We start from the raw sequence: 72,089 nt of genomic DNA, 5'->3' as shown, positions 1-72,089 counted from the left end.
CAAGGTCATTTAAAAGAGTCTATGAGAACTCATCAAATTCCACTCAGGCAAATTGTTCTTTTTCTTGCAAGGCGTACATAACCATGTTCATATCTTTAATTCAAATGTTGAGTGGCGCATAGTACTAAGCCTAAAGGCTAACATCCTTCGAAATAAAGTTTCAAAAGTATCCCCATTCAACTTTATTTTTGTTAAACTTTGATTTGTGGAATCAAAGTATTTAACACTTGAATATAAAAACCAACCTTACAGTAATATGCAATAAACGGTCTTATTGAACAATGACAGCACGTGTTGATCAGTTTTTTTCTAAAGACACAGTTACGGATATAAATATATATTGAGGTAAGAAAGGAAGAAGTCTTGTAAAACAGGGACGAAAGATACCAAAGGGACAGTCAAACTCATAAATCTAAAACAAACTGACAACGCCATGGCTAAAAATGAAAAAGACAAACAGAAAAACAATAGTACACATGACACAACATAGAAAACTAAAGAATAAACAACACGAACCCCACCAAAAACTAGGGGTGATCTCAGGTGCTCCGGAAGGGTAAGCAGATCCTGCTCCACATGTGGCACCCGTCGTGTTGCTTATGTGATTACAAATCCGGTAAATAGTGTAACTCGGTAGGTCACATTCATGAAAGGGAAGGGTATTGTAGTTACGACGTAAGGAACATATCCGATATCATTTGTGAAACGGTTATTCCATAACGGTCAACCAACTCGTGGTGGCGTCCGTAAAATTTACGAAGGGATGATTTCAACTTCACCATTTCGAACTCTTGGTTTAATAGCTTCCTTGTGAGCAGTAACCCTCTATCAAAAAAATCATGATAGGAAATGCAAGCACGGGAATATCGTATCAATTGGGAGATATATACCCCGTATGCAGGTGCTACTGGAATGTTGCTACTTAGAAATGGAAAGTTCACAATTGGAAAGCTGAAATCATCTCTTTTGTCGTAAAGTTTTGTTTTCAACCGACCCTCATTGTCAATTTCTAGATGTAAGTCAAGATATGAAGCCGACTTAACTGTATCTTAACTGTGTTGTAACAGCGAACACCGATAGTGTTGAAGTAAAGTACATGTTCATTGTCAGCTATTTATGAGGTGTATAACTATCACGATGATGTTGCTAGGATCAGGACCAGCTTACCACCTCAGAACACATAAGGCCACCCAAAGATGTGAGTGTAGTTCGTGTTGAGTATAAATGGAATTAATAGGCATATCATCTGAGCTTCAAGTAACTTTTTTTTTATGGAATGACTGTTATATTTTTTCTGTCTATGCATAGCGGGTTATTTTAAAGTGTGCACCACATTTTTTGTGTTATTTTGAATAGACAGAAAAAATATTACAGTCATTCCTTATAATTTAGTTCTAAATTCCATCATAAACCGGTGTAAACCATAAAAAAAAACGTTGATGACGTCACGGTCACATGACTAAATTGTGTCTATGAGCTGATAAATAAAACAACGTAAACCAATCAGATGACGCGCTACATCCAAAATTTAATTATTTTTATATGAATCCAGCTATCAATTTTTACATGCCTTATATTATAGAGAAAAAAAAATTATACCTACCGTAAGATATACTCGCATGCAACTGTTGTCAAAGTTAATTAACATCACTTGCAAACTTACAAGTAATCAGACAGTCTTGATATAACAAATTCAATTTGATTTTTACGTTATATTTTTGTAAACGAGAAGTAGATGACATGAGTTTCCTCAAAGAAGCAATTAAATACCAAACCACTCTGAAAACTCTTGAGCTTTCATAAATCACAGATAAACCCCGAATGGCAGGAAGCAATTAAAACGAGTTGGAATGATTTCTCCCTGCAATTACACTTCTACACTTAGGTAATATATAATGACAGGATGAGACATTATATATTTTATACTTCAGGGAAATGGATGAATTTTCATTTCTTTGTTGCTTTGATAATGCAATTTCAAATCTAAAGAGAAAAAACGAAGATATCATTTCTAATATTTTACAACTACATGATGTAATGTAGATTCAACCGGTGACCTATAGTTGTTGAAGTATTTCAAATTTCGGTCATTTGTTTCATAAAACAAAGTATACAAAAAGTAAAATCACAAAAGTTCTGAACTTAGAGGAAAATCTAATCGGAAAGTTCATAATCACATGGCAAAATCAAATAACAAAACACATCAAAAACGAATGGACAAGAACTGTCATATTCCTGACTTTATACATGCATTTTCAAATGTAGAAAATAGTGGATTAAACCTGGTTTTATAGCGCCAAACCTCTCACTTTGACAGTCTCATCAAATTCCGTTATATTTACAATGATGCGTGAACTAAACAGACATAATGAATAAAATAGTCAAAATATGGGTACAGCAGTCATCATCGTGTAACAATTTTAAAGGAACAATCTAAAAACATTTATCTACAAACACATTATCACAATAACTCCAACGCAAATTCAAAAACGGAAAAGTTCATCAAAATCAAATGGTGAAAATTAACGAAATATTTTTGTCTATTTCACTTTCATACTAAAATCTAGTGTTTTCTTTATATATTATACTATAGAATATCAGTATAGGGTTACAACTGTCAATTTGGTGCACATACTATTAGTTACATAGTGTGCTAGTGACCTAATACGGTATATATGGGGTCAGTAAATTCCATATGGGGTGAGTGCGAAGCTCGAATCCCCATATGGAATTAACTGACCCCATATATACCGTATTACGTCACTAGCACACTATGTAACGAATTTATCTAACCGACTATCTTAACGTGTGAAATTAAGACTAGTGATTCTCAAAATGAGCAAGTCTTCAGTACTGTTAGCATTAAGAAAATACTTCCCCTACAAAAACAGATGCCAACAATAACGACTTCTAAGGTTTAAATGTGTTTTATGAATTGATTTCAATCTTAATCATCAATTTCTTTGTCTGTTGGAACTTTTAAGTTTTTTTTCTCGGTACCGTTTTGTTTTTATAAAGGGACATAACACCATTACTAACCGTGTATGAAATAAGCCCCGCCCCTTCTTACCTAATATGGACTATAAAGGGAGGTAACTCCACTAGTAACCGTGTATGAGATAAGCCCCGCCTCTCTACTAACCTACTATCAAATATACACGGTTTGCACGCGGACGCTTTTAACCAATCATATTCCTGGAAATGTATAGGAGGTAAGATAAAATAAATTGCGCGTATTAAAAATTTGTTTACACACATTACTTAAATTGACATGAAACAATCGACTTTTTTATGCTACACCGCTTTTCGGGTTTGATTTTGCTTTGCTCACACACCAACAGTGGGAGTGAGCACCGGGTGGGCAAAATTTCTAGCTTCCACTCTGCCAACCAAATGAGTGGGCATGTTTTTTCTTTTGTTGAATCAAAGGACTTGCAAGTACAATCAAATGCAGAAAGCAGATAAGCATTTGTTATCAATATCTTTACAAACAAAGAGATTATAGATAGAGTGGGCACGTGTGGGCAGCTGGAAAAAGCAAATTCAACATGGGCTGTTGTGTACATTATAAATCTGTTTAATGTACACATCATGTATGGAGCAATTTGAACTTGTGATTAAAATAAAAGTACATCATCCAAAGAAAAATAAAAAGTTATGAAACCCAGAAATAAAAAAAAAAACTACTTTCTGTTTGCTGTTTTTACAAAGCCGAATCAATTCCTGCAAAGACTTGTTATAGACATGTTAGTTCATAAATGGTAATTACTTAGCTAATATGGCACGTATACTTTGATCTCTGAAAGAAATAAGAAAAGGATAATTGTGACGCAAATTATATGTCATGTCGATATAAATTCATCATAGATACCAGGATAATTGTTACAGTAGTGAATGAAATCACTCACAATAGATTATGGTTTATTTCTTTAATATCATTGTATATATTTCTATTCAACTGACATCGTAACTATTTCTCTGAAGCAATGATAATAATTTCGCGTTTTTATGCATTCAGATAACCACATTTTTTATTATTGTGTTCAGCCTTCAATTAAACTTCATCAGTATCATTTGCCGTTTTACTGCTTTGTTAGCTTTTATCTTTTTGTTTATACCGAAATGTATCTTCTTTTCTTTTTAATGCACATACTAAATCAAACAAAAAACATAAGAACGCAATGTTACAAATGTACGCGTGTTAATAGGCTTTTGCTACAATGTAAATTAATATGCTTCCAATCAATTAAAGCTCTTTATGTCTTCTCCAATTACTTTGTATCGCTAGTGCAGAATCAAATAGACTAAAACCTCGGTTATAAAGGCTATATGACACATATGCTGACATTTTTTCTTATCAACTGAAGCGTTACATTAAGGCTTACTGTATTATGCCATTTAACTTGATCAACACCTGCCTTTTCGAAACACAATTATTGTCCATATATCAAATACAGAAACCTAAATATTTCAATGAAGCGCAATTATACTTTGCTCAAATTAAACTTCATCAAATGCGCTTGAATTAAGCATAGCAGAATAATTCGAATGACAACAAAGAGATTAAGAATAAATTAAACAGGTCGGTGAGAGGAAACACAATTTACATAAAAAGCTTGCAGTCTTAGAAAAGAAGCAAACTGTGTACAATCTTCGGAACAAACAAAAAGTAGATACCTTGTACTGAAAAAGAAATGTTTTATATTGCAAAACGTTGAAATCCATTTATTTTATTTTTAATGCATACAGTTCATTGTCGATTTTTTTTTTAAACTTGAATCAAATGTGCACCGGTAAATTGTCCAGACTAATAGGAACTAAATATGTTAAAGTTACAAACTATCCACTTTTAACCAATCATATTCCTGGAAATGTATAGGAGGTAAGATAAAATAAATTGCGCGTATTAAAAATTTGTTTACACACATTACTAAGATTGACATGAAACAATCGACTTTTTTATGCTACACCGCTTTTCGGGGTTGATTTTGCTTTGCCCACACACCAACAGTGGGAGTGAGCACCGGGTGGGCAAAATTTCTAGCTTCCACTCTGCCAACCAAATGAGTGGGCATGTTATTTCTTTTGTTGAATCAAAGGACTTGCAAGTACAATCAAATGCAGAAAGCAGATAAGCATTTGTTATCAATATCTTTACAAACAAAAACCTGATGCTTTTTGTTATCCATTAATCATGTGTTTCTTTGTCTAATACGTTCTCCTATTTATTTGTATTGTAGTCCTGTAATATTATGTTGTCATTTCCTTGTCATCTTTAACATTGCCATTAAAGTGCGAGGTCTGGCATGCCACAAAACCAGGATAAACCCACCAATTTTTCCTTTTAAAATGTCCTGTACCAAGTCAGGAATATGGCCATTGTTATATTATTGTTCGTTTCTGTGTGTGTTACATTTTAACGTTGCGTCGGTTGTTTTCTCTTATTTTTGAGTGTAATTTCACATTGCGATAAGACGTGTCACTGTACTTGTCTATCCCAAATTCATGAATTTGGTTTTGATGTCATATTTGTTATTCTCGTGGGATTTTGTCTGATGCTTGGTCCGTTTCTGTGTGTGTTACATTTTAGTGTTGTGTCGTTGTTCTCCTCTTATATTTAATGCGTTTCCCTCGGTTTTAGTTTGTTACCCCGATTTTGTATTTTGTCCATGGATTTATGAGTTTTGAACATCGGTATACTACTGTTGCCTTTATTTACATAACAATCAACATGAACAAAAAAGAATGAATAGTAAGTTTTTATTCATTGCACAAAATTAGATTGAGTTGAATTATGGCTCAAATACTTTCAGTTATCTTAATTATTATGGAACAAAATAACGAAAAGTTTTAATTCGTGGTATATTTAAAAAAAAAAAAGGCAGAATAAGACACTTGCCAAAAAAAAGTCAGGATGAAAATTTAGGTAAAAGTCAGGACAAACTAAAAATAAAAGGCAGGACAGAGATTACAACTTAACAAAACATGCAAGACAACATTTTTTATCCTAGTCATACACCCGAAAAATCAAATAGTGACACCCTTAGTTTAAATGTTTTGTATTCAAGGTCACGAAAAAGTTATTTTATTTATGTTCTACAGTACAATCTCAAAGTGATCAGTTTTTAAATCTAAGAAATGAAACTGTTCGAGTAATCTTCATATTTTTCTTATTTCAAAATATGTAGAAAAAAACCTAGATACATGTAATGCAATTCAAAGATTGAAATGTGTTCTACAATCAATAACGATTCTTCTGATAAACTTTGGTGTTTCATTACTCCAGGTTTTGTCACCGATGCTTCCATAAATTATTTTTTATATAACTTTAAAAGCAATTTACTACTTTCTTGAAAATTTCACTCGACGTTGCATATACAGAAATAAATATGCCTACATAGCAAACTTCAGTACAAAAAGTTGAAAACGCAATGAAACTTGATAAAAACGCTGCATCATGTTGGCGTTTCAGATAAAAGGTACTTAGTATTATCGTAAAAGGCTTAACATGAATAGCCATTAAACTGAAATTAGTTTTGTTGTGCATGTGTTATTGCGAGGGCGATAATAAAAATCGGTTATAGTGCAGTGATTTCTTTTATTTGAAAAAAAACAACGAGACGTTACGTTTTGGTTTCACGGAATTTAACTTTGATAAACTGGAGGCTGTTTAAAATGAAAAGGTCAATCGACGATATTTCATGAGAGAGGTGCAAAATACCGAAGGAGTATTCAATTACATTAGTCGAACACTTACTGACATTGCCATTTTCATTTAAAAAAAAACAACAATGACAAAATACAAAACAAAATATGATAAACTAAATAAAATTGAGAATGGAAATGATCAAAGAGATAACAACCAAACGAAGGGCAAACAACAGCCTAGGCCACCAATGGGTCTTCAACGCAGCGAGAAAATCCCGCACCCGGAGGTGATCCTTAGCTATGCCCTTGAGAAAATTGTGTATAAGTTCAGTGAAAATGAACGTCACATTCAACTCAAACATATACATGGACTACAAACAAGACTGCGCAACACGATCTCCGTCAAAATCAAGTGATGATCCGTCTCGCCCGTTTAGTTGCTCATATAGGAACATATCCAGTGATAGTTCTTATTTGGTAGTTTGCATCCGAGAAGCTGAACGGAAGTAAGATTTTGGCAATGCAAACATGTATGTCGTCATCTGTGAAACAGATATTATATAAGTGTCAATCAAATTGTGAACAAGCTAATTAGGAAGTGATATATCTTCAGAGTTTTACATACAACAATTAAACATTCAACAAATATATCAGGCTTATAATGTGATAGACAACACGCCCGTTGATTAAACAAAAAAAAAAAGCATATTTTTTTTTATATATCTAGTAGCTAGTGCCCCTTTAAGGGAATGCAACAAACAACAAATATAGATTATAACATGGCATTTTTCATTGCAGACCCCTTTTCAGCCCTAGGTCAAGATATCAGCCCGAAAGCCGATAGGCTCGAGCGATAATTTTTACAATGGGCTGATAAGGTGTCTGAGATGAAAAATGACATGTTATGTTCTTTTTATCATATACTTCAACAGGAGACATACAGACAAAACTATTTTTATAACTTTGAAAAAATGCTTTTTTTGTAATATTTTTTTTTTATTTTTTAATAATATATTTTTCTTATTCCTTATATTTTCTTTTTATCCAACTGCGTTTTATTTAATAAATAAAAAAAACGTACCATTGATGTATATTTCCCGGAATTGGCCGAATGACGTCGAAATGTTACGCGATAACGTTACAGCAGAACATGCAATAACCGGAAGCAGTTGATATGAAACAGAAGTAGTTGATATAAACCGGAACAGTTGATGACAAAAGTCATATCATACGGCTAAGGTAATTCTTCAAATTGAATGAATAAATATATGTGCAAATACGTTTTATCCTGGGGGTACAATTATACCATTATTTTCTATAAGTTTATGATAAAAGCAGATATCTGATCTGTATGATATCATACTGTTTTGCAATTTTATTTCGGTTTGAAGCGTGCATGAAGCCAATGTCTTCATTTGACGTTTACAAAAACTTTTTTGGTAACTATATCTTTAGTTTAAGCCATTTATATGTTTTCCATGGTATATAATGTTGCAAAACCGCCTTGAATTTCTATATAAAAAAAAAGTTAAATCACAAACATACTGAACTTAGAGGAAAATCCATTAGGAAAGTCCATAATCACATGGCATAATCAAATAACAAAACGTTTCAAAAACGAATGGACAAGAACTGTCATATTCCTGACTTGGTACAGGCATTTTCAAATGTAGAAAATGGTGGATTAAACCTGGTTCTATAGCGCTAACCCTCTCACTTTAATGACAGTCTCATCAAATGCCGTTATATTTACATGGATGCGTTAAATAAACAGACACAATAAATAAAATAGTCAAAATATGGGTACATCACTCATCATCGTATAACAATTTTAAAAGGAACAATTTAACAGAACACAAAAGCAACTACTATCTACGAACACATTCATTGATTTGAGTGTCTGACGTCAGAAAATTGTATACGTCACATAAATTTGTCGTTCAATGTGCATACAAACGATTTTAAAATTTTACATAGGCAATTTTAGCATACAGGGTTAAAAATTAAAAGTATGTAAGAATAAATTTCAGAAATAAACCGAGATTTAAACTAGTCCAAAAGTTATATATAGAATTTAAAAAATCCACAAATAGTGAATTCCACTACGCGATTGAATGATTTTGACGTTTGTGGTTCAACGTATATAGTAATTCATAATAGAAATATATCATAATGACATATAATAGATCATTATCATACTGACGGGATCTTTGAAAGTACAGAGTCACGTTACAAGAACAAGACAAATACAAAAAGTTGCATATACAAAACAAACCACCAAAAAACGAAAGCCAATACAAACACATTGACGAGATGTATAAGTACCGTGCCACGTCAAACGAATATCACATAAAACCATTCAACAGTAAAAGTAATATTATTAATAGAACGTTGTCTAAATGATTTTCTGTGCATTTTCATTCTGAATAAAACGGTTTACCCAAATTTCATATTCCATAGAAATAATCAATATAATTTTTCTTATCTTTAAGGTTTTTTTCTGATGAAATAAAGGATTACAATTGTATACCCCAAAAGTGCGTTTTGTTTACAAAAGACTCATTGGGGAGCCTTTTTCAAACACGTTAAACAGCCCAAATAAAGTAAAAAGCTGAAGAGCAATGAAGACCTAAATTTTCAAAAGGTTCATTTAGTTTCGTTGAGTGGTTTTTATAACGATATCGTTAGGTTATCGTACAGTAATGTGGACATTTATACATTAAATAGTATTTGGCAATAATTATCTCAATAAAATGCTTTCATAATGTTTCGAAAACACACATCTCCGAGTTATGATGAAGAGAAACAGCGGAAAAAATATTGTAAACGTTGACGGCTAAAATCAAATATGATTGATACTAACATTTAAAAACGATTATATCATCAATGTTATTATTCATTCTTAGTCTCATAACGTGACCGTTATCTCTATGGTAGCACTATTGTTTTTTTCAAGGAAAAGAGATGCATTGTATAATATTATGTGACATATTGTATTATGTGATTGACTAGACATAATATTAACACAGACTTTCATATTATAAAGGGATTATTCGATAGATATTAGCCGATATTTCTATTGTGTAATTAAAGTTTCAAGAATTATATAATTGAATGAAAATAATGTTACGTTTCGTTTATAGAACCACTTACTATATACTTCCTTGTATAATTAAATATATAAAACAGACAATTGAATCACTGTAGTTTAGCATGCAAAGATTTAAGAAGTGCAGAGATGTCAATATGAGATAGGATGATAGATCAGAAATTAATGCAAACGGAGAACCTTAAATATTTAAAACAAAGACAATATACATTTTGAGTAGGTGAAGATAAATGATAACTTTCGTCTGGTATTTTCACCTTACATTAAGGAAATAATGGAATAATTATTACATAATTGTCAATGAGATGATGGCGTGAAGGTTAGAAACAATAGGTCACTGTACAGTTTCGAACATTTATAAAAAAAAAAATTAAAATTTAGTAAGCTTTAATATAGCTCTGTGATTTTAAAGCGATTAAGATTACAATACAATGATGACAGCTATACCCTTATCTTTTTTATATTTTTAACTATCATGTTTGTGTGTTTTGTTGTCAGTTTTAGTGTTATTCTATGTCACTGTCGTGCGAATAGCTGTAAAACCAGGTTAAATCCATCATTTTCAACATAAGAAATTCATTACTACAAGTCAGGAATATTGTAGTTCTTTTCCATTCGTTTGATGTATTTTACCATTTGATAACGGACTTAATTATATATATATTTAGCAATGATGTCATGTATCAGTTTCACGGTCTAGTAAATCGGCGTCAATTAATCAATGAAAAGCACGCAACTTCAGTCATACAACCGAACATAAATCCATTCGTTTTGTACGTGTAAAAGTAGTTTAAATAGGTTTTATTTTTACTTCATATTCTAAACAACACAAAATACAGTTATGACAAATTGCCGACTTAATTATGGCATTTTTTTTTATACTGTCAACATCAGATCGAGTATCAGTTCGTCCTAGCGGACATGTCTGATAATCTTGCTGATAAAGTAAGAATTTGAGACAAAAAAGACATTGTCTTGTATGTACCAATCTTATCCAAGAGGTTACGAAGAACAGTATCTGCTGAACCTTTTAACATGTTTAAAAGACATAATATCAGTCTCAATAGTTAGTATTGCTAAGTATTTTTTATGTTTTCGCAGTTTAATTTCGACTTATAAATTTTAATTGTCCCTTTGGTACGTTAAGCTTTTTTTTAAACCAATACGTAAAAGTATTAACATGAGCAAAATTATCCTATATAAAATCATGATTGAAGATAAGCCTTTATACATCTGTGCTTACTTTCATTTTTAAATTACTGCTAAATAGAATATCTGTTATGATAATAGAGATTTTATGTAAGATTGGCAAGTCCTTCTTGAAAACAAATATATGACACTTACTCATTGAAAGACAAACTGCAATTAAAATTGAGAATGGAAATAGGGAATAGTATTTATATTTATTCCTTTCCAATACGCTTGACAAATAACTGGTATTAAAACAGTTTATTATTTTTATATCCAAAATTAAAGCTCATATAATACTCTAGCTTATACTAAATAAAATTTTAAGCTTAATCTACTGGTGGGCGAGATTAAGGAAAATAGAATAAGCTTTAATCGAAGAAATAAGTTATTTTCCTTTTCTTTAGGACCAAAAGTACTGTTTACCAATCGATTAACCATATTCCCCCCAACAAAGCTGGCAAAAAATCTTTTTGATATTTTCAAATATACAATTGGATGCAAATTAACTTGACAGATTTAATAGCAATATATTCCAAATTGCAGAGGAGGACATTGTTGTATTATGTAACAGGATATTGCAAGATTTAAGCTTAATATCAATCAAGTTAAATTAAAATTCTTGTCGTCTGTATATCCCTTTGGACGAGATTCAGAAAGGACGTTTTTGTCCTATTTCTAAAGGTTTTGATTTTTACTTCAGATTAACTTACGTCACACATGTCATGAAAGTAAAACACACAAGTTAAAAAGTCCTAGGCAGTCTAGCAATCAACATGATGTCTATTATCTTTTATATAATTAACAATGCAAAAAAACAAAGACGCCACATAATTTGATCAAAACGATCACCAACATCTATAAACACCTAGTGGTAAATTACTTCAAGGGTCACCCATCAGTGTAGTACAATTATGCACTCTTATAACTTAATAAAACATAGTTGCCTCTGCTATGATAGCTACACGATAACTTTCAATTTTATTTTTGTAATGGTTATTCTTAGTATGAAAAAAAACTATTGTCGTTTATTATGTCCACGCTGCGACTTTTGTTTGCAGTGATCAATTATTCCTAATTTTAATATGTTTATTTTGCAATGTGTTGTTATTTCTTTTATGAACTAATACACTACAATAAATTCTTTTTGACAGTTTTATGAGAAGGCGAGACAATTATTAGACATCAAATTGATTTCGTTATATTAAATGTCACAAAACAGTTATCTCGACTAAAGATGACCACATTGTATGGAATAATTGACGTTTGAATTATTTAGCTGGTTTTTAGAACAGGATGCCAGTCGCAATTAATCTAGGAGTACATTTGATTATAAATCTGCCATTTATGAGTTCGTATCTGATGAATGGTGCAAGTCTACACATTTCTGACGTATGTGAACACATTGATACGTTTCTATAGAGCATGTCATGTTAACTCGATATTTGTTGTACAAAGTTGGGAATGTTTTCTGTTAAGAATATAAGCAGTTTAAAACTTGTATCGTACATCAGATTGTTGGAAATGCTATTAGCTTAACTAATGTAATGGGGTACATAAACTATTATATATATATATATAAAAAAAAAGGTAAACCAAAAATGTTAAATGCTTTGAATTATTATTTACATTCTTTTTGTTTGGTTTCAAGTTGGTTGTTGTTGCATTAATATTGGCAATCATACCACATCATTTTAATTTGAATGTCATTGCTGTTACGGTTTTTGCGTATACACTAATTCCTGTTACGGTCTTCAATCTGATGAAAGAATTCGAATCGATAGATCTGAAGACCAATACAAAAATATGTTCGTCTTTTCTAAATCATACGAAGGATTCGCTCGTCTCAGTAATGCTTGATAAACAACAAACAGAAAAAAAACTATTTCTCTTTTTCTACGTTTTGTAAATATATATATAGTTATATAATATATATAGTTAGGCCTGCTAATTGATATTTTATCGTGTGTTTTTCTATGTTGTGATGTTATGCTATTGTTTCAGAAAAAGGGAGAAGGTTTTGATCCATTAAAACATTTAATCCCGCTGCAAATGTTTGCATCTGTCCTAAGTTAGGAATCTGATGTACAGTAGTTGTCGTTTGTTTATGTAATTTATACGTGTTTCTCGTTTCTCGTCTTTTTATATAGATTAGACAGTTGGTTTTCCCGTTTGAATGGTTTTACACTAGTAATGTTAGGGCCCTTTATAGCTTGTTGTTCGGTGTGAGCCAATGCTCCGTGTTGAAGGCCGTACATTGACCTATAATGATTTTACTTTTTTTAATTATATATAAATTGTTATTTGGATGGAGAGTTGTCTCATTGGCACTCACACCACATCTTCCTATATATATAGGTAATAGTTATCACTATGATGTTTTCAGATACATGTATACCATATGACAAAACACTGTAATCCAATCAGAAGTCACATTACATCCAAAATTGAATTATTTAAAAGTATAAAACAATGGCAACTTGTTTTAGTTATATTACAGTATTGTGCGATTTTCGATATAGAAGAGACAATTCCAACATTATACAATCTTATATGAGAACGTATAAAAAGCAAAGATATGCACTCCGCAAAGTTGGAGTATTTTCTAGATATTTCATTTTACAACTAATAAAATATAAGACACTTTGTTATGTATAACATTTATTGTAATTTTTTTCTATGGGCCTTTACCAAAATTATTATATTAATAATAAGGTTTACCTTAGTCTTTAGTGGCTGGACCTTGACCTAGCCCAAAAATTATCATTAAATCACAATTAGATTAAAATAAGTATATAAGTTTTTGTAATATTTAAAAGTGAATTTCTATTTATCTACTTTTTAAATTATACCCTAGGTACAGTTGTCTAAATATTTTTTATAAGTGTTTTCGTTAAAATTCTGATATCTAAATTTGATTGCATATTTTAATGTGTAGACAATTGAAATGACAATGTATAATTAATGACAATTTACATAAAGGACTAAATTGTGCTATGCAAAAAACTGAGAAAAGACACTTGACAGATGTCTAAAACTTCCTGTGTCAAGTTGTTTCTCAACAGCAATAATCGAAATTAAAAAAAAACAAAAACATATGAGACTTAAATAGATGAAGAAAATACTTTCAATTTGAATGAATGTCAGTAATCACATTAGACCTAAAGGTGAACATATTTAATAATTGTATACTGATTGGATTTCTTACATACGAGTTAAATATCAAGAGCTAACATGACTTAAAACAGATTAACAGATTACCTTCCTGCGAAGCACAATACCCTTAGGTGACTTGGTATTAACGATATAACTACCTCGAATGCTCTCGTTAAGACTCATGATGATAGTTGCACCGATTGCTCTATGGGACATATAAAAACTCGGGCATGCACGGACAAAGGGTTGACGTAAATTAAGGAACCATATTTTATTCCAACTGTTTGACAACCCCTAATGAGTCATTAGTATCTAACGTACTTATTTATAAGCCCGAAATCTGGATTTGGCTATATCTATCTTACAGGAATTGCCTGTTTTGCTTCTTAAACATAAAAATAATTATTTTCCATTAGTCAATTATTGTTCCTCACTATAAAGGAATGAATGGTTAAATGGTTAATGAATCCATCTAAGTCGGAAATGGACATGATATGTTTCATATTGTGCCGTCTTATTGATATTATCACTTATTATTATATTATGAAATCATTTATATCGTTAATTTGGAATAAACAAACATCCGAGTATGTATGCTGTTTAAATAGGCAACAGAAGAAACTTATCAAAATGACATTAATCAGCATAAATAAACGACTGACTACTTGCAGTTGTGGATTCTAGCAAAATGATAGAAAGACTATATCTTAATCGTATGTAAATGTGTCAAATAGTTATAACTTACTAGCTTGACAATAAAATATGTTACACTGAGTATGTGTTTGCAAATAGTAATGTCATCTTGTAAAGAGCTAATTTTGTATATGTTATTGATATTTCTTGCCAAACAGTGGCTTTTTAAACATTCTAAAGATTTTACAATTTTTAATTAAATTCAATATATTGAATCATAATAGAGATCTTCAATAAAATAAGAAAGATTGATAAAAATCGTATTGATGTGTCGAAATTGTTTCCTTTCGAGTGATCGAAAAGATTAGAAATAATCATTTGGCAGACATCTTAATTCGAGTAGATTTTTATTAGGAAATGTGGAATTGTTTTCATTGATTTGAGAATGATTTGTTATTAAGACAAACCTTACGTAAACAATTATAAAAGTACAAAGTCAACAGAATTTATTTACTGTGAAGCAATTATTCTCCTTGATTGCAATTGAGAAAATTGCATAAAATGAAAGTGAAATTGAAATTTTGGAAAAGTACTTTGAAAAGGATATTGGCATTTAAGAGCTAATATAAAAGTTACAGTATGTCGTAGGAGGAAACGTTTTTGCTAAAAGTGAAAATAGCAAAACATCATTTTTGGAGATTTATTATATAATTAAATCCGTCAGACATGCTACATGTTCCATTGCATTCGATTATAAAATAGATAGTTTTGTACCAATTTAATGAAATCCTGTTGCGTAACCTTAACAAACCAGAAGGTTCTTTTGGGTATGGGAATTAAATAAAACAGGAATAGATATTACTACGACAGCATGACATGCTCGCCCTACCACGTGTTAATGTACAGTGAACCAATAAAATGTTAGTAATAACCCTTATTTGAATTATTTTATAAACGTTCACCATATTACAGATGTTTACAATTTGATGTGAACCAACTTTTGGGTAAACTAGTATACACTTTAACTGAAAACTTATTATAACTCTGGAAGGATTATTTTATAGACATACGGACACACATAATAGAAATTTGTATGCACAAAATATAGATGGACGGAGCTTAAAGATGATTTGTTTTCTCAATTTTTCACTCATTAATTTTCTTTTAATTCAATAATGTAGTATATTTGAAGAAGAACAATATTATTAATGTTGTGTTTCTGTTGTTTCGTAGTTCTCCTTATTTGATGTTTCCTTCAGTTTTAGTTTGTAACCCGGATTTGTTTTTTTCTCAATCGATTTATGAATTTCGAACAGCAGTTTACTACTGTTGCCTTTATTTATGCAGCAGGATATGCTTGCCCTCCCGCAGTACATGATTCCGTAATGATTCCGTAAAGCGGGTTATTTTTGCGGGTGTAAAATTTAGCAGTTTTCCTCGAATAAGGTATACGAAATATTTTGGCGGTTATTATGTTGGCGGATTCATAACTATTATCAATACCTTTGCATGTAGCCTTTTAAATTGGCAGAATTGAATTTGGCTATTGTTTTGTATCCGTCAAAATAAGCGAAAATTTACACCCCGCGAAAATAACCCGCTATACGGTATCAACCCAGTTCTTACGACCAGTGGGGTTTGTATGCTCAGGTTTTAGTTATCTTTATAATAATAGTAAACTGTCGTTGGTCCTTTGAACATTTTTTTTTGTTTTTTTCTCCATGTGGTTGTTTGTCGTGGACTACTTCGTTTGATTACCAGCATTTTTTTAATATCTTTGTCCTTTCTTTGATATCTGCTGCCGCTCTTTACATGTCGGTAATTGGACAAAGAATACAAGAAAGATCCTACAATAATTAGAGTTCATTACTGGAAAAGCAGTTAGCTCTAAATTTAGAATATTCTATTCACGTTTTGTTCATTAAGACGCTTGTCCAGAAATTTATTATCATTTACCGTGATAAGCATATTACGTGAACTACATTTTATCCTTTAATTGTCATGTTCTTTAAAAAGTAGTGCAAATTAAAAACTGTCAATTAATGGCAACTAACAAAACGCACGAAAACATTTACATGACGTGTTATGCTTGGTCATGTTGAGTGAGATAACTGTTTAACATATGTCATCATTATAAAATGCTGTTTTTGACGTTGAGAAATCAATTGCTGTCATCAAAAAAATCTGCAAAAGATTATAACAAGATGTTCAAAGAAAGATAAAAGAAGCCAATTGAAGTTCAAAGTCTTGATTATATAATTGATTTATAATAAAATAATCAAGATACAAAGTCTAATGTATAATTGATTACATAAATACTGGTTTACCAACGATAATGATCAACCAAATACAATAAAAGATATTAATTTGATGTAAAACATTCTTACAAACCATTACCCTTCACTTATGACTTTATAATGACTTATTTAAAACAATACATTTGAAAATTCGATATTGGTTATTTAAAGACCTCTAACTTGGAGTGTCCGCATTTTCTAAATGTTTAAATGATTAAAAGAAGTTTGCGACATATTTCTTGACGCCAGAGGAGTATTTTCCAGACATTTGTAAATTAAACTCGCGCCTACGTTTAGGACATATAAGAATGAGTTACTGATACCTAAAAGCTAATTTTATGGAACCGATATTTTTACACATATTTTAATGTCTATTAACGAGTCTATATAATTGTGTAAAAGTATAGTCTAGTTATAAAATAACTGAAAATAACTTGAAGCCATTATTTCTATTTTTCAAAGTAAAGCGTACATTTCCTGAATTTAATGAAATTAACGTAACTACGTCGGAAGAACCATTGACTTGCTTTTGAAAGTGATGACCTTTTGAAGTAGAATCAATGTAAAATAACAATGTTCTGTTTAAGCGCTTAGAAAATTGTCGTCGAAAAAATCGGGATGATAATCGTAATTCAAAGGGACTTTTCTTGTTTAATAATCGTAATTTTGCAATGGGATAATAGTTACTGAAAACAAATGAATGTGTCTTCCAGCTTTTTTGGTATTTATGTTGTTGTGAAAAATGGCAATGTCCAGTTAGACAATGACATTAACACACAATAAAAATAAATGAAGCAACTTACAGGTTAATATCTAAGACGAAACTTATATATATCTCGATTGATAACAACTTGAACACACCCGCGAAATCACGGGCATTTAGATCTTAGTTGAAAGTATGTAAACTGTTATGGGGTGAATTTTTGTAAAAGATTTAATGTCTGGAGAATTTCAAAAAAGGTATCAAAAGTCATAGGTACTGACAGACAGGAAAATTATTTAAAACCCTCTCCCTTTTTTACAAATTCCGTTATTTTTTCTGTTGAATTCCATAATTTTGCGTTTCTGTATACTGTTAACATACGTATATTATAAGTAAAGAGTATTTGCTGTAAACTATCAATTCCAAGTTTCTCCTCCACGGCGATTACTGCTAGAGAGTGTCTATATATTATAGGAGTATAATCATAGTATACATGCAGAATAACGCAAAAATAATTGTCCTTTCCCCGAGTAATTATGACAATAATGTTTAAAAGTTTAAATCTTGTTTATGACTTAAAAGTTGGTCTGATGACGAAATAATATCCGGACGTCTTTGTTTTCGCTTTTCTCCCAATATAACTTAAACTGAATAATCATAAGAATGGATGACAAATGCGACTATGCATGGTACCTATAGGACACAGAGGCATGATGATAATTATATTGTGGAAGGAAGAGAAGCGACACACAAAATGCCTCGGTAAAGGAACTCAAAAGTCACATGTAAAGAAAAAATCTCTGTATAGTGATATTGGAAATGTTTCTATTTTTAAAAATGACCTAGATCAACCATTTGTGGTGATTAGGAAATTAGAGGAACATAGAATAAATGTGTTAAAATTATGGAGCTATTAAATGTGTTCAAAGTATTAAATTTTCAAAGAACTTATTGTGTTAAATTGGGGATATTTTAACACATGGAGCCGCATCACGAAAGGATGTTCGGGGTATGCTAATTTACGGAAAAAGTAATCTCACTTCGTACCCCGAAAATTTAACCACATATGTGAAAATGTCACAGCTTTGAAACGAGCTATCATACATATCCAAGTTTACGATATGGACTGAGCTACAGGACAAAACGTTACCATTACCGCCTATGTAAAAACAATTAAAGATATTGACCAATATGCTATTAGAAAAAGTGTGATGAGTCTCAATCAAACACTATCCAGTTACGGTTATCTTCTCATTTTGTATTACCGAAATTACTATTATCAATTTGTTTGAAAAACGATTATCATCCCAATAATTTCGACAACAATTGTCCAAGCGCTTAGACAATTATAGCGCACTGTTACGATTCAAATTTGATGAAATGGTATATAAAAACCTTGCAACTGAGAAACTCGTGACAATAACGGGATACATTTGAGAAATAATGACTGAAAATATGTTACCTATTTACCTATTTCTGCCGTTGCCATATATAAACTCCAGTTTCGATTATCAGTTTAACAGCAGTGTAACGAACGTTCCAGAATAACAAAACAAAAATGTACATTCTCGAGCAAAAATCATATTTCCCATTTAAAGCAACTAATCTTGGTATCACGCGAATGCGCACTTACATTATATGCCTATATGGAGTTATTTTTTTTCAGAACCATATGTTATTTTTTTTTCAGAATCAACCCGGACGATACCATGTTTCAATGAAATAGGTCCAAGGCATAACATAATGACCTGTTTAATTTGAGGTCATTATTTTCCTTGATAAAAACGCAATATATAATTTACTTCAAAAGTGTATTCGTCTGATATTTTTTCCCCTATTTGGGAGTTTATTGTTTAAAGTTCAATCGATGATAGGTGTAAAAGAAATCGGCTTTGCCCGCATTTTAATTTCAGAAACAAATATAATGTGAAATTTTGTTAATTTATTGCTACATTACAGAATTATTATCATATATGTGAAAGGAATTTTAATGTAGACTTTCATAAAATAAAGCCAGATTTAACATATTCGCGTGTAAGATTTTAAAAATCTTATTGAGTCACACTGAATATGATGATTGATATTTGGTTGGTTGCTTAACGTCCAGTGGCAAATATTTCATGCATTTTCAGGACGATACACACTGAATAGGAAATAATACTATGACCTACATGTATTATATTCGTCTTCGTGTCAGTTCTAAACTTTTAAAAAAAATTATGTATACCTTTTACTGTCTCAAAAGATATTTTTATATTTCGTTGAATAACATTCATGTAACTCACAAACAAAACCCCCTCCCTTTTCCATAAACTAAGTTGGTACGATAAATTACTTACAATGTGTCTTGAATTTGTCATACACCGTTATCGGATGGTAACAATTCATTTGTTTCTTTCTTCATGCAGTTACAGTAGTATTTTTATTGTGTATTGATAATAATTTTTAGAAGGTTTATTATAGACTAACTAGTGAGTTTTATTTCACATCTAAATGAGCCATGGGCGTATTTAAACTTAAACGCATTAGAAAGGAATATCCCACTTTAGTGTGGTCGGTAAAATAGGATGCTAAATTTTGCAAATCTTTATAAAAAATAATATTTTTCTGACGGTATATAAGTCAGATAATGCATATTTTGAGGTTTTTCTTGTCGCAGAACATACCTCGGAGTGTCAGAATTGCTCAAAGAAAGACCTCCCTACGGTCGGTCTTTCATTTGATCAATTCTGACACCCCTCCGTGTGTTCTACGACAAGAAAAACCTTAAAATATGCAGTATTTCTAACTTCAACATATGTTCATAACAATCTTCACAGAAAAATAAAGATTAAACAACAAAAATCCCGCGAAAATTTATGGTGAACGCAAGTGCTCAATAAGGGTCTGCAGTTTATGCTCGACTAATACATAACATAGTATTTCATGTTAAACAACTCTGGTGATGGAACACATATACACATTTTGGCTAGTTCAAATTGGTTAAAAGATCTGGTCTACGACAGTAGTAATGCATTAACCATTGTCACCCTAAACACAGCTTAGCTAACTATGTGGTAAGATAATCAATGATGTAAGATTGACATTATAAATATGTTCAATCTGTCTTGACCTAACTATTGAGCCTTGTGAATTAAGGATTGCGATACTGGAATATTCAACCACACTTTAATCAATTTAGTTAGTATGTCATCGTTGTGATTATTATCGAATGTACCTGATCAATTTTGCTTAGAATTGACGTTTTGCGGATTGGAATGCCAAGTCTTTAGTTTTCTATAAGAGAGGGACGAAAGTTACCAGAGGGACATTCAAACTCATAAAACGAAAATAGACTGACAACACCATGGATAAAAATGAAAAAGACAAACATACAAACAATAGTACACATGACACAACATAGAAAAATAATGAATAAGCAACACGAACCCAACCAAAAAGTAGAGGTGATCTCAGGTGCTCCGGAAGGGTAAGCAGATCCCTGCTCCACACGTGGCAATCGTCATGTTATCAAAAATCCGTTAATCCGTCTAATTCGGTAGGTCACATTCATGAAAGGGGAGGGGATTGTAGTTACGAAATAAGGAACATATCCGATATCATTTAAACGGTTATTCATATATGTTGCGTTTTGTGAACCGTTTTGTGTTGTTTTTTTTGTCTTTTCCAGTCATGGCGTCATTTTTAATTCGACTTATGAGTTTGAATGTCAATTTGGTATTTTTTGCCTCTGTTCTACAATTTTAAAAATAAATTGAAAGTTTGCTTACACTACCATGTTTATTAACGATTACCGTTATTTTTTTTTTTAAGTATAAAACACTTACACTGTTGGTTGGAGTTTGAAAATATAACAGGAAAGATACCAGGCTAGTTATATGTTTCGCCAGAAACGCATTTCGTTTATAGCAGACTCGGCGCTAGCACAGCAATTACAACGGCTGCAGTGAATAGTTATCAAAGGTACAGGCTTAAAATGTGATACGTCAAACGCGCGTTTCGTCTACATACGACTCATCAGTGATGCTCAGATCAAAATGTTTAGAAAGTCAAACAAATATAAAGTTGAAGAGCGTTGAGGACCCAAAATTCCAAAATTGATAAGTCAAATACACTTAGATAATATATGCTTAGTATTTCGAATAATTCATCAATATTTAGAATAATTCATCAATATTTCGAATAATTCATTCTTTTGCAAGCAGTTATTTTATATAAATTACTATATAATTGATATTCCTCAAAGTGCTGACTACCTTTTAAAATACGTAGATAAAGAACAGAAAATAAAAAGTGGTGAAAATGCAGCTTTTGATGCTAGAGGTTTGAAATAAACATCAAAATTTATCAGAAGAAAAAATGTATTAGAAGAGTTGAATACTAGGATGGGGATACACTCGATGATGAAGCATTCACAAGGGCCTAACGTCCACGAAGAGTGTCATCTAACACGTAGTTGTTCAAACTCATCAAAGTTACCAGGCTTATACCGTGTTAAACCAGACTAGCGTTGCGTATACTTCTGACTGATTAGTTAGTAAGATACATTTACATTAATTTATTACCTATACAAATTTAAATCAGTATGACATTAAAGCCAGACAAACACTGCATAACTGTTTTCTTCTCATGTTAACTCTTTCAATGTTTATCATACAACAGTCTCATTAACAACAACATATTTCGATCATGTTGAACTGCCAAAAATACATGTTTTAATGATCCATTAAAGTACATATTTCACATTATTTTGCACACATGATATTTTTTTAGGAGCGTCAAGAAACTAATAGGCGTCATGCCTCTCTGGTTTAATTTCATTTAATCACTATTGTCGAATGGCAACCTACCGTCATTTACATTAGTAGAGTTGGATGCAGTGTTTATCAATTTGTAGGATACAAGTTTATAATTGTTAACTGGTTGTTTATCATGACTTTGGTTTCCATTTGCACCTTTCTAATTATTTTGATTCAATAGATAGATGAAGATGTGGTATGAGTGCCAATGAGGCAACTCTCCATCCAAATAACAATTTATAAAGGTAAACCATTATAGGTCAATGTACGGCCTTCAACACGATGCGTTGGCTCACACCGAACAACAAGCTATAATTAGATATCAAAGGTACCAGGATTATAATTAAGTACGCCAGAACAAGTACAAAGTTGAAGAGCACTGAGGATCCAAAATTCCCAAAAGTTGTGCCGAATACGGTTGAGGTAATCTATGCCTGGGATAAGAAAATCCTTTGTTTTTCGAAAAATTCAAGGTTTTGTAAACAGGAAATTTATAAAAATGACCACATTATTGATTAAAGGGCCCCACAATTATTAGTGTAAAACAATCCAAACGGGAAAACCAACGGTCTAATCTATATAAAAAAACGAGAAACGAGAAACACGTTTAAATTACATAAATAAAGACCGTTTTTTATTTCTTTTTTTTCGATTGTCAAGAATTTAAAAAAAAAAAGTTACTTAGTTTATGAATTCAGGAATATGACTGCTATTTTCCATTCGTTTGATATGTTTGAGCTTTCACTTTTGCTGTCCGAGGAGGGACTTTCCCTTTTGTATTTTACTTGTAGTAAGGATTTTTCTTTTCATTTTTGTGATTTAGTTTTTTAAATTTTGCCTCATTCATTACTGTAAAATTGGTTTTCAATTACCTAAATGTTTACATACAAAAAAATGCCCTGGCCAGCTTTTAATGGCAGATAAAAACGTATCAAAGGATAAGAATACCTTTTTTTATAAAAAGAATAGAGTGATTTATTCGCGTTACTAAAAAGTGGCGTTTCAAAACCATGGGGAATCTTAATTCACTTTAAAGTCTACCAACAAAATGTTGTTCAACTTATTTGAGAAAATACTAACCTATGTTGTAATAACTACTTTACACTTGCTGAACTACAACAAATAGTCCAAAGATTGATCAACAGCGAATTTTCCATCAAAAAGAATAGTTGTACAGTTTGCCAAAATGCATATTTTACCATGCATTTTTCAAAATTAGGATAAAGTGTATGATTGACAGTGTTATTTTTCAAGCTACCAGTTGTGCAAGATTGCCAAAATTTGTAAAATTATATATGTAAAAACGTTTTTTATACAAAGCAATCTACCAGATAGAATTGTAAAAAAAATATGATTAGATATGATTTATATTATGCTTTAAGAAAATAAAAAGAAAAAAGTTTCATCAAACTTGTTTTCTAGCAAGAAGAAAAAGAAACTAGATGCATTTGTCTAACTGTATAAAAAGATACAGTTTGAGTTTTCTCTCCTTGAATCGTTTTATTGAACAATTTATTAAAACAAAAACGCACATTTGGTATTTGATTAAAACTGTTTGTATAACTCAACAAATTACTTATTTTTTTTTCAAAAATAAACAGTCTTACATGTACACATAAATTGTCCATGTATCTCAACATTTGCAGATTTTCGCAAAGAACTTCATCGATTGTGCACTGGTTTTTTTATAATCAAAGATGACGGTATACAGTTAATTTGTATAAAAAACAAACAAACCACCAAATAGAAATAAAAATAAATCAATTATAACTGTCTAGAACATTTGGACTTTTTATATTATTTTGCAAAAAGTGTATTATTTTGTGAATCTGAAAACAAATTGAAAGCCGTGGTGTAGTGGTTAGTGCATCAGATTACTAACACAAAGGTTCCTGGTTCGAACCCCGTTCCTGGGAGAAAAAATTCAGAAACTGAATTTTCGGCTCTCCCTTCACACTATTTGCGACTATGGTCTAAGGAAAACGATGATTGTCAGTCGGGAGGGGAGATAAATGACTGACTTGTGTCCATAGAGAGCCATATCCCTAGCACACCCTTGTAGATTTCGAAAAAGAGCAGGCTCATGCTGCTACAAGGCAGAACTCGCATATGAAAAGTGGAAAGGGATTACTATAAGTTGCAATAACTTGTTTCCCAATCCACTATCAATAAACATGTTTAAACGAACATATGCAGTATTAGCAGCAGACTCCCAAATTTTACATAAATATCATGCGAATTTTTTTTTTTCGTTTGTGATCAATCGATCCAGTTTTTACATCAATAATCTCTAGAGTGAACATGTTTTTAATCCAACAATAATAAGTTCGTTCAAACATTGACTTTAATATGACATATGGCATTTTATGGATATAGATTATCAAGTATTAATCATAATAACCATTGTTCTGTGATTCATTATCTATTTTTGTTCGTCCTTGATCTACATTTTTGTAAATGTGTTTACCATAATTGTTATGATTTATGCATCATAAGTATTATGGCCAAACTTTATAGATTGATCTAAGTGACAAATGATTATGAGAAAATTATTCTACAATGTTTTGAAACAAATACAAAAATAAATTCTGCTAACTTCGAATAATAAATAATGTGTATCAAAGTGACTGTATATGAGTGTACTTCATAAACGAAATAGATTCAACCATCCGATCTCGTTTATTACGATATATCTGCACTCAAATCAATTTAGTTTTCAAATTTATAATGCAAGAATTAAGGCGTTCTGAATATAAAAATTGAACTGTCATATATACCATGAATAATACTATATCAAAACGTAAAGCATGTTATGACATAATGATACTTTTTGGCGTTGTTAAATAAATTATCCCGGCAATAATATAACAATTAATTTTAGGCCTTTGTTCGAATATGGGGACACAAGAGCCGCAGTTTTGTAATTACCAAACACCATTGGCGGTATCCTCGTTTGGAGGAGTAATTAAATTTACTTGTATCTTTATAGCCCTAAATACTAGGAAATATTGTTATGCTTAGTATAATGTCGTAGGTTTGGTAGTATTTCACTTTATAATGTAGTCATTTGGGTTTTTTTTCTTCTTCAGGCAGTGATTCGTGAAGAGTGGCCTCTATGTTTTTTAAACTCTCTGTTCTGTTTTATATTCTGATATCTAAAGGTTATGTCTTTTTTTTCTAATAGATTTGTTAATTTTTCCCTTTTTTATTTCAATAGTAAATTTCTTATGTTGTTTAAATAGTTTGATTGTCAGCGTCGGTTTGACACAATAAAGTCCTTCCAAGCGATTAAAAGTATTGCCATAATAGTTCTCCTGGTTTAAATGTGTCCATCAAATAGTGTTGGTGATGTTATCTGTTTCAAATGGATACTATGGCAAGTAAAGTAACGGAATAACGTTCTTTAATGTATGCACTTTAGTATCGACACAAATACGCAGAAGGTACTTCAATATTTTCATACATCACATTTGTGAATTAATGTGCTTTAAATTTCAATATTCTGCTGTAAAACTAAACACATCAATGATATAACGTAGAAATCAGTATATGCTCCCGATGTTTTAATTAGTCCCTGCATTCTTTATTTGTTTTATTAATTACTTTGAGAAAAATGAGTTACAGTCACCCTAAAATGATATTATCTTTATATTAATTTTTATATATTCACCCGCAAACAAAAAAGACAATCTCTTGAATATACATCAACAGCACATGTCATAAAGATGTCATTTTTGAAATGTTTTTCTGTCTTGATTTATAGAATCTCGATAATAATTTCCGCCATGGCCTTCAACTGATTTCAAAAATGGTGCCTTATTAACAAAAAATAAATTTATTATTCAATAGCCTTCATCTTCATGTACGAATGGAAGTACTGAAAAAGTTCTGTAGATATATTATGTAAAATGCACTCAAAAGGCAAGGTTTGTAAGAACTTACTTAAAGTTGAGAAAACAAATAAAACTGCGATGTAATTCTACATAATACGTTTTTTATACATCATACTTCTTTGCATATACAGTACAGAAAGTGCATTGTTTGGGTAACATATTCCACAATAGATTAAATGTGTAAGAAACTATATCTAAACCAAGAACTTTAAAAAACATATTAGATATCAAATTTAACGAAAGTCGTGAACATTATAGACGCTTTATATTAGGGACATTATGCGACTGAATCCTTCTTATAGACATTTCAAACAGAAAACAATAAATCACTGTTGATATTCAGTCATTGATATTTAATTTAAAATATAAATAAACTTATGTGTTGAAAATACATGTACTTCAACTAAACTAACTACCTTAATTATTCACCCCTTTTTTTCTTACATATGTACTTGCATTGTATCACAGATCAAATGTATTCGTTCGTTGTGTGTAAATGTTGTGTTACTACGTTTTTTTTATTTAGTTAAGCCTTCAAATTGATATTTTATAGTGTGTCTTTCTATGTTGTGATGTTATACTATTGTTTCAAAAAAGGGATAAGGTTTGATACCATTAACACGTTTAATCCCGCTGCAATTGTGTATACCTGTCCTTAGTCAGGAATCTGATGTTCAATGGTGTTCGTTTGTTTATGTGGTTCAGGACTGTTTCTCGTATCTCGTTCTCATATAGATTATACTGTTGGTTTTCCCGTTTAAATGCTAATATTGTTGGGGCCCTTTATAGCTTGCTTTTCGGTGCGAGCCAAGGCTCCGTTTTGAAGGCCGTACTTTAACCTACAATGGTTTACTTTTATAAATTGTTACTTAGATGGAGATTTGTCTCATTGGCACTCATACACCATCTTCCTATTTCTAATAATAACTTTCAAGGGGTACATAACACCTTAGGGAACTACATGTTTAAACTTCGGCTGAAATTTGCAATCACATATTAATAATATAAAGAAATCAAAATTGTATATGATAAAATTAGTGTTTGCCAAACTGCTATATTTCGAATGAAGTTATTCCTTGAAACTGTCTAATTCAAATTTCTTGATTTTTGTTTACTTTTGTGAAGAGGTCAATGTATATGTGTTGTCAAAATTTAGAGAAAATTAAACAAGCCAAATCTATTTGATTCAGAGTGGAAACTATAGTCCTCAACATATTAAAGTCTATGCTATCATGGAAATAATATGAATAGACTAGAAGTGTAGCAAAATGACATACATCAACGTACAAAATGTATTCAAAATCGTCGTTAGTAAATAAAATTTTCCCATACCATTATTGACATGTATTAATTTCGATAAAAACGATCTCAATAATTATGTAGGCATTCATATCATATAATGAAACTTAAGAATGTAAACACATACATAAAAGTGGGAATAATTTCAATAAATGTCAGTCCTAAATTTACAGACCTAACCAAATATACCTAATTTAGTCAGCAAAAGCAATATATTCAAAGAGGTAAATTGGGAATGCCCATTGACATCCTCGTATAAGCTTTCGCAACTTCTCTTAATTCTCCCATTGTACATGTATATGAATTCTTTATATATATGTCAGAAATATCGTCGAAAGAATAAAATATATTCAGAAATAAGAGAATGACGAAAAATACCAGAGGGACAGTCAAACTCATAAATCGAAAATAAACTGACAACACCATGGCTAAAAATGAAAAGGACAAACAGACAAACAATAGTTAACATGACACAACATAGAAAACTAAAGAATAAACAACACGAACCCCACCAAAAACTAGGGGTGATCTCAGGTGTTCCTGAAGGGTAAGCAGATCCTGCTCCACATGTGGCACCCGTCGTGTTGCTTATGTTATAACAAATCCGGTCAATAGTCTAATTCGGTAGGTCACGTTCATGAAAGGGAAGGGAATTGTAGTTACGACGTATGGAACATATCCGATATCATAGTTACGACGTAAGGAACATATCCGATATCATTTTTGAAACGGTTATTCCATAACGGTCAACCAACTTGTGATGGCGTCCATACATTTACGAAGAGATGATTCCAACGTCACCATTTGGAACTCTTGATTTAATAGCTTCTTTGTGAGCAACAACCCTCTATCAAGAAAATCATGATAGGAAATACAAGCACAGGAATATCGTATCAATTGGGAGATACATACACCGTATGCAGGTGCTGCTGGAATGATGTTGCTACATAGAAATGGAAAGTTCACAATTGGAAAGCTGAAATCATCTCTTTTGTCGTAAAGTTTTGTTTTCAATCGACCCTCATTGTCAATTTCTAGATGTCAGTCAAGATATGAGGCCGAATTAACTGTATCTGTTGTATCCTTTATCTCTAGTTCAATGGGATAGATGCATTCGACACAGTCACCAAATTTTGAATTATTTAGTGAAAGAACATCATCTATATAGCGGAAAGTAGAGTTAAAGGATATTGCTAACTTCTTATCTTTCTTCCTAAGAAGTTCCTGTATGAAGTCGGCCCCTCATAACAATAAAGAAACAAGTCGGCAAGAAGAGGGGCTCAATTCGTTCCCATTGGAATGCCAAAAGTCTGTTGAAAATCACGTCCTCCGAACGTAACAAATATATTGTCAATCAAGAAATCAAGCATTTTGATAATGTCAGTTTCAGAGAATTTTGTGTTTGAATCAGAGTGATCTTTCACAAAGAAGAATTTATCTCTTCCCAGAACAAGATACTTGTATCTTCGTTCGCCATTCTTTTTTATGAAACAAAGCAATACCAACTCTTTCAATTTGTCTTTTAGTTTGAAATGTGGAATACTAGTATAAAGTGTAGAAAAGTCAAATGTTTTAAGACTAGATGAAAGAGAGTTAGATTTTATATACTCTAAAAGATCTTTGGAATTTTTCAGTATCAACATCTGATTCACGCCACCTCTAGAATAGGCAGTTTCACAATAACTTTGAAGCCCGTCTTTGACTGCTGATGAAATATATGTTAATAATTCAGAAAGAGGTTTCTTGGAGCACTTGGAAGACCCAGCAATAGACCGTTGTTTGTGAGGACATTTATACAGTTTAGGTGTCCATTACTGTGATGGAAGATCCAGTTCATAATCTTTGGTTGAATTACCAAAGGAACATAAAACAGACCTATGATTATCCAGGATTTTCTCTTTGGTAAGTGTCGTGAGGGTATATGTTGGGTTTTCAAGTAAATTGTCAATATCTAACATTTGTCTAATTCGTTTATCAAGCAGTTAATGTAATGTGTTTTACATACAAAAACGATGTTGTTTGGGGGTTTATCTGCGGGGACAACAACATATTTGTCATGAAGGTAGGATAAGTGTTTTGAAACATTAGGGTCTTTAAAGATTGACGTAGCATGGGCATTGATATACCCATACAGTTTCTCTTAATTCTGATTTGTATCAACGACCTCACTGCCTTAATCCATTCGGAAAAAGGATAATAAGAAGTTCGTGGATAGAAATACGTTTTGATTTGATTATAGTTTCAAACTTTGTACTCAGAATTGCTTTAGAAAACATGTTACTAAGAAATCCAATATTTCTTTGAAAGGTCAAAGAAATTTATCTTCTTTCAGATTGTTTATTGTTAGGAGCAATGAATCGTTTGTTTTTATGATATGTCTCAAAAGAATTATGTATGCCTTAAGTACAAAGTGTTAAAATGATCGTTGAACTTAAAGATTTTATCTTCGACACCAGCTGTGGTTTTCTTTTCTGTCAATGATTGATAAAACGATGGGTAGAGGGCGAAATAATAAAAAGAAACTTTAACAGAGTCGACCTTAAACTGTTTTCCTGTCAGGCACGTTTGAATAAACTTCTCTTGTTGTATTATTCAACACTTTTGTTCGCTTATATATCGTTTGAAAATATATTGTCTGACCTGTTTCTTGTGGCAATAACTTTGTAAAATAAATTAAGAATCAACGAAAAGAAAAAAAGGTCCTCTTCATGCATAGTAAACGTTTTAACACTACCAAAACTTGGGGTTATATCAAGAACTTCGAAAGGGTAATCATACCATGATCCACTGTTTTGAAAATAATAAGTATATGCTGTACAGAAAATCGTTTTTGCTTGTTGGGCTTGGTTTGAGCAAAATGTATATTACGGTTTTTTAACGCACACTTCTTAATTTCACTATAAATGAAAACTGTTTTGACTAAATGGCATGCCTGCATCAGAAATTAAAATTCAAAAATGATCGAATTTATAATTCGTGTCCATGCTTGCCAATTAATTATGTTTAGTGTACCTGTTAAATAAAGGAAATTGGTGAGACAGATATATCCAAATTCAAACGTCGGAAATATACTGACAAAAACTGGGCAATAATAAAAGAAATAAACTCATCATAGACACCAGGATTTAGTTTCGAATTTACGCAAAACGCGCGTTTCGTCTACAAAAGACTAATCAGTTACGCTCGAATCTATAAAAGTATAAAAGTTCAAAAGGCTAAATACAGTACAAAGTTGAAGAGCATTGAGGATCAAAATTCCTAAAAGTTTGCCAAATACAGCTAAGGTAATCTATTCCTGAGGTAGACAAGCCTTATTATTTCAAAATTTCAATTTTTTAGTAAAAAGACCCCAAAAAAAGTATAGAAAAAAACTTAACAAGAGAAAAATACCAAACCCACCAAAAACAGGTGGACACATGACATTATTTAAATTCTTGAAAAACATATAAAAAGAGGTGGTAGTAATTTCGCATCTTGGTTGAAACAAAAATATACATATCTTGTGTTCTAAAGAGATTCTTGTCTTAGGCATCATGTTTTTTTTTGTATTTTGACGTTTTTATTTGTAGATGGGTTTATAAAACCTAACATACACAGAAAAGTTGCAAACAAAGAGCTATACATGTTGCCATTACTATTAACATACATGTAATCAAAGTGTTATACTGTTTGCCACTTAAGACAAAGACATTGTTGTCTGTTAAACTTTTGTTTAAGCTAAAAAAAATACTTCTGATGTAACGTTGTTAATTTCTGTATTTAACATTGAAAGAGATGTGTAACAGTAAGTTTGTCCTACCAAGAAACGCACTGGTAAGAAATTAAGATAGTCACGCATGTGTCTGTTCTGCTTTGTGTGTTTGTTGTTTTTCTCTCAATTGCATGATTGTCAAGGGAGGAACAAATGAATGGCATGATATGCTGAACGATTTATCAATCGATAACATATGTTAAATGAAAGATCTATGAAGTCACAGAAATTGAACAATTAATGTATGGCATCATTAAGATTAAATGTAAGAATAAACCTATATCTTTGCGAATAGATATACATAATTTTTTTTTTAATTATTTTTTTATTTTATAATGGTTATCTGATATCAGATAAAAAAAAATTAAAAGTATTTAATGACATATGTAAGGCATAGATTACCTTAGCCGTATTTGGCACAACTTTTTGGAATTTTGGATCCTCAATGCTCTTCAACTTTGTACTTGTTTGGCTTTATAAATATTTTGATATGAGCGTCACTGATGAGTCTTATGCAGACGAAACGCGCGTCTGGCGTACTAAATTATAATCCTGGTACCTTTGATAACTATTTCTGTATCAAAGGCGAAGAAGCACATTTGGCCTGGTTTGCATTTGCAACAATATAATGAATTTCATAGTTTTTAATGATTATACAAACGAAGGAACTCGCATTCTGGTTTCTTATAAATATATCTATGTTTGTTTACTCTTTGGTCGGATTGTTTTCTCTTTTGACATATTCCCCATTTCCATTCTCTATTTCTCTATTTTATGAATATTTTCCCGAATCTGCAATAGATATCCGCAATTCCTCATAACCTGCAATAATAAATGCACGCAATAAATTCTGAATTCGCAGTAGTTTTCGTTGTATTATGGTATACAAAACATTGAAATAGGAGAATTATTGAGGGTAGATTCTTTTTTTAAAGTGACAATAGCTACGAGATATAAAAAAAAATATGATTTCGTTTGGTTCAATCATTGGTAAAAATGTAAAATAAAGAAAACACGTTTTAACAGGTAATTTGAATCAATTTTGTCACAATAAGCCGAGAAATATCGCTGATGAATTATTCCAATACAAGTGCATAATTCGACCTCATTAAATCCGTATTCATGTGACCTTCAACTTGGGTGTGTTTTGTATGTGCGACTGTTTGTGTTTCTTTAGAGTTCATATAACGGGACTCTGTACTTCCAAAGATCCCAACAATGTGTTATTGTTCTATTATATGTAATTATGTTATTGTTCTATTATAAAGATGAAAAGACTTTGAATGACAAAATTATTTTACTTGAGTAGGGGTATTAATCATATGTGGATTCTTTAAAATTTCTTAAAAACTTCTGGATAATTTTAAATCTCTGTCTGTTTCTGAAACTTATTCTAACATACTTTGATTTGTTACTCCTTGGTTTTTATTGTTGTTGTCGTTTAATCCTGTATACAACCATTCCTCATGTGAAATTATAATTTTGTTTTAAAAAACATTGAACGGCAAAATTATTTTATATTTCTTCATATGTGACGTTAACATGCGCATCTGATGTCGGAAATTGGTACCGTTAACGTTATTACTACCACTGGGTCGATGTCTCTGGTGGTGGACTTTTAGTCCCCGAGGGTATCACCAGCCTAGTAGCCAGTACTTCGGTACTTGCATAAAAATACGGATGTTTTTGTGTTATTAATATTTGATGTTACAAAATGTTATAAATTATAATAAATTAAGGAATGCATCTTCCTCATGCAAAGCTCTGATTACTGTAACGGATTTGGCTTTACTTTTTGGACCTTTTGGATTATAGCTCTTCTTCTTTTATATAAGCTTTGGATTTTAAATATTTTGACTACGAGCATCACTGAAGAGGCAAGTATTGTCGAAATGCGCATTTCGTGCAGGAATATTGGTACCGTTAATGTTATGTTATAACATTTTGTGACGTCAAACACGCGATGCAATGCATGTGGTTTTTAAATTTGATACATGCTTTTGGGGTGTTTTTGTTAAATATTTGATTGTTTTGAGATTGTGACACAGTTTTGTTCACGCATCGTTGTAAATATAATGGAAATTGATGCAACTGTCATACAAGTGAGAGGTTTAGCGCTATAAAACCAGGTTCTATCTACCATTTTCTACATTTGAAAATGTTTGTACCAGGTCAGGAATATGACAGTTGTTGTCCATTCGTTTGATGTGTTTTGTCATTTGATTTTACCATTTGACTAGGGACTTTCCATTTTGAATTTCCCTCGGAGATCAATATTTTTGTGATTTTACTATTTTAACCCATTAATTAGCTGTGAACAATTTAGTTGACTGATTCGATAAAAAAAAATATTCTTTTACAAGTAAAACTTTAACTGACCTAATTTTTTTTTTACCTATAACAAGAAATCAAACAGACCTTTAAAAATTCAATTAAACGAGGTCGCAATCTATTTATATTTATATTCATGTATAATAAAGAAGATGTGGTATGATTGCCAATGCGACAACTGTCCACAAGAGACCAAAATGACACAGACATTAACAACTATAGGTCACCGTACGGTCTTCAACAATGAGCAAGGCCCATACCGCATAGTCAGCTATAAAAGGCCCCGATATGACAATGTAAAACAATTCAAACGAGAGAAAAAATCGGCCTTATGTAAATAAAATGAACGAAAAACAAATATGTAACACAAAACCAAACGACATTCACTGAACTACATGCTCCTGGCTTGGGACAGGCACATACATAAATAGTGTGGCGGGGTTAAACATGTTAGCGGGATCCCAACCCTCCCCCTAACCGGGGATAGTGGTAGAACAGTACAACATAAGAACGAACTATAAAAATCAGTTGAAAAAGGCTTAACTCATCAGATGGACAAAAATACAAGTGGACGTTGACGGGTACTTGTACATCCTACAAACGAAAAGACACTCGGAACAGATATGAAAGTACTCGGGGCTATTCGACAGCTACTTCATGTGTATGTTTATATTGGTAATGTGATCGTCAGGATCGGCAGTATTCGGAGATAGTTGTAATTTGGATATATGTTTAAGTAAATTTATGTTATAATTCAAATATGAGAATTTGACTTCAATCGGTGTACATGAATTCGACAGATACTGCCCCTTTAATGGGTGTTATCCAGATTTTTACAAAAAGGTACATAAAGATATATTATAGTTATATATTATTTTTCAAATGTCATTAATTGATTGAGAGAAAACAAATTCGGGTTACAAATAAAACCGAGAGAAACAGATGAACTATAAGAGGAAAACAACGAAACATCAGTAACAATGGAGAGCAACAAAACGCAAACGACAATGAAACATACATTGACACGAGCTAGTAGATATATGTTTTTTTTATTTAAAGGTGTCTTGGTAACAATGGAATGTAAAGTCAAAGATCATTAATATATCTGTACGTAATGCCCATTGATGCACACTATATATAAGTCTCATGTGGCTGCTGTGTTCACTATTCGATATAATCAAATTCTAATTTTTGCACAGCACTGACATGTAAATCCCCAAATAATAGAAATGACTTATCAAATACAAACCAATAACTGACACATGTTGCACATAAAAAAACCGCATATAAGCAACAGGGCTAACAAACTCTTTTGCAAGATTAGCCGAGTTTGTGATCATCTTTATTTGATATTTTCTTTTTTTTTTATTATTGCACAGCTTGTTGTTCCACCAACGTAGAACCTTAATTAGAATTATATAATAAACTAATTTTAAATATTTTTTTAATATTGTGTTTCGACCAATATCAGACCTTCGGCTTATGTCTCTCGACAGTATTGCAGTCTAAAGATAATAATTGGGCCGATTATGGAACCGATCATGTTTTAAACTTCATTTTAATCAAGCAGTCTGTATTTTAGAAATTTCCCTGTTATACTATACACTTAAGAAGTTACATGGTAACATTGGACTATAATTGAAGGCACAATAATAAGTTTCTGTTCAAAGACTATTTCCTCTCCATTTCCTCTCAACATGATGATAAGGTACACAAATTGATAATTTGATACAATAATTAATAATATTATGGCTAAAAACTTACCTAATCTGGTAAAACATCGTTCTTAATAGGAATATACGTAAGAAATAGTTCTTTGATTACATAATTTTATATTTTCAGCTTTTCACTTTGGTTTCCTCTTCTGCTTATACCAGCTTTCATTGGTAATTTACATCTAATGTTTACACTTTATTAATGAAATTTATTATTCCTTTTATCATAGAAATTTTCAGATAAACAGCTATATATATTTATGTCAGTTCTACTAACATTATATTGCATATTGATTGAAAAAGGTAAATAAAAAATGTGTCAGATAGGCGGAGTCTATAATTATCGAACAATTAATAACATACTTACGATACTATGAAGAATGATTTAGAATTATTATTACAGTTTAATTATTTCTTCAAATGCTTTATACTGTACGTGCACGATTTTCCTCTGTGTATATTAAATTAAAGAGCTTGCTTTTATGGAACATATCTAGTTAATCTAAATTGATAAGACGAATGTGCAAATTGCATGAGTAATTGATATCAAATATGTGCGATGTCTTTACCGTATTTTTGTTTATAATTTTATAAGCGAAATAATACAGGTCATACATTCGCGTTACCCAAAAGAGGGGGGGGAGATACCAAAAGGACATTCAAACTCATAAATCGGAAATGAGCTGCAAACGCAATGGCTAAAACAGAAAAACACAAATCGACAAATAAAAGTACACAACACACAACATAGAAAACAAAAGACTAAGCAACACAAACCCCACCAAAAAACTGATCATGATATAAGGTGCTCTGGGAAGGTTAAACGACCCTGCGCCACTTACGGCACCAGTCGTGTTTCTCAAATAATCCTTAAGCCAGTATATGCTTTGGGCATTAGATGTGTCAGGGCGGTACAAACCAAGTAAAACATTGGTGTGATAATGAATAATTTTGAGGTTATATTTCCGCTTTATAGGGCATGATTTAAGGAGGTAGACCTAGATTAAGGGAAATAACTCTTAAAATGATCAGTACGTTTGTGTCAACCATTTTCAAAAATATATTTTAAGCTTCTAGGTTACATAGATTAATTTCAATCTGTTTCAGGTAAATGCTTAAAATACATCGATGAACTTGACTTTTACAAACGCTTAACTGATTTAAAGAGTTATCTCCCTGAACCAAGGTCTACCACCTTAAGTGAATTAGATACTTCGCCATTGGTAAACATCAAGTATTATCGCTTGTGGAACTTAAATCAGCTTCGACGGTGTGCATTAAGTTTGAGAACATTACTATTTACTGTCAGAAAGCGCGTTAAAAAGGCTAGTCCCTAAAGATATTATAGATGTTCTCCTAAACATTTTATATTTGTCCTTTTATGAATTTTTCATCTTTTCTATTACATAACGTGTCTTGTAATTGTTAAGTTAATTATGAAACATAATTATAACGTCTACGAAAAACAGATCTTTTAACGTTCATATAAACTTTAACAGTAGTGACAATAATTAGCTTTCTCACTTTTTGCTGTCTCTGGTAGATGTTAGAATGTGTTTTTATGTGTTTTTAAACTAAGATAAGAAGAAACCACTTAAGCGTAAACAAGTGCTGAAAGCATGATAGATAATGGACAGATTGCGAAATATACTCCTTTTTCCTTTCGTTATGTTCATGCACTTCATATTGTGATCTACTTTTATAATAGACTGACCAGTAATCATTGTACTTTATATTTGGCTTCGATAGGTATTAAATATAAGGACTTTCTAATAATCAACATGATCAATAAGCGTTATTAACTCTGATCAGGCCGAATTGTTATTGAAATTGTAACGTCATAATGTTTAGTTTTCATAACAATTTTAAATCTTATTGCGGTATGAGTGCCAATGCGACAATTATCAATCCAAGTCACAATTTGTACAGGAACCTGGACTATGCATATCACCACTCATTATCGACATTAATTATGATAATAAACTGTAATTTATTTTTCTCACCTAGGAACAGACCCCTTTATCTTCATCTTCTTAAAAAGATACTCTTCCTTGAATTTCTTCTCTTGTTTACATATTGTTATTTGGTATTCAAAAGCCTGAAACTGCTAATCAGACTTTTTAAACGAATGTATCAACAGAACGTTGATAAACCAGGGTTATGTCTAAGAACATCTCGTCTTTTCTCTATGAAAGTTCATCAAAAGATAACAAGACCTTGATGATTAATATTCTTTATCAACTTCACAAAAAAGTACATGATAATCTTGAATTATAGTTTCTAGGTACTGATTTTGTTTGTCATCTTAATATTTTTGCCATTTTTATCTGTAATTTATGTTTTCTTTCTTCACACACTGTTGTCAATAAAATGAAATTTTCTGCGAATATCATACAAGTGAAAGGTTTATCTAGATAAGGTTTAATCCAACACTTTCAACATAAGGAAATGCCTTTACCAATTCAGGCATTTAACCGTTTTTTCCATTTGTTTGATGGGTTTTATGAAATCAATAACAATTTTGAACTTGTCAAAACTTCAATACTTTACGATAGGCCATTAGCATTCTTATCTCTTGCAATAAACTTAACAGAATATTTAGTTTACAATTATAGACAAAACGTGTCCTTATAATACCTTTGTAATTTTCAGTAATATATGGGAGAGCAGATATTTAGATTCGTATTTAATTGCATACATCATTTTGTTCTCACGAGGTATACGTTTCCAATTTCGATATATAACTGAATCCTACACATGTTGGCGTACATTGCAGTACATAATATTTTGATGGCACAATCACACGTTATTTCCAGTTTCAGTGACTGTTTGTGTTACAACATTAAATGCAATATTCTAGTAATATATTGAGATGTTTTAACAAAATAAGAAAACAGGTCTACTATAAACCAAAAAAGGCATTCCCCCATGGAAGTATTTTTTGTGTTAAAATGTTTGATTTACAGTTAATGGGTTCTCAACTAAAATTTCAAATTCTCATGTACAGTTTTTTTTCATACATTCCGTGAAATAACTAGGAAATAGCATAGTTCAATGAAAAGATGCTAATTTTGAATAGTTTGACAAATTATTTCTCAATTTTTTAATTGCTTTCATATTTTGCATAAGGTGGCATCTTTTTATAGTACGTATGCTGTCTGTTTGATTTTATGCTTCCAGTATTAAAATTTTATGTAGATGCTGTTGTTAAAATAATAATGTACTGGAGCATCTTACTTTTACTGGGATGCTAGTTTTGCATTTTACTTTTTTTTAATATTTTTTAATTTTTTTGGATGCTGAATATCCTATATATCCCGATTTTATTGGATGCTGGCATCCCGTTTTATTGGGATGCTGACATCCCTTCATATTGGGATGCTGGTATCCCGTTATTTTGGGATGCTGGCATACCGAAAAAACTGGATGCTGGCATCCAGAACCGTAGGAGTGCAGACATTGCAAAATATCCGAATGCAGTAATCCTACAAGTTTTGCTTGATAGTTTTGGCCGCATTTCTATGCATATACTCCAATGGCAATGCATAATTTTGTGTAATGCAAAAAATTCATACAACAACAAAAATCCGTTTGTTGTTTTCCTCCCAACACTTCATTTAATGACGTCAGGGACATTATGACGTTAGATGTGATATACCATCATGCGTAGAGATTCATGCAGAGACTGTAAACATAGTAATAAATCAATTCTTAAGAATCACTTTTACCGATGTTAATAATTTTTGAAAAGTAATGAAAACAGATAACCCTTTTAATATTCTCTTATTTATTAGTTTTTCTAATGTTTAATACTGAAAGCGCTTGCACTTTTTTCTGTGCTTATTGCGGCAAATAACACCCGCATGACGTTATCTAAAAATAATGTTTAAAATCGGCGGACATGGTTTTATAAATAATAAAACTTCCGACATTTCTACATATTTTGGTATCTATATTATGAAAATTGCTCACACAGTTACTTTGAATTATTTTTTTGAAAAATATCGATTTTAGTTGAAATGATAAGATTTTTTTTGACTGGGAACTCATTTTGTCCAATGACTGTGTACAAAATCATGACGTAATGCGTGATTTGAATTGTTTTGACACAAATATGATCGACGTGAACCCTTGGAACCGAGACGAGTAATCACCATCCATATGGCCATTGCCAGTAAAAATATCAGGTCCACAAAATTAATATGTTTACCCCTAGCTCTACGACCTATAGGAAAACCATTACATTGCATCACTGATAAGAAGCCTTTGAGGTCAAGAAATATAAAGTACGAAAAACTTGATTTAATTTTCGGTCTAAAAATTTAATGTGTTGTTTGCCTCTTTTTTGCAATGGTCTAAAACCAGTTGACTTGTGCCCGTCAGAGATTACTCTGAAGTCCTACGCTCATGGGCCTAGCTTGCCTTGCAAACCAGTTGTTTGAAGTCCGAGTAATCTCTGAGTAATGGTATGATTCATTGCTTACAATGAGACAACTCTCCACCGAACCAAATAATAAAGCACTAAGCAGTTTACAATTAAAGGTCAGCATAGGGCCTTTAACAATGAACAAGACTCATACCGCATAGTCATATATGAATCAGAGTGAATGTAAAATTTGAAATACTGTTTTTTTAAAGAAGAAATACTGGTTTTTTAAAGAAGCAATGCATATCATTCTTTCTTTTAAAACATAGTATTTCAAATTTTACATTCACTCTGATTCATATATGACTATGCGGTATGAGTTTTGTTAAAAAAAAAAGAAAAAGAGGTTAAAATGAAGGTTTTCTACAAATAATAATGCGTTTCTCGTGGGGAAGGGGGTGTGTAAGTATTATTTTTATTCATAAACCACGAGTGAGCTAGAAAGCAATCTTTAAATTTAATTTAATTTAAAACTACATTAGTATGACATCATACATTGTACATGAATATTTACTTTCTGTTCCCTAGTGTTGTGATGTTTTAACAAAAATTTCTTGTCGATAATCTTTCATATAATATTTCTCGTTTCAGCAATTGTGATGAAGTGGCTATACCTTTCTGGTTACTATTCATGTGTTGTGTATTAATGTATCGTAACACTTTATAGTTATTGCACAGGTTAAAATCAGACGACGAAACATTCAAACAGCACCAGATCATTTGTGATTCCAGCTGATTTCAGATTACTAGGAATAAATGATAAAAGAAAGTTAGAAAGTTCCAGTTCGTGTGACTGATTTGATTAAATGATTAACAAATATTGAATAAATAAAATACAGAAAAAAATACAAGTTTAATAATGATTGTAATAAAGAAAATGTAAGTTTTGTTAATGAAAGGAAAGACTCCAATACTAGAAGATGCTGACATGATGTACTGACACATTGGACGATGTATACAGCAAGTCCAGAGATACTGACAATATCCAGTACGTACAGATCAAAGACACTGCACCAGTATCGATAATACATTTTTTTTAAATATAGCATTGTGGTACATGTTTTATTGTATACAGGCAATAGTGCGGGAAACAAATGATTTTAATCTCCTTACTTTATACATTGAATGCACCTCATATTTAGCATCTTCATAAAGGTACAGTCACCAATCTGTTTTGTAGAGTGTATGTCCTGGATGACTTACTTAATCAGACATTCCCAAGGTTGGTGGTCATTGGGCAAAGACCAGTAAAAATTGGTTTAATAAAATTCATTTGATTGATAATATGCCTTACAACATGAGCAGTATTTTTTTTTTTCCAAATCATATGTGTGATTATCCTGTCAAAAAAGAATCTAGTTCAGTAAAAAAGAATTTCTAGTTGATTTCCGAAAGCCTTGGGAACTACTAAACTTGATTTCAATTCTGTAGGCTATTGCATTAAGCTTATTTTCAAAACAATTATTCTATGAACATTCGAAACATGAGCATATCAGACTTGAAAATTGTATGTCATCATATATAAATGTATTGTCTCGAGACTACAATAGTCAATAACATGTATACATGTTTTACATAATGGTAACCAAAGTCAGAACAATAACACCAAAATTTACCAATTATTGGAAACTTAGTACATTGACATAGATTTATAAATATCAAATTGTTGACATCACATTCACATGGTGAACTAGCACTTTACAAATCAAATTCAGTATGTTGGTCAAGTATACCTTTCACAGTCTGACCCATGATTTCATATTCTCAATATGCACTAAACTGGCCACTGGACATGAACCAAGAAAAAAAATATCATCTTCCGGGCATTCATTAGTATTTTTCTGGATTGTTTTAATATGCATTCAACACACTTCATAACCTTAGGAAATGTACAGGGTGTTATATTGGTGGATTAATACTAAAATCAAATTGATTAGGAAGCAGCATTTAAATTCGTATGACATAATGAAAAAGGGACTGTCTGAATGGTTGTGATACCAGAATCCCCATCTTTTGGTATGCCAGCATCTGGATATTATGGGATGCCATCATCCGCATAATTTAGGATGCCAGCATCCAGATATAGTGGAATGCCAGCATCCAGATATAGTAGGAAGCCAGCATCCAGATATATTGGGATGCCAGCATCCAGATCTTTTGGGATGCAAGCATCCGGATATTTTGGAATGCCAGCATCCGGATATTTTGGGATGCCAGAATCCAAATATTTTGGCATACTAGTATCCAAACTGATATGATGTCATCATGCCAATGTGATGGGATGCCAGCATCTAAAAATATTTGGAAGCCAGAATCTAATCGTTGAGGTATTCAATATGAAATTAAAAGAATTACATCAGCATCTATCACAGGTGAAGATGCAATTTTAATTTTGTTCTTCATTATCCGGAGACACTTTTTTAAAATATGCTATATACAGAAATAAGAAGTGCTTCTTATACAAAACAATTTCACAACTACAAAAGTTATTAATTAATCGAGAGAGCATCCATAATCTTTGAGAACCAATAAAATCTATAATGCAGCATCTACTATTCATAGAAATAAATGAATCAGTATGATTTTTGTAAAATGAGCATATGTTGATACTAAAACAAATGCAATATAGTAGAAATATTCCAAATATGGAACATGGCCGTAACATTTTCTCTGGACATTGAAATATTTAGTAGAATACAACATAATTTTACCTTAAAAGTTCAAAAATTGTCAAAAAAATTCTCTTTTACCATATGAGAATTACAAATTTTAGTTGAGAACTCATTAATTATAACCAGAAAAGAGGACCATTGCTTCGAACCCTTGCCGGTTTAAACCAAAATGTAAATTTGGTATTAGCTGCTTATCCAAACAGCACGCAACATTAAGAAGTAATATCAAATACTGTTGAACTCGGAGTCAAAATATGAGCTCATATATTTGTAATTTAAGATGTCGCTAAGATCACAAATATCGAAACTTCATTCCGGCTCTGCAAATTGTCTTGAATAACTTAATTGTTACATATATTAATTGTTTAGGCAGAAACATGTTCTATTTTTTTAACAATTTTTGTATAGCATTCATCAATTATAGTATAACTTCTTCAATTTCTTTAATATATGTTCCTTGTTTGAAAGTGAGATGCGATAATATATAAGCTTCTTGTCCGTAAATTAGTAATCAAGGTACCAGGCTTATAATTGTATACGCCAGAAGTGCGTTGGGTCTACATAAGACTCATTAGTGACGTTCAGATAAAACAAAATACAAAGCTAAACAAGTACAAAGTTGAAAAGCATTGGGGATTCAAAATTCCAAAAAGTTGTGCTAAATACGGATAAGGTCATCTATGTCTGGGATGAGAAAATCCTAATATTTCGAAAATTTCATACTTTAATTATTTTGTTTTTTAGATTGACCATATATTTTTTACTTATGTCAACACCGAAGTGCTGACTACTGGCCTGGTGGTGACCTGGGGGAGGAAACGTTTTCAAGTTTCAATTAAACTTGTCTTAAGCCTAATTATTTGTACAATACAGATATTCTTGACCGTGAATAACTTATTATATATTTTCATGAAAATTTCATTAATGAATTCGATGACAAATATGCAGGTACAGTCATGTGCAGTTTATCTTTCCACCGACGTGGATGACCCATTACAATGGGACATAACATGACACATATTATATGAGCACAAGTATGGGATCATATCATGAGACATATTAAAATATTTTCTTTTTTTATATCTACAACTCGTTCTTAGCAACGGTGGTACCAGTTAATTCCGATCTATTGGTTTAAATGTTGTTGGGTTTTTTTTTAAGGGATCAAGTCCTTACATGTATTTAGTACTATAATATTATAGGTTAAAAAAAATATCTATTTTTTTTGTCTTCAAGTTAAAATAACTAATAAATTTCATTTGATGAATTGACATTATTTGCTCACGAACGGGGTTTGGATATAAATTCTACATAGTTTTAGCATTTAATAAGGTCGTTAAATTTAGAATGAAAATTAAATAAAATAGTATTGTACATGTAACTTTGAAATTAAAAATTACCATAAACATTATGAAATATGACGATGAAATATGGTTTAAAAATGACGATCGGTAAAGTGAATTCTTTCTAAGATTACTTCTAATAAACATTGGCAGCATAAGGCAATAGATTATATAATTTCTAATAAACATTGGAAGCATGAGGCAGGATATAACCATACAATACTAACACTTCTTTACCATTTCAATTTTACCGCTTACGAAATTTAAACAGCTTGCTTGCTGCGATGAAATTCTAAAAAGGACTACATTACGTCACAGAATATAACGTCACTCGTGTTAGGTTAATCTAAAACAAGAAACACAATCCGTCAGTGGCCCCAGCGATAACTGAATTTAAGTCTATTTACTTAAATTCCATTAAAATAAGACAATAAAATTAATGTCTTTTTCAGAACTTCTGATCAAACCATGTAATATGGCATGTTTTTGGTATATGGTTTTGACCGATAGGATGTTCATAAAGGTCCTGTAGTACAAAGTATATCACTGGATTGAGCTATTTGTCTAAGTGTATTATTAAAGTGCTTTGCTTTAAGCTCAGTTCATTGTAATGCTATTCATTCTTTGTTTAATAAAGATTTTACAGACAACTTTTATGTACAAAGAATTGTCAAAGTGGTATTCATTCTATGTACAATGTAAGTATAAGGGGGCGATAAAGCATTTTATTTAGATTTGAACCAAACATTTTTTGTCCATAATTTGAATTTTTAAAAAAGCACAAATTTACCACACAATGCTACTAGCGCTACTAGCAACACGATTACAAGTTGTTTTGTTACACTTTATTTTTAAACATCTGTACTGCCTACTGATCATGATTGTAAATTGTCATTCAGAATGTTAAAAAAAGACCAAAAGTTATAAAGCCTATCTGCCCTAATTGATTTCTAAAAGTATATTTCATTGTACATGTTCTTCATTCATCATTCATTTGTTTACTTCTAAATTTGCATGAATTAACAGTTAATGTTAAATACTAATTTTTCATACCACAACAAAACTGCCTTACTGTATTGGTATCACTTATATTTGTATCCATTTAACCAAAACAAAAATGAAAGAAAATATTTTTGCAAAACCTTTTTCATATTGAATACTATAACTTTTTAGATATTTAGACATATTTAGTAGATGTTCATAACATTCACTTGAAATTTTATCAGATGACATCTGTAGCAGTTATGAGTCTTTGAAGCATGCTCACAAAGGTTCTTTTGTTGATATCATTTCCATACTGGTCAAAACTTGTTTTTGCTCTGACCAGCTTTGGAGGAGATATTTTCAACGAATTAATAAAATAAAAAAAAACACAGAGGTTTATTTTCTAGCCCCAAGAATCATGTCAGACATTGTCGTTACAAATAACCCTTAAATATATTCTAATCTGAGAAAAAAAATCGACATTTAAACGAATTCTTTTACTTATGGTACTGACGATCCACCACAAAGTAATTTGAATAGAACCATACAAATAGTTAGCAAATACATGTTCTCAGATATCATCTCCCATATAAAAAAAATCACGGTTACCCTGTTTTTTTATTTTTATATTCTGATCTATTTTTACAAGTATAATCCACATGTAAAATCAAAAACAATAGCTGTGGACTAGTTAATTACGTATACTTCGCCTCAAATATCTAGAAAAATCGAGACTTGACAATATCATGTGTGACACATACACATATACTCACACAACATATATGTCTAACACAGACATTTTATTATAAATGAGTGAATCGCATAGTAGGGGTCAAAGCTATGACCTAGTTAACATGGCAATTTGCTAGAAACTAAATTTCAAAAAAACTTTTTCTATAAATGAGTAAGCAACTCTTGGAACTCGCTTAGTGCATCGACTGTCGATGAGCCTGTTTTGGACATGTTCAAAACAGAAATTTGAGTCCCCACCGGATGAATGATCGCAAATTGTAACTAGATTTTCAAACTACATGTATTTAAATCCTTAGACTACATTTGTTTACGCTAAAGAAGAAGAGCAACACTAGAAATATATTGAGTTGTATAGTCCCACGCCTAAGAAGGTTTCGATTTACGGGAAGGGGGAAACATATGACTGTGAGATACTGACAATTATTTAAAAAGTAAAGAAAAATGTAAAGTTTTCAATATAACTTTCTCACTGATCATTGGATAATTGTCAGCATAAATGGAAATACAATTATTTTGTAAATGGTATAGTCTAGTTTTCAGGATGAATGACAAGGCCGAAAACTATACATCATCTAGCCATGACAGCATCATGGTATACCAAATTAAAAATAAACCAGCAAAAATGTATTACAAACTTGAATTTTTATTATATCAAATGTGTCATGCCATCTCATATATTATCTATTTAATGCTATTCGGAAGTTAAGTTAAACTAGGTGTTGTTGGTTTTTTTTCTAACCAGAGTGTTAAAAACGAGCCAAATATACGATATGTCACTCAAGCCCCATTGGCTTGTCTTCAGAACTTATTGTATTGGTTAACCATTTCCCCTATATGTCCACGAACTATATTTTATCAAGTACTGATACTGTGCAGTCTGGCCTATGAGATACATAATAAATGGCTGCTTTAAAAAAATGGAACATTGGTAGTAAAGGGCTTTTTATAGAATTCATTTTGATTTTTATCGAGCAATATTCTCTTTACCTTATGTTATTGAACTAATCTAACAAAAACAAATTCAAAACTATATACAAAATCAAAAACTGAAATTTATTAATGAATTTTAATAAAAGGAGTTGTTCTATATAATTAGAGGCAACACCCCAAGAAACATACATTATTGAAATAACGCCAGTCTTCCACATTGTATTGTTAAACGTGGAAAGCCCCCTTCATTTTCAATGCCCTTCACGAAGCAAGCCACTAAACTAAGTGAATATATCAATTATAGTTATTTTTTGCATTTAAATTAGCATTAAATTAAATTTTAAAAATTGCGTAGAAGAAATCATATTTGTTATTTGTCGTGACTTGAAATTCTGTGAAAGGGTAACAGCTGGGGTTTTTTTTAAAAACTCTGCCAAAAATGGATTTAGATTATTTGTTTTGATATTAGGATTGCATGATCATGATGATATAAAATGTCTTCAGGTGAACCACATTTTCAATGAGTGTATTACACAATCAAACAACAAAAGCTTTAATTCATCAAAACTGAGGATTCAAAATGAAGTAGGTAAAATTATTAAGTTCGATAACAGCCTGTAACGTGATCAAGTGCATGCTTTTTTATGTTATTGATATAAACAAAGATATAAAATAAACGATATTTAGAAATGAAACAGAATTATTTTAGTATTCTTAACATCTTAACGAAGAAAAACGTTAAGGCTTCCTTTTTATTTTATGCGCCTAACTATCAACTTTTAAGGCGAACTTATTCGAGTCGAGTCGTTTATTATATGCGTCTTAACATCAACTTTTTAAGGCGAAGCACGAAGTTTGTTGGTATTCCAAATGTGCATGCATCAAACAAGCAGCCTCGTCAGCAGTTTTTGTATACTTATATCGATCGATTTAGAATTAAAGCTTACTTCATGGCAACGATTTATATATTTCTATCGATCGATTTAGAGTTAGAGCTTACTTCATGGCAAAGCTTTATATATTTGTATCGATCGATTTAGAGTTTGAGCTATATATATTTTTTTTATTATAAAATCATATTAATCTTTAATATTCTTTTATGAATTATTTCATTGTAGGCCATCTACTTTTATAAAAAACAAAACAATTGACGTTAAAAAAAGGGGTAAATAATATCCTTTCAGATCAAATATTTGAATCACATATTCTTTACCTTATTACACATGACCAAACAAATGCACCACATTTTGGTAATTGACCGCATGTCAAAACGTTTTTGAGAGTTGGCTATTGGAACCTATGCAAACAGAGGGTAAGCAAATTTCAGAAACTTTTAAAGACAAACTTATAGACATACTATATTTTTAAATAAAACAATACTGTTTTGTAGTTATTTTCATGCTATCGCCATTGCGGCAATACTGACCTCCATCTTGACATCAGGCGGAAGCTGCCACAAATCATGTCGAACGAATGCCAGTCTTATGAAGAGTATTCAGTACCAGTTGAAACTTGTGGAAGATAATGACGGAAAATGTGACTGTAACCAGAGTCCTTCAACTCCGAGTAAGTTTGAATATATCAATATCAAATTCTTAAATATTAAAAAAGGGGCTGGGGGAGGATTTTATTTAAATGTATTTAAATTTCGTACTTTGGTAATAGTCTCCGTTATATTAATTCACAGCTTCTCTAGAAGGATCGAGATTGACCTATCGTATAGACAATTATTTGTTGTTGACCTCTATATTGTGTACTGCCACGAACTTATGTTTTTATATTCAAACCTACATGTACTAATAATTAGCGGAGATCACACTACTCACTTTGAATCAAATTTACCTGGAATTCAAAAAAGAAAAAAAATATTAACAAATGATACTCCTGAATTTAGGTGTAATCGCTACATTTATTAATTTAACAGACTTACCTTGTACATTGTTCTGACAATGCTGAATGAATTTGTGATCCAAATTACTATTTTAATTAGGTTCCGGAAAGGTTGGTTTTCTGGTATCTAATTCCAAAGATTTGCAGAATATTGGTAACGGGGCTATAGTTGTGTTCGACACAGTTACAACCAACATCGGAGGGGGATATGATAAGTCGACTGGTGTCTTCACTGCACGCGTAGATGGACTTTACTACTTCACCTGGACAGTTCTTGCTTATACTGGCAAGACTTTCTACACAAAATTAATACTGAATGACACGATTATAGCAAGAAATCATGCTGGAGCTGAAGGGATGTCTACATACATGCCATCTAGTCAGAGTGCTGTTTTACAAATGAGTAAAAATGACAAAGTATCTATCAGGATTAGTACTAATGGAAAATACATGATTGGAGATACGTGGTCAACTTTTAGCGGCATCAAAATCTAAATAAAATGAATTGACCATGAAGAATGACTTATTTCATTTATTTCTTACGTATAATAATTTCAGGAACTGTTGTTTCCAACATTTTGGAATCCTAGAAAATCCTAGCGGTTTAGATACTTCTGTTAGATTGTTTGAGTTATGATAGCATGGATGAGCTATTTATATTTCAATTTTATACTATTTTAAGCTTACCTGGCCAAAAGAAGCAAGTGAACTTTTCTATTCTCTTGGCGTCCGTCGTCGTCCGTCGTCGTTAACTTTTACAAATATCTTCTCCTATAAAACTACTTGGCCAATTTTTACAAAACTTGGCCTACATCATCCTTATGGTACCTTGTTTTAAAAAGAATGTGTCTGATGACCTTGTCCACCAACTAAGATGGTCGACATGGCTAAAAATAGAACATAGTGGTAAAATGCTAATTATTAAATATTATTATATATAGAGACAAACTGTAAACCGCATTACTGTTCAGCAAATAAGATCTACAAATAGGTCACCATGACCATCATTTTCAGTTGACCCATTTAGGAGTTAATGCTCATTATAGTCAATTTTCAAAAACAAATCATTTATTTTTGGTTCTTTTTTACAAACATCTTCTCCTCTGAAACTACTGAGACAAATTAACCAAACTTGGCTACAATTATCCTAATGATATCTTATTTTAAAAATTGGGTCTGCTGACCCCCACACTTACCAAGATAGCCGACATGGCTAAACATAGAACATAAGGGTTAAATGCAGTTTTAGGCCCATAAATCTGGAACTAAAGCATTTCGAGCAAATCTGACAAGATGTACAATTGTTCATTAAGTCAAGAGCAGATTCCGGTATATTGTGTGGGAGAATTATACTGCATATGAATTTAGTTTCTAACTAGTAAAATCACAAAAAAAATGAAATCCGGGGAACATTCAAAACAGAAGGTCCCATATCAGAGGATCAAATCAAAAGCTCAAACACATCAAACGAATGGATAACAACCGTCACATTCCTGACTTAAAACAGGCATTTTCTTATGGTTGCTGCGCCTGGATCGGTAATTTTATGGAAATTTTGCAGTTTTTGGTTATTAAATATTATCATATATAGAGACAAACTGTAAACCGCATTACTGTTCAGATCTACAAATAGGTCACCATGACCATTATTGTCAGTTGGCCCATCCGGTATATTGTGTGGGGGAATTAAAATGCATATGAATTTAGTTTCTAAATAGTAAAATCACAAAAATACTGAACTCCGGGGAAAATTCAAAACAGAAGGTCCCTAATCAGATGATCAAATCAAAACCTCAAACACATCAAACGAATGGATAACAATCGTCATATTCCTGACTTAAAACATGCATTTTCTCATGCAAGAAAATCGTGGGTTAAACCTAGTTTTATAGCAATCATTAATTATTCAGCGAGACAGAAATTATGAGATTTAAAAATATCGACGTCTCACTAAACTCTGAAACATATAAAATGAATAAAAAACATAAAAGACTTACGGGGGCAAGATAATGTAATAGTGTGTTCAAGTTAACATTGGCTGAACTTTTCTTTATTATTGAATTTGTATTGCTGATAAATATTTTACAGTTTCGGTTTGCACAGTGGTTGCACAAAAACAAAAACTTGTTACACTCTTCATCTATGAAAAAAAATAATTCCTATAAGCAGATCTTGTCTTACTTGTCAGATTTGATTTTCAAGTTTGTATATATATAAACATATATATACAACTCGTCTAAACATCAACCCAACAATGTTAGATCTGTAAATTTGCTTTCGCAATATTTTTGTTCTTCCCTCGCCGGGATTTGAACCCATGCTACTAAGATATCGTGACACGGAATCGCCTGCACTGCAGCCGTCCCGCTAGACCACACGACCACCTAGGCTTCACTAAAATAAAGCTTTTGGTGGCTGTGTGTTACCTTTCCTCGTCAGTTTTAATCTAGCGTCGTACTACAGTACATGATATATAAGGCATGGAGATGTTATTGTTACAGATCAGATATATATATATCTATAATTTGTATCAATAAATAGTTTGATTAATACGATTCGTAACCACAAATATTGGTTAAAATCCCAATTAAAGGGCACTTAGCAATACTTATATAAGAGTTAACCAACGATTTCAGCAATACCAACTTTTATTTCTATTTCCTACTTTGTGGATCTTTTGTGCTCTCTAAAATTTCCTCATTCTTGAGACTTATTTGTAAAACTTATCGTGCTGAGTATTTTCGATAATATCGATTTTGGTTAAGCTTGATTACATTTGGCTCTGTAGTTTCATCAGAAATAATCTTTGTAAAAATTAGTGACAACGACGACGGACGAAAACGGACGCCTAGTTAATTACAAAGTCCGGAATTTGAAACGACCCTGCAATTTGGATTCTTAATGCGGGCGATCAATCAATAGAACAAAATATATACCACATTGAATTTAGTGATCTCTTATGAATTGATGTTGCAAACTTCATTGAAGATTTATGAGAGAATGAAATACAATAGGAAAAATCTGAGACACTGTTTTGGAGCTCAAACTGTGTTGTGCAAGAATCTATAAAATATTCTGGGATGCTATGAATAACAAAGAAGCTAAATTCATTCAAGTATGGACATCACAATATAGCAACTAATTACATAACAATTAATTATGTAATAATTATGTAATAATGAAATTATCACAATTTGAAAGATTAATCATTCTCCTTTCTTTAAAGAATTAAAGAAGGATGAGTAGAATTACATCAGTTTAAAGATGTCTGATTGGGGATAAAAAAATCTCTGTATTGTGCTACCTTAAATTGTTTGCTCTTTTTCATGTAGGGGCATTGTATAGAAAGTTATGCCGAATATTGTTTTCTCATTGTTTAACTTGCTTACATCCACTTCATTTGAACTTTGGTGGATAGTTGTTTCATTGGCAATCATACATATCCTTTTTATATACACCATGTGATATACTATACAAAGAGAGGTAACCAGAATTCTGTATTATCTATCTTAAAACTAACATTAATAACAGGAACAGACCTGGACTATTTCTTTCTCTCTCCATTTGATTTTAGTGTAGTATATGTTCGTATCAACTTATTGGTAAATTGATAGTTTATGATCACTCACTCGTCATAATGAGTTCTTAATTGCTTGTAATGTATAAAGATGTGTTAGTTTATTAAAATGGTTCGCTTTATTTCGGTAAACAAAAAGAGTTATTAATATATTTCAACATGTGTGTTGTAACAGCAATAAAACAATTTTTAAATAGGTCACTGTACATCACCACCTGTATCAATGGAATAGAAAGTGTTCTATAATTTAAAATACATATTGAACACAAACTGGTTTTTAAATGTATAATATAATTCCATCATTGACAACTATTTTGACTTTTACTAAATTCCTAAATATTTCATAATTTAAATTAAAAAGACATAAGCTTCGAAATAAACCAAAAATACAAAACTATTTTTCAGCTATAAAAATAACCATTATTACCATTGTTTGCTCGTTTTGTTATGCCTCACCTACGGTAGTAGTGGGGCATTATGTTTTCTGGTCTGTGGCTCCGTTCGACCGTCTGTGCTTCCGTTCGTCCGTCCGTCCGTCTGTACGTCCGTTCAGGTTAAAGTTTTTGGTCAAGGTAGTTTTCGATGAAGCTGAAGTCCAATCAACTTGAAACTTAGTACACTTGTTGCTTATGATATGATCTTTCTAATTTTAAAGCCAAATTAGACTTTTGACCCCAATTTCACGGTCCACTGAACATAGAAAATGAAAGTGGGAGTTTCAGGTTAAAGTTTTTGGTCAAGGTAGTTTTTGATGAAGCTGAAGTCCAATCAACTTGAAACTTAGTACACTTGTTGCTTATAATATGATCTTTCTAATTTTAAAGCCAAATTAGACTTTTGACCCCAATTCACGGTCCACTGAACATAGAAAATGAAAGTGGGAGTTTCAGGTTAAAGTTTTTGGTCAAGGTAGTTTTTGATGAAGCTGAAGTCCAATCAACTTGAAACTTAGTAAACTTGTTGCTTATGATATGATCTTTTTAATTTTAAAGCCAAATTGGACTTTGGACCCCAATTTCACGGTCCACTAAACATAGAAAATGAAAGTGGGAGTTTCAGGCTAAAGTTTTTGGTCAAGGTAGTTTTTGATAAAATTGAAGTCCAATCAACTTGAAACTTAGTACATATGTTCCCTATATTATAATCTTTCTAATTTTAATGCCAAATTAGATTATTACCCAATTTCACGGTCCATGGAACATGGTAAAGGATAGTGCGAGTGGGGCATCTGTGTACTTTGGACACATTCTTGTTTTATTTTTAATTTTGCATGATATTTAGAGTCCTCCAATTTTATTTAGTGCCATTAACAAAATGTGTCCGCTTACCTCTTATTACACATTTCATTTTTTTTTTCATGATTTTATTGTATATTTGATATAAAGGGCCAAATTTGAAAATTTTATCAAATCTTTTTATTTTTTCATAAATTTTGAAATTTTTAGCGCCAAATATCAAGTTTAAAAAATAAATAAATTATTCCCGTCAAATTGTCAAAGGCTAATATATCTTAAATAGACAGACGGATTCTTTGTTTTTATTTACCTTTTTCGTTCTTTTATTTTTACAAAATTGAGAAAGGAAATGGAGAATGTGTCAAAGCGACAACAACCCGACCATAGATTAGACAACAGGCGATGGCCACCAATGGGTCTTCAATGTAGCGAGAAACTCCCGCACCCGGAGGCAATAGTATATAACCTTTATATACTATCATTTCGAAATAGTCTCTTTATCATTGTTTATAACAAACTGAAACGAAAATTCAAATCCGAAAGCCGCCTTTTTAATGGCAAAATCAAAAACTTCAACACATCAAACGAATTGTAAACAACTGTCATATTCCTGACTCGGTACAGGCATTTCTCTATTCAGAAAAAAAATGGATTTAACCAGATTGTATATTTACATAAACCTCTCACATGTATCATGTGTATGACAGTCCTTTAAAATTCAGTTTTATTGACAACGATGAGTGAAGAAAAAACAACAAGACAAAACAGGTAAAAATGTCAAAAAGAATGTTTACAGCAGCTAACATTGTGTTATAATCTTAATCACTGTAAAACAATCAAATATGTCAGCAAAGAAAACAAAATGGCATGAAAACAAAGCATATAAGCAAATATAAAGCTAAGAGTTGAATAAAAGTAACACAGCACAACAACATATTGGCGGGATTCTTAGGTCTACATAGTCCCGACAAAAGGACATTAAATATAAAAATATTTTTATACCAGAACAACGATGATGTACATATATATTTTAACCTGCAACATGAAACGCAAATAAATATATATTTTATTTTCTATGTTAAGGACTGCATACCAGTCTATGGTTTAGTTTGGAGAATGTATCTTTAAGTGTGTTTGTTGACTTTTGAATTTCCGGGTTATAACTTGATATTGTTGACATGTAAAATCATTGATAATAATACAGAATTTTAATTTCCCTAAACGTTTGACACTAGTTTTGTTTGTACAAAAAAAAAATTTTAAATTGTGTTCTCCCCCTGATTTTTTTTTATACATGACTATATACAGGTTGTCCCTTTTGTGTATTACATATGCAACAGTTTTTACCTTCTACTAGATTTATAAGGAAGAAATAAAGCGACTTTGGGTGATGTGTCATTTTAAATAGACAAACGTTATATAGACCATTAGTGATGGTAACAATACTCCATTTCATTCCATTTTATTTATATTTATTCCCCAATGTTAATTTGAGTAACCTCCCTTTGTATACAATTTTTAGTAATACTACTCTGTTATGTGATTGATGTCAAATGTTTACACGACGAAAAGATAAACACACAATTTGGAATTAAAGATGAAAATTGGAACTCGTCGCAGAAAAAGTGATACACTGTTGTTATAATAGGTTTTAATAAATCATACGCGTGTTTGAAACAGAATATCACTGCAAAATATAGTCTCTAACAATTTAATAGTGTTTATCCTACCATCAACTTTTATCTGCATGTGTTTTGCTTGTCAAATCAAAAAGTTTTTTATGTCTATGGTCATCAATTTTTAGAGGATTTGTGTTATCGAATTCAAATGATTTAAAACAATAGTTTTACTAACAAATCTGTAATGTGTATGCAACTAAGAATTTCTTCAAGCTGATATGGTAACTAAGGAAAATGCAGCTAATTCTATCAACAACAAGCAGCTAGACGTAGCATATCGTAACTACACTACACATGTTAGTTCCAAATTTCGAATTGTATAGTTTTGATATCACTAAATACATTGCATTTTATCACTTCTATATGCACTCTCTAGTTCATCAGTATGTGTTATAAATATTGTCCAACATGTTAAAAAACATTTAAATAACTACAAAAGTTAATAAAATGAATAATTTTTCAAAAATTGAAGAATACAAAACAATTACTATGTAGTATTTACCATATGATGTAATATAAAACTATGTAGGTAAATAACACCAGTTATGCTTTAATCATGTGACCTAGTATTATACTGAGTAATCTGAAACTTCGCGCACCTTAATAACGATTTTCGGTACTTATCTATCTTCGGATTTCAAATGTTTGGCTTTGAGCGTTCCTGATGAAGGTAAATCCAGAAAAGCGCTTCGGACGGAAGAAATTATTACTCGTGTAGTTTTCATTTGTTTTACATCACTGGGTCGATACCTCTGCTGGAGGACTATCAGTCGCCTAGGGTATCATCAGCTCAGTAGTCAGTGCCTCGGTACTGACATGATTTAACAAACTTTACTAAAATTGTCCGTTAATAAATTTTGAAATTAATATGAAACCAATGTTTCAACTCCCTCACACAAAGTTAGCTTTAGATGAATTTGGCTATTTATTTTAGGTATTTTTTTTACATATAGCTCTTCAACGATTTTCGGTACTTATCTTTCTTCGGATTTCAAATGCTTGGCTTTGAGCGTTCCTGACACAAGTTGTGAACTATGCTGTTTGAAGAAATAATGGAGTTTAGAATGTGTATATTCATATCGAACAGGATGCAATCCCGGTTTAACAATTACAGATATTTACATGAAGTTACTTATGTTTCTGGTGATCGTGTGTGGTCTACAGTTGCCAATGAAGAACTACAGTTGTCCTTTATTGACTCGACTTTTTAAAACTTTCTCTTGAAGAATAGAATGCAACAATGTTTGTTTATTATTGTAATTATCACAATAAGGCTAAAGTATCCCATGTCTTATCTCAATCGAAAGAATGGATGATCCTTTTTTCCAAATTATACGATAGTCTATTAGTTTTAGTAATTAAAAGGTAACCCGAAATGAAATATCCTTGTTTGATTTATCACATGAATGACAGTATGTAGGCTATATTTTCTCTTTTAAATGATGAGTCAAGATAAATATTTGTATTATGTGTGGTTTTAATGTTACAGTTGATTCGACAAGTGTTATTCTATTGTTGATTTTGCTCTCATGATATGGTATATCAATATTGATATTACTGAACAGTAAATATAGTTTCCTTACAACGAATAGCAAACTTTGCCATGTTTGTAATATGCTTGTTGATAGCTTGAGCTAAAGCTCATACCTATGGTTTTTTTTTTTATATTTAATGAATGAACTTTATTGCTAAATGAATATATATGCTATAGCAAAGAACACATATTTACAACATGACAAATGATAAACAGCAGAGATCAATACATACAAAAGCATTATAAACGAAAATGTATATTATTAAAATATACATTTATACCATTTACCTATCAACTTGTAAGATGTTTTACGGAAAACACATGCATATGCAACGCTCTCATTATTATCAGCATACACGATATTATTATAGTAAGTTCTTAATCAGTTTGAATTAGCCTTCTACATTATATGAACTATACAGTTTTCAAATATCATAAACGTTGAAAAAAAACGTCTGAAATTTGCAAATATAAGATTACGTCGACTTCAAATGATACTGTAAAGTGTGTGAAGGACTTTTGTTTAAAGTAGGACTTTTTTTAAAGCATCTTGTAATTAAATATTAGACCGCCTACGGTTTATATGTGGTGTTTGGTGAACTTTTGTATGTCTTTTCGTCGAGTTACGTTTTTAATTGCTATAGTATTGTCAGTTTATTTTCGACTTACAATTTTAAATGTCCCTTTGGCATCCTTTGCTTCTTTTATGATTTTCATACCTATGTTGTTATTTTACAAAGATATTTTAAGACAGATGAAATACCATACAAAACAGAACAGAACATATAAACTTTCCGAAGAGTAAATTCCCATTACCTACATGTTTTTAAATGACTATAATTGGAAGAAATGTGAAAACGACACGACATTTAATAACAGAAAAGTATTGTTTTCAGCTTAAGGAAATACTATTGTGTTTTTATTATCATGAGTAAATCAATGAAAAAACGTTGATTGTCATGACGGTCATCTTACAAAATTATGTCTTTGATCTGATCAGCAAAAACACTGTCAGCCAATCAGAACACCTGTAACATCCAAAAAATGTTTTAACACTTATCTTTAGTTGATTCAGCAATTTTGAGAAACAAATGTCATGTGATCTGCTTAACAAATGTTTTTTCTGTCTAAAACGTGAAATCTAATATTTCGTAAATTCATATCAAAATGGATGTAGTATGACCTCATTTGAATGATCAATCATTGACCCCTTTAAAGGAATTAACTGTGGAGATTGAAAATTTAAATTGTGAATAAAGTTTGGTTCTGAAATGACTTATTTGCATATTAAGTTTGGTTACAACAACTGATGGAACTATTTCAGCATAAGAATAATATTTAATCGCCGATAGCAAAGGACTACTGGATATATATGTTGTCTTGATTTTGATTGCACGAGTTTTTTAAAAATCAAATGATCGTCAAAATATTTATTGATTTACCTATCTTGTGTTTACCATTTGAACATTACAACGTAAATATTTCAAAAAAAGTTGTTATATAAACACAATATTAATGATTAAAGAGGTCTCTTCTTCTTTTTTTCTTAGAAGTATGGGATTTTTATTTACTTTTGAAAGAGGTTCAATGACAGGTCGTCTGACTTCACTATAATTGTGACGACATATTTTTTGACAAAATGTACGACGTTTGGTATATTGCAATGCATTTCTTTTCAATAAAATAATTGTCAGGAAAATTCCAACCAATTTATATTCACCTATTATAACTATGCCGAAATCTTCTTTTTTAATACCACTCATAACTTTTCGTTAGAATAGGAACATTGTTGAGAGTTGTAAAAAATTCATTACCAGTCGTTTTATATCTGATTCAGATTGAATTGCATGTATTCTCACCTTTAAGTCATATGAAATGAGTGAGTGTTGAAAAATAATGTTTATCCAATTCTTGAACCAATGCATGTATATATCATAAACTTAGTCCTCTGTGCACGATTTCTCGTTTTTTACGCAAATATATCGTATAATCGTCATTTTTTTTCTCTCTGTCTGTTATAATTTAACAAATATGGCTGCTCATTAAATGCCGTGTTTTGAAGTTGAAATTTAACGATTGTCACCTTATAGTAAACAAATAACAAAAAGCATGGGTATGAGCACGTGTTTAACATGTACAATCAGATAATTGTTTATTTTAATGACATATCAATGCGTATTGCCATCAACGGATTTTTACGAGGAGGGTTACGCTCAGGCCACTATGCATACGGAAAAAATATCGGCGAATTGCTTCCTGGAAGGAATCAATTAAAAATAAGTAAACTTCTTCTAAATGAGGACAAATTAAAGAATTTTCCTCAGAAAAAAGTATATGTACATAAGTTGTATAATGAAAACTATCCATTTAGTTATAAAAAAAAACATATGCATAATATTTTTTTAATTTGAGGTTTCTTATGACTTTAAGCTAATATCATATTATACCTTTGTTACACCAAGAACAAGAAACTTAATCTGCTTTTTTTTGAAAATGAAAAACTATTATTGAATTTAATATATGAAATCTGAAATGTTAGGTTAAATCTAACACATTTGTATATGGTTTGGAATAGTGGGAGGTCATGCTTGATAATATGTCAGGGTTATCTATAAAAACAATTATGAGGTATTAGTACTGAAATGAAATTTTGTCAGCGCGCCATGGGAACATTTTAAAAAGTATCAGTAAGCTTTATGTTAGGTAATAGCTTTCATAGTTCACACTTTAGTGTCACTATAAAAAAAATTAATCAAATTTCAGAAGTGCAAATATGAACTATGTTAAGGCAGACTCGGGGATAATATAATTTTATTTAGTTTGTGTTGTAAAACATATAAAAATTTATTTTTTTATTTATGTAAATGGTTAATATTTTTCGTAAAATTGATTCCCAAAGAAGCATGTCATAGATAAAAATCATTCTTTAGTGTTTCTTACCATTTGCTACTCACTCTGTTAGATATTTAAGATAGAGTTTATCCGTGTTATTCATACAATGGAAATAGTTTTTATTTACTTTCATGAATAACCTATATAGAAGGAAGTAATACTAGTTGTTTTGATCTAAAAGATATCCCCTTGCACATGTTGCAGTTCTTTATCTGGCATTGATGATTAGGTTCCTCATATTACGCCGATCATATGTATCAATCTTACTTACATGATGTTGTTTGTTTGTGCATAAAACGAGTTTGTAGTCTCAATAACTAGTTCAAATTGTACCCATTCGCATTATACATATTATATAAAAGATATAGTATTTTTACAGCATCGTATACAATTCAAGATCTTTCGAATGTACAAATACATGATTATTTTTCAATTTGCCACGGAAAGGGCTGATTACATGTAATATTTATATGTCTATATAATTTTAACAGACTCCTGTGATGATTTCACATGCCTCTCATTCTTTCACAATAGAAAGGATCAGCAATCGGGGTTTTTTACTGCGATTTGTTCATTTTGTTCAACTGTTAATATTTGTATGTGTTCAGAATGTTTGAATTGCCAAGAATATTTCAAATTGTTTTCGTAGCTAAAATCCATTGAACCGTGTAGCAAAATTTCTTCAGGCAAGAAGTGTATGATATTGATGTTTTAAAAATACTGTTCACGCATGATGTGAAATCGGGGGCAGTGCAACAAATAATGCGCTGTTGTTTATATAGCAACACATAAACAAAGTGGTGAGGCCACTAATTGTTTTTACAAAAATCCTTCCTTAATCGTTTGTTAGTGTAGTTAAGAACGTAGAACTTGGGTAAGAAAATTACTCTTAAAATCATCAGTCCGTTTGTGTCAACCACTTTCATAAATACATTCTAAGCATCTATGTCCATTCGTTTTTTATGTGTTTTGTCATTTGATTTTGCAATGTGATTAGGGACTTTCCGATTTGATTTTCCTCTGAGTTCAGTATATCTGTGATTTTACTTTTTACATGAAATATGTTTAAAAAAAACATACAATACATCGATGAACTTGACTTTTACGTTAACAAGTTATCTTCAGGAACCAAGATATACCCCCTTAAGTTGTGATCACCCGGAAGGGATACATTGTATTTGTCAATCTATCTTACACGTAAAACACAAGTGTAACTCGAGTGGATGTAACAGGAATCTCTGTGAAACATGGAAAAGAGTTATTTTTTCCTTAGAAACTTTCCATCACATTATAAATATGCCTTTACGGTATGTTTATTGTTCCTAAAATCAGTTTCATCAATTAAGCCAGCAACGTTTTTAGGTTGTTTTTTATATGTTTTATTTTACCTGATAGTAATTGTCCATTATCAATATTCAGCCTCTATATGGTACTGACTCTCCTAATAAACCTGTAAATCTGTATAAAACTAAGGATTCTGTTTGCTAATTCGTATAAATTAGAAACCGCCAGGTAAATCTGTCAAGAGAAGGCTAGACCTACACATTGTAGTTACATTACGAATGTTCGGTCTGCAGTTTAAATTGTATGTTATTTAAGTGATTTGTTTTATGATTAGTAAATACATAACCATTTATATTATCAACAATGTGGTGTTAATTAGGTTAGTATACACGGTGTTGTTTAATCATTAATGGGTTAAATATAAAAATAGTTCTCAACTAAAATAAGAAAAAAAGTAATGAATAGTAGTTTCTATTTCATTAAATAAAAAAGGCTACCCCAGAAATAGATTATCCCAGTCAAATCTGGTAAATCTGTTTGCTACATTACCTTTTATATAGTCTTGAACTAAGTATTTGATTTATCTTCCAATTTTGTCAACTAGTCTCTGTCACTGCAAGTGGGTATTTTTCACCATGAAATTCACTAAGCCAGTTTTAAGTTTTTACAAAATATCATTTAAATGTTAATTTTTTATTAATTCATTGTTAATAAAATAATGAATTATTCGAAAAAAAACATGTACTTAAACGATAGTTTTATCGCATAATTAATATGAATCTAGTTATTGAATACATCAACATTTTTCGAATCCCCCCCTAATATGCAGTCATTTAAAGTATGTATTATATGAAATATATATGTCCTCGTAATGTTTATAACTAAACATTGATGTGGACATGATATTTCACGGGGTTTGGTTCTGTTGAGAGCATGATTTAATTTTTTCATAGAGTCAAATGCTCTTTCTGTTAACCAGGTTTTTTTATATATTTCTCTGATACGCCAGGTTTTTTTAATTAACACACTCTTGTCTATCGTTTAATCAGCGTTCCATGATTTATACTTTAAATGGCTATTTGATAACCGAGAAAAGATATCAATGTTGACTGTCTATGGGTAAAAGTGTGAAGTACAAGCACCAAAAATTAAATTTTTCCGCGTTTTTATGCTTGATAAAAGAGCAATAAAGAACTGTGTGCAGTTTTTAAAAGTATTAGTTAAATGAATACTTAGAACTTCCGGCAATAGGCTTTTTGATTTAACATACCATTGTCTAAATAACGATTAAATAATAACAAGGTACCATGATATAGTTTTAAATGGCCATTTTATAACTGAGAAAAGATATGAATTTTTGCTCTCTGTATTAAGCACAAGCACAACAATATTTTATTAACCGTGCTGGTTTTATATTTTTTTGGCTTGATTAAGAAATGAATACAGTCATGAAAATTATTTGTTATTATATGAATACTTCTTAATTAGTTATGAGAAGATGTGGTATTAAAGCCAATGAGACAACTCTCCACCCCAGTCACAATTTATAAAAGTAAACCATTATAGGCCAAAGTACGGTCTTCAACGCAAGCTATAAAGGATCCGAACATTACTAGTGTAAAACAACTTCAAACGGGAATACCAACAGTCTAATTTATATTAAAAAAAAACGAGAAACACTTATGAATATCAGATTCCTGACCTAGGGCATGTTCAAACAATTACAGCGAGTGTTTCCGCTATCTTCTACATGATTAGTTTAAATACGAGCGTGAGGAAATTCAACATATTTTCAAGTGTTTCAAAGGAAGTGAAGATTCTTATTTCAATCTATTTTCCTAATCTAATATTAAACAATGATCTTTTATGATTAAACATTTTCTAACAAAAAAAAACCAGATATTTAAACATTTAAAAAAGAAGACGTGGTATGATTGCCAACGACACAAATTACCACAAGTAATAAGACTACAAATTTTAGGTTACTGTTTGGCCTGCAACAATGAACAAAGTGCATAACGCATAGTCCGCCATAAACGACCACGAAAGACAAATGAAAAACAATTCATAAGAGAAAACTAAATGCCTAATTTATGTGTAAAATAATGAACGAAAACCTTGTATGTAACACATCAACGCCTAATTTTCCTCTTATCTTGGACAGTGGTGTTACAGTACAACAAAAGGATTATACTGATATATAGAATAAATTAAGAGATGCATTTTAAAATACGGTAATAAATGTCAAAATGTTATACAAAAAAAATCATATATAAAATTGTAGAGGAAACACGTGATTTGCTGCCTCGATTCTTTTTACCTTTTCATGAGTGCTAAATATCGTCCACGTACAGAACATAAGAATAATGTATAAAATATCGTATCAAAGTAGAGGTAAAATTATTCTATTGATAAGTTTTGTTCGGGTTAAACTACTAAAATTATTTAAATACCTTCATTTAAACAATTTAACGTACACAAATATATTTATCACGAAATGCACTGAACCATTACAAAAGCTTGCGACAAATTTGAGAACCTGGTATAGTTGATCTGGTGGGCGTTTTTTTTTTTAATCTGAAAAGATATTTTTGACCAACTAATGAAAAAACACTTCGTTTAATGTAGCACGTTTTAATGGTTATTTTCCGAATTGATTGACAGTGGCATTCTCATATACAAACTCTCTATAAATTTCGAATGTACGCAAATTATCTGTTTGAATGTAAAGTTTAATTCAATATGGTTAAAGTAGCAAACAGATGTAAGTACTGTTATATATTATCTTAATATTATTTACTCAGACATATAGTAAACAATTTTTTTTGCTTATCTGTTTCATCATTTGTTTGACGTTCATTATTTTTTTCTCTTCCAGCAAATTTAAATGTTCCGTTGGCCAAGCTAGCAAGTATTAAGGACTATAACACCAAGAAATGCATTTATTGCGGATCTACGACCTTTGAAAGAAAATTAGCGTGTGGTATTCATGTAATATGTCATAAATGTCTGGATCAAGAAAACGCTTGTGAAATTTGTTGCTTGGGTAAATGATGGAAATTCGAAGCGACACATTATATCGAAAAAAGATGCAGTATTTTAATGCAAAGAGCATTTAATTCTTGAGCTTTTATTTGAAATGACTACATTGGTTTAAAGATACAGATCAAAACGTCATCGAATGCCTTTATTTCATATTCATTATAATAGTAAATATGGAGAGAAAAAACAAGGCATGCCTTAAGTATCCAGCAACACACAGGAATAAGATTTAAAGTAGGATTATTTAAGTTCTGAAATCAAAATGAAACACATATCGCAAACTGTTTTGTTAGTGTATTTAATTTATCAAAGGTTTTTTTACCATTAAATTGTATTTAACATCATGTTTTAATGTGTATCTATTGCATATCCCATAACTCTTTTATAAGATTGGCAAATGTCATGTATATGTTCTAGATGTTTTTATACTCATATATATACGTGTTTTTTCACTTTTTTGCTAACCTTAACATACATATACTTACATGGTTTAAAATATCAAATGACTTCATACTATAGTTTTAATTGTAAAGCTCTTTTACGTTCATATATGTTCATTCCAAACATTTAGCATTTTAAGTAATAAGGAATAATCACACATATTATATTATACCAAAATCGGTTAACGGCTTTTAGTGATATTTATCCCATGAGGACGCGGTGTGACAGTGTAAGATCACCCCGATGGTCGGAAGCCAGAGGGTGATCTAACACTGACACCAAGTCCAAATGGGATAAATATTTTACATCCCAGCTGTTTAAGACTAGACGAAAAACAATTTAAAATTCATAAAGTCTAATTTAGAATGCCCACAATTATTATAATATACTTTATATATTACTACATAATATATACCCTTTATGACCCCCGAAAAGACGATTAAAGGTAAAACCATATCAACTCGCCCCACTGACCAATTGACACGTTCTAAAACATCGCCCCACACTTGTTTACCAACTTGCATCACTTTTGAAAAAAGTTAGATCCCATTGAACAATCAGTCTGACAACTCACTTATTTATAAAAAAAAAAAAAAGGTTAACACCCCACAGAATAAAATTCTGGCAACTCGTCCCAGCATAGACACTGGATTTTTTCTACATAAATGTTGATAGATAGTCTTTTCAGTATAGATAATTATAAATTTTAAAATGAATATGACATTCCCGCCAAAATGTAACAGAACAAAGGAAAGCATGGAAAACAAAGAAACTCAATCTGGTTTGAGTAGGGGTGATCCGGCTCAGATTTGATATCTGTAAATCAACTTAATAACACAATTAATCTGGGATACGATTACAGGTAGTCTATAACAAAAGTTTGATCTGATAAATTATTCTACTATGTACACTGGTTTTATAATACAGGTAAAATAATAACCTCAATGTGTTAACCTCATTGACTTTGGATGATATATGCTATCAAAATATTATGGAACATGGGTATGTCACATTGTGTTGTACATTCAAAAAGTAAAACGTTTTTGATGATGTGCATTGCTATCATAAGCTCCTTAAAGTCTTAGATATGAACTGCGTGATTGACTATCTTTAATTTTACATACGAATAGAAAAAAAGGTAGATTTGCAACTACAAACGATAAGACATTTAACAATATCCGATCAGAATCACAGAATACAACATCAGAACTTAATACATGAATGTTGGATAACAAGTACCGTGAACGTCTCATAGTAATGCGAATTCACACTCAGGAAAACATTCATAATCGGGAATAATTCATGTTCGGTACTTAAAAGACCAGACAACGTAAATGATAAATCACAATCTTAGACGAGGTTAATAGTTATCAAAGGTACCAGGATTATAATTTAATACGGTAGACGAATCGCGCGTCTGGCGTATTAAATTATAATCCTGGTACCTTTGATAACTATTATTATTAGGATTATAATTTAATACGCCAGACGCGCGATTCGTCTACATAAGACTCATCAGTGACGCTCATATCAAAATAGTTATACGGCAAACAAGTACAAAGTTGAAAAGCATTACGGACCCATGATTTAACAAAGTTGTGCCAAATACGGCTAAGTTAATCTATTCCTGGGATAAGAAAATCCTTAGTTTTTCTAATAATTTTAAGTTTTGTCAAAAGGAAATTTATTTAACTGACCATATAATTGATATTGATGTCAACACCGAAGTGCTGACTACTGAGCTGGTGATACCCTCGAGGACAAAACGTCCACCAGCAAGGCCGAGGTAAACATGTCCTAAGTTAGTTTAGACACAGCCACATCGTATGGATCAACCAATTCGTGATGGTGTCCATAAAATTTACGGAGTGTCATTTTTAATCTTTCCTCCTCATAACTTTGTTGGAGCAATTTTTGCGTGAGGAGCAACCTCCTCTATTTGGGGTCCGTATGGTGTGAACATGCACGAACATAGCGTTTCAACTGAGATATGTTAACACCATACGATGTGGCAGAGGGTATATTATCGCGGAGAAATGTGAAATTGATAATGGAAGTTGGTATCGTCCCTTTTGTCATAGCTTTTAGTGTTAAGTCGTCTATCTATGTCAATATTGAGGAAAAACTCAAGATATGAAGCCGTCCTTATAGTATAGTAGTATCCTTAATTTCAAGTTCACTGGAATATATGAGAACTAAGTATTTGCTGAAATTTGGGTTATTCAATGATAGGACATCATCAATATATCTGAAAGTAAAAGAATTAAAGAATTTCGCAAGATGCTTTTTCTTTTTGTCTTTTAGAAGGTATGAAGCGAGAAACAAGAAACACTTGTGAACCACATTAACTAACACCTACCTTCAAACAAACATGAAAAGTAGTATAATGTAACAATATTAAAAGGCACACTATAAAATACCAACTGATTTGGCTAAACTTTATCAAACAGAAATACTATCAAAAAAATTTAACTTACACTGAACAAAAGGATTTGATCTCTGGCACAATATATAAACGATATGTCAAACAATGTCAAAAGACAACTATAACCTGGGGAAAATTGCGTTAAATAAAGTAACGTACACAGGTAACCTTTTGTACAAAAACTTTAATATTAGTACGGAAATATTTTAGTTTTATTCATCCCTTATTTTCTCACAATTACTTTGTCTTACTGGAATGTATTGGATGAGTAAGACCACTTGGCAACTATCAAATGACTTCAATCACTTTAAAATTTAATGAAAAAAGTTCTTTTTTACAACTTTAAATTTTCTCTTTCTTTACAAAAGTAAGGACTCACCACTTTTTACATTATGCTGCTTTGTGTATTTCCATATCAAAATATCTTATCGCAATTTTCAAAATGCTAATTTAAAAAAAAAGTACAAGTCAAGCAAAAATAGTCTTAGCTTGTTAAAATATTAATATTTATAGGTTCTCTGTTATTTACAGTCAAAGATATCAAAAGACACCCATACCACCTTAACCATACATACTTTTTTATAATTTTAGAAATGACGATTTAACGATCATTTCAATATCACTTGTTTTACTATTTGTTATAAAAACCAATTTCATTTTTTACAAAGTGTAATGATCGTATCACCTATCTTATTGTAAAACTATGGATACAGTTTAACAACAATTTAACTGCTGTAATACATTGGTTTTTAATCTTAAATCTTAAGGAAAACTTGATAACATAAATTTGACTGGCTAATAACACGACTGCATGCTATAGTGTGTGGATATGTTATCTGACACACAGTAAAAAAACTGACAGCTGGTTGTAAGTTTATTCAAAACACAACATAAAACAAGAGTGCACACGCTGAAATGTCTCGCCTTCTATACTAATCATTGATATTATGTTGATAGTCCTAAGTAAAAAGCTAAGCGTTATAACAACTGTACCATAAACTTAACATTAACCAAGATAACTAAACAAAGACCAATGAACCTTGAAAATGAGGTCAAGGTCAGATGAACCATGCCAGGCAGACATGTACAGCTAACAATGCTTCTATACAACATATATAGTTGACCTATTACTTATAGTTTAAGAAAAATAGACCAAAACACAAAAACTTAACACTGTGCAATGAACCGTGAAAATGAGGTCACGGTCAAATAAAACCTGCGCGACTGACATAAAGATCATAAAATATTTCCATACACCAAATATAGTTGACCTATGGCATATAGTATTAGATAAAAAGATCAAAACTCAAAAACTTAACTTTGACCACTGAACCATGAAAATGAGGTCAAGGTCACATGACATCTGCCCGCTAGACATGCACACCTTACAATCATTCCATACAACAAATATAGTAGACCTATTGCATATAGTAGGAGAACAACAGACCAAAACACAAAAATTTAACTATAACCACTGAACCATGAAAATGAGGTCAAGGTCAGATGACACCTGCCAGTTGGACATGTACACCTTACAGTCCTTCCATACACCGAATATACTAGCCCTATTGCTTATAGTATCTGAGATATGGACTTGACCACCAAAACATGAAATGAGGTCGAGGTCAAGTGAAAACTGTCTGACAGACATGAGGACCTTGCAAGGTACGCACATATCAAATATAGTTATACTATTACTTATAATAAGAGAGAATTCAACATTACAAAAAATTTGAACTTTTTTTTCAAGTGGTCACTGAACCATGAAAATGAGGTCAAGGACATTGGACATGTGACTGACGGAAACTTCGTAACATGAGGCATCTATATACAAAGAATGAAGCATCCAGGTCTTCCACCTTCTAAAATATAAAGCTTTTAAGAAGTTAGCTAACGCCGCCGCCGCCGGATCACTATCCCTATGTCGAGCTTTCTGCAACAAAAGTTGCAGGCTCGACAAAAATCGTTTCATCGTAGTTGATAACCTATTGTTTGAGATTAATTGTGTCACTTATACATTACATGAAGTTTTTTTAAGAATGTAAAAAGTCACACTAGCATTTATCGATGTTAATCAGGTGGGGAAATGCTTAAGAAATAAAATGAGATAAATTTATTGAAAAGACACAACAAATAGCACATATTACATTTCTTTTGATGCTAAAGATAACTTTAATTGCTTATCTAAACTTGTATGTTTATCAAATCCTTTTATTATGATGAAGGCAAATAATACAGTCCAAGTGTATATCAAGTCATGTCGGATATATTATTCATTTTAACTGAAGGTTGTTGTTGTCGTTAGTTTAGGTAGCTTTTGTATGTACATGAAATGCCCCATCTTTTTAGTTCGTTTGATTAGAATTATAACGCTTTTTTTCAGCAGCTTAATCAATTTTGTGACAAAGCAGATGTATTTCCTCATATCCTATTCTCTAATGTTATATGCTTAAGTAGAACAGGTTATTACTATATGAGCGCAAAATTGATTTTACAACGATATGTTCGTCATATAAGCTTTTGTAAAATCTCTGTGTCTTCCGGGTCACTTTTGCATACTAATATAGTCGTAATGATGTGAAACCACTCTCTAGGTAAGAAAGGGCTGAGATTTTATCCGTATGATGTTCCCAGTCAACTATTGTTGTGACTGTCCAAATGAGGACCGCCTTATGTAATCGTCTACCATTCTATTTTACCGTTCTTAACATATATCCATGTTGGCATTCCTATTTCGAATGTGTAACATTTACCGCACTTACTACACTAAATAAGGGGATGTCAAATGACGTGAATGGAAGCAACTCTAGATCATCATACGGTCATTGGTAATGACCAAAAACAATGCCATGTATCAATGAATAAAGGACTCCGACATGACAAACGGAACAACCCACGTCCTCGATGATTAAAACAAATAAAAAAAATTATCAGACAGTCAACAAAAGAGGGACGAAAGATACCAAAGGGACAGTCAAACTCATTATTGATTCAATCATTTTTTTATCATTTTTGATTTTTATATATAAATTATTTTTTATTTTTATATATAAATTAGTATATATACATAAAAATTGACTAATTATTGTTGACAGCATTAAAGGAATAAAATAAAAAAATATCTCTTAAAATGATAAAAAAAAATCTGATCGATTTTAATTAACAGTTTTCCACTTTTTTTTAAAGCTTTGATTAATTCAATTACTTTTGTTAAAATATAATGGAGACTTGAAACTTAAATAATTCTATATGTTGAACAAATCAATAAAATACATAAATTAATTACATATTGCCACCATGTTGGAATGTTCATGGTTTAACTTCAGTCTACAAAGATAATGACTTTTTGAACTTAATAAATGATTATAATATTTTATTTCTCAGTGAGACTTGGTTAAAAGATAATAACTTGTTAGTTATAGATGGTTTTGACAGAATTTCTTGTGTATTTCGTAATAAAAATATAGGTACTAGAAATGAAGGAGGTATTGCTGTTTTTTGTAAGAGTTTTTTATGTAACGGTATTATTGTTGAAAAAGAATTAAATGATGGTATTATTCGGTTAAAACTTGACCATAGTTTCTTTGATACTGATAAAGATATTTTTATTTGTTTTTCTTATGTACCACACGAAAGATCTAATTATTACCAATTATGTGATATAGATTTTCACGATATTATTGAAAGTATTGTAAATAACTATAGTGATAAAGGTATTGTTTTGGTATGTGGAGATTTAAAAAGCCGCATAGGTGAATTAAGTGATTTTTTACTTAATGACGATCTAGATAAATATGTCGAAAGTGTTGAGCACGTTGTAAACCCCATTATTTCTGACAGAAGTTCAATGGACAAAACAGTTAATGCATTTGGCCGTAAACTATTACAAATGTGTTTTAACACGGGTTTAGTTGTAGCCAATGGCAGGCTTTGTAATGACAAAAATGGTAATTTTACGTTCTGTACAGCCTAAGGAAGAAGTGTAAATGACTACCTACTAGTGCCCCCGAGCGAATGTAGATTAATCAATGATTTTAAAGTGCTACCTATGAACGAATTTTCTGATCACATGCCTGTTTACTTCGAACTAGACTTATCTGTTATTCGTCAACAAAACCTCCCCCGAGTCCATAAATTCATTAAATGGAACAACAATAAGTGCGATGAGTATATTGAAATTTTACAGTCTCATCGTGACAGCCTCTTGAGTTTGGTGAATGATCTATCTTCCGAAATTGATATTAATAACGCAGTGAAGGAGATAACCCGAACTATCTATGAAAGTGCATATAAAGTTTTTGGACACTCTGTTTTATCTCGAGACGATATATATGTTAAACGACCAAATAACGAATGGTTTAACGAGAAATGCGCAAATTCACGAAAAGAATTTCACACTGCTAGAAATTTTTATATGCGTCATCCGACAGATACAAATAGACATTCATATATAACGACTAGAAACAAATTTAATAAAGTCAAACGTAATGCACAGTTTAACTTCAAGAAAAGGAAAGGAATCGAACTTTGCAATATTGCAAAAAGGGAACCTAGAAAGTTTTGGTCCGCTGTAAAACCGAAAAACAGATCAAAATGTTTAGTTGAAAATAATGAGATGTTGAACTATTTCGAAAATATTTTGGGATCGAACCCACCAGAACTTTGTGATGAAGTTTTACATTTATTAAACAATACCGACATTGGTGAAATAAGTATTGATATTCTCGATTCAGAAATTACAGAAGATGAAATTATAAAAGCTATACAGAAACTTAAAACTGGCAAAAGTTCGGGAAATGATGACATAATTGGTGAAATGTTAGCTGCGAATCCTCTTTTCTTTGCGCCTATTTTTAAAATTCTTTTCAACTCTATGTTTGACAATGGAATATATCCAGATAATTGGACCGAATGTATAGTTATCCCTGTACCCAAAAGCGGTGATTTGTCAGACCCTAACAATTTCAGGCCGATTGTATTGGTGAGCATTCTTTCTAAGATATTTACTAGCATATTAACGGAACGTTTGCTGTCGTGGTCGGAAGACGAAGAGAAATTAATAGACAATCAGTTTGGTTTTCGTCCTGGTCGTTCAACTGTTGACGCCATTTTTACACTGCATGGAATTATATCACATGTTTTAGTACAAAAGCTTCAGCTTTTTTGTGCCTTCGTGAGGCTTTTGATAAACTACACAGAAGAATTTTGATATACAAACTGCTAAAGAATGGCATTAGTAACAAATTTGTTTCTATTATTAAAACTTTATATTCATCAGTGCGTCTTCGTGTACGATCTGGAGGAGTGCTGTCAGATGCGTTTGACAATTTTCTTGGTGTAAAACAAGGGGAACCTTTATCGCCTTTGCTGTTTTTGTTTTTTATTAACGACAATATTCAAGATATTTCCGTTGAAACAGATAAAGACATCGTGTCTCTAAATGGATTTTTAATATATTTG

The 72,089-nt window shown here is 31.4% G+C and overlaps 1 protein-coding gene across 1 annotated transcript; it reads left to right on the top strand.

Annotated features, from left to right (window-relative positions):
- Positions 1-47,105: 47,105 nt before the first annotated feature.
- On the top strand, positions 47,106-49,039 carry LOC139492479 (complement C1q tumor necrosis factor-related protein 3-like). Its single transcript, XM_071280657.1, has 3 exons — positions 47,106-47,215; positions 48,021-48,196; positions 48,621-49,039. The coding sequence occupies exons 1-3, from the start codon at positions 47,211-47,213 to the stop codon at positions 49,013-49,015; spliced, it is 576 nt and encodes a 191-aa protein (XP_071136758.1). The 5' UTR covers positions 47,106-47,210; the 3' UTR covers positions 49,016-49,039.
- The last annotated feature ends 23,050 nt before the right edge of the window (positions 49,040-72,089 follow it).

Source organism: Mytilus edulis, chromosome 10 (genome assembly GCF_963676685.1).
Source record: "Mytilus edulis chromosome 10, xbMytEdul2.2, whole genome shotgun sequence".
Lineage (NCBI taxonomy): Eukaryota > Metazoa > Mollusca > Bivalvia > Mytilida > Mytilidae > Mytilus > Mytilus edulis.
Note: the sequence above shows the minus strand (reverse complement) of the source record. Positions and strands in the feature narration are given on the sequence as shown.

Excerpts from the sequence above, each read along its gene's own strand:
- LOC139492479 (XM_071280657.1), top strand. Across the intron at positions 48,197-48,620 it reads CCAGAGTCCTTCAACTCCGA|GTTCCGGAAAGGTTGGTTTT; the intron begins GTAAGTTTGAAT and ends TATTTTAATTAG.